Source organism: Lolium perenne, chromosome 4 (genome assembly GCF_019359855.2).
Source record: "Lolium perenne isolate Kyuss_39 chromosome 4, Kyuss_2.0, whole genome shotgun sequence".
NCBI classification, from domain to species: Eukaryota; Viridiplantae; Streptophyta; class Magnoliopsida; order Poales; family Poaceae; genus Lolium; species Lolium perenne.
In genome coordinates, this window is record NC_067247.2 from 245,141,125 (window position 1) to 245,208,764 (window position 67,640).

A 67,640-nucleotide genomic window follows, 5' to 3' on the forward strand; every position below is an offset into this window, starting at 1 on the left:
GTTAAGGTTTGGATGCACGAGAAGCATTCCCTCTCAGTACAGGTTTTTATCTAGCAAGGTTGATTAGCAAGCATAAGATTTGAGGGAAACAAACAAATATACATGTGATAGAAACAATCATGCATCTTCCTTGTAAGCACAAACAATTTTAACTTCAGAATAATAAGCTAAGAGCTAACAAGAAAGAAAGATAATGAAACAACATATCTACATGTATTTCTCTTTTCTACTTAAACCTCAAAGTGTTGTTGCTATTGACCAATGCTAAGTTTGCCAAAACCAAATAGATTTACTCAATGCTCCCAAAGTGATACCAATACTAACAACAAGATCAATCATATAATAGAGATTGCAAACTAAAATAAGATGTGCAATATGTAAATGATAAGACTTCTCATTAATATTCCATAACGATAACTCACACCAAGGGATACATAGACAACCAACTAAAGAGAGATACTTCCACACTGCAACCCATCTTATATGATAACTTCCCTACTCATGATATGACACTACTTGATAGTAAAAAGTAAAAGGTAGTGATAATGTGATACCGCGGCACTCCCCCAAGCTTGGAACAAACCAAAGGGATGCCAATACCGATGATGAATTACTCCTTCGGTGGTGGTGGTGATGATGGGACAACCCTGATGGGAGTGAGGAACCGCTCTAGCATTCTGTGAAGTCGATAATTCTCCTCCTGAAGTATCTCCACTTCCCTTCTCAGAGCACGGTATTGATCACAAAACTCATCGGTAACCCGTAAAGCTTCCTCCAAAACAGGGAAAGAGTCGAGGCTGGGAGCAGGTGGTAAGGGTCCCTGCAAGTTATGAGAAAAAGAACGTCGAGTGTCAACCGATCCCACCAAGATTTGCTTGCTCCCAACAGCTTGTTGCTCTTGTTTTGATGACATCTTCTTCACTTCTTCCTCCGAAAGCCCCTTGCCCTTGTTGTTGGAGACCATGGTGCTTCTAGATCGAACACAGATCCTGGCAGAAACAGCTCGAAACAAAACACGTCGAGAAAACAATATACGGACCTCCAGGGGTCCGGGGGATTATATAGCAGGAATTTTTATGACGAAAGGAAAGTACCAGGTCGAACCAGAGTCGGGGAGGGGCGACGAGGGGACCTCCTCATAGGGCGGCGCGGCCAGGCTGGGCCCCGCGCCGGCCTATGGGGGCACACCCTCGTGCGTCTCCTCCACTCCGTTTCGATCTCGTAATTTTTCATATTTTCCAAAAACAGCAAAAACATTGTTCGGAAAGTAAAACGCGAACTTTTTATTACCAGTACTGTTACCTATTCAGAGTCAAACTCTGCCGTACTGTCAATTTGGCCTTTGATGAAAGCTTCCGGAGTTTCCACTCGAATAACATCAACATCTTCATTATAAGAATCACCTGAGATATAATGCTGAAGTCTTTGTCCATTCACCACTTGTGTGGCATCGCCTTGCAGAGAACTAATTTTAATTGCTCCTGAACGATACACCTCCACAATGACATATGGTCCTTCCCATTTTGAGAGTAATTTCCCTGTAAAGAATCTGAGACGAGACCGATACAATAGGACTTTATCCCCAACATTAAATTCTCTTTTGATAATTCTTCTATCGTGCCATTTCTTAACTTTCTCTTTAATGAGTTTAGCATTTTCATAAGCTTCACTTCTCCATTCATCTAGAGAACTTAATTGTAGCAATCTCTTCTTACCGGCTAGTTTAGGATCTTTATTTAGTTCTCTTACAGCCCAATAAGCTTTGTGCTCTAGTTCTAAAGGTAAATGACAAGCTTTCCCATAAACCATTTTATAAGGTGACATACCCATGGGATTTTTATAAGCAGTTCTATAAGCCCATAGTGCTTCCTTCAATTTACTAGCCCAATTCTTTCTAGATTTATTAACAGTCTTTTGCAAGATAGATTTAATCTCTCTATTTGATTGTTCTACTTGCCCACTAGTTTGAGGATGATAAGCGGAAGCAATTCTATGATTAATACCATATTTAGAAAGAGTTTTTCTAAAACCGCCATGAATAAAATGAGAACCCCCATCAGTCATGAGATATCTAGGAACTCCAAATCTAGGAAAAATAATATCTAAAAGCATTCTTAAAGAGGTCTCACCATCAACACTTTTTGTGGGTATGGGTTCCACCCATTTAGTAACATAATCAACAGCAACAAGTATATGAGTGTTACCTTCTGAAGAGGGGAAAGGTCCCATGAAGTCAAATCCCCAACAATCGAATGGTTCAATAACAAGAGTATAATTCATAGGCATTTCATTGCGTCTGGAGATATTACCAACCCTTTGACATTCATCACAAGATAAAATAAACCTTCTTGCATCTTTGAAGTGAGTTGGCCAATAAAAACCTAATTGTAGAACCTTTTGCGCGGTTCTATCTCCAGCATGATGTCCTCCATGAGCACTACCATGACACTTACTCAATATCTCTTGTTTTTCATATTTGGGAACACATCTTCGTAGAATACCATCCACTCCTTCTTTATATAAGTGTGGGTCATCCCAAAAATAATGCCTCAAGTCATAAAAGAATTTCCTCCTTTGCTGAGCTGAAAAGGTTGGAGGCAAGTACTTGGAAACAATAAAGTTAGCATAATCAGCATACCAAGGACTATCTCGCGAGCTCACCTTTATTACAGCCAATTGTTCATTTGGAAAACTATCATTAACATGAACAGGATCATAAGCAATATTTTCCAATCTAGACAAATTATCAGCAACAGGATTATCAGCACCTTTCCTATCTATAATATGCAAATCAAATTCTTGCAACAGAAGCACCCATCTAATAAGCCTTGGCTTAGCATCTTTCTTTTGCATAAGGTATCTAATTGCGGCATGATCTGTATGGATTGTAACTTTTGAATCAACAATATAGGATCTAAACTTGTCACAAGCAAAAACCATAGCTAACAATTCTTTTTCAGTTGTAGCATAATTTCTTTGAGCAGCATCAAGAGTTTTACTAGCATAATGAATAACATTCATTTTTTTATCTACTCGCTGTCCAAGAACAGCGCCTACAGCAAAATCACTAGCATCACACATAATTTCAAAAGGTAAGTTCCAATCAGGAGGTTCAACTATAGGAGTATTTGTTAATGCTTTCTTTAGAGTTTCAAAAGCTTCCTTACAATCATCATCAAAAACAAAAGGTACATCTTTTTGAAGAAGATTAGTAAGAGGCTTTGAAATCTTAGAAAAGTCTTTAATAAATCTCAATTGCTAGGATAAGGCATCTTCTCAATTGCTTCAACTTTAGCTCTATCAACTTCAATACCTCTCTCGGAAATTTTATGTCTCAATACAATTCCTTCATTAACCATAAAGTGGCATTTCTCCCAATTAAGAACAAGGTTAGTTTCTTCACATCTCTGCAAAACTTTATCGAGGTTTCGCAAGCAATTATCAAAAGAATTCTCATAGACAGAAAAATCATCCATGAATACCTCTACAATATTCTCGCAAAAGCCATGAAAAATAGCAGACATGCATCTTTGAAAAGTAGCAGGAGCATTACATAAACCAAAGGGCATACGTCTATAAGCATAAGTTCCATAAGGACAAGTGAAAGTGGTTTTCTCTTGATCTTTAGTTTTAACAGCAATTTGTGAAAACCCAGAATAACCATCAAGAAAGCAAAAATGAGTATTTTTAGACAACCTTTCTAACATGTGATCAATAAAAGGCAAAGGGTAATGATCTTTCTTAGTAACTTTATTAACTTTTCGATAATCAATGCACATTCTATACCCTACAAGTACTCTTTGAGGGATGAGCCTCATCATTATCATTAGGCACAACAGTCATTCCTCCCTTCTTAGGAACACAATGCACAGGACTAACCCATCTACTATCAGCAATAGGATATATAATACCAGCTTCAAGAAGTTTTAATACCTCATTCCTTACCACATCCTTCATCTTAGGAATTAGACGACGCTGATGTTCAACAACAGGCTTTGCATCATCTTCCATATTAATGGCATGTTGGCAAATAGAGGGAGAAATCCCCTTCAAGTCATCAAGAGTGTAGCCAATAGCTCCTCGGTGTTTCTTCAATATTTCCAATAACCTTTCTTCCTCAAACTCTGAAAGCTTAGAACTAATAATAACAGGATATATTTTCTTATCATCAATATGAGCATATTTAAGATTATCAGGCAATGGTTTTAAATCAAAAACAGGATCTTCCTTTGGTGGTGGTGTTGTACCTAGATCTTCAACCGGCAAATCATGTTTAAGAATAGGTTGACGAAGGAAAATTTCATCAAGCTCATTCCTTTCTTCCCTAAAGACTTCACTCTCACTATTCTTCAAATGTTGTTGCAAAGGATTATTAGGAGCAAGAGCAATAGATGCACATTGTTCAACTCTAAAATCATTATCAGGCAAATCAGCTTTATAAGGAGTTTTGGCAAATTTAGAGAAATTAAACTCATAAGATTCACCAGCAAATTTAGTCACAATTTTCTCTTTCTTGCAATCTATAACAGCTCCGCAAGTATTTAGAAAAGGTCTACCAAAAATGATAGGACAAGACTTACTAGCAGTAGAACCAAGTACCAAAAAGTCAGCAGGATATTTAATCTTACCACATAGAACTTCCACATCTCGAACAATTCCAATAGGAGAGTTAGTTTCTCTATTAGCTAGCCGAATAACCACATCAATATCTTCAAGTTCACAAGAACCAAGCATGATCTCCGTGTAAAGCTCATAAGGAATAGCACTAATACTTGCACCAATATCGCATAAACCATAATAACAATGATCACCAATTTTAACAGAGAGCATAGGAACACTAGTTTTCCTAGACTTATTAGGATGTGAAACAATATTAGAAGCATCTTCACAGAAAATAATATGACCATCTTCCACATTTTCAGTCACAAGATCTTTAACTATTGCAATAGCAGGTTCAACTTTGATTTGCTCTTCAGGTTCTATAGTTTTCTTTGCACTTTTATTGACAACACTATTTATAACAGAATACTCCTTCATTTTAGCAGGGAAAGGAGTTTTTTCAATATAAGCTTCAGGAAGAATATGATCAACAGTTTCAATTACAACACATTTATTTATAGATGAATCAATTTTATCTTTATACGGTTCATGATACTTATCAAAATTCTTCCTAGGCAATTCAAAATGAGAGGCAAAAGCTTTATAAAGATTTGCAACGACTTGAGAATCAAGACCATAAGTAGCACTCATATTACGAAATTTATCAGTATCCATAAAAGCTTCAATGCATTTATAATCATAGTTTATACCTGACTCTCTATCTTCGTCGTTCTCCCATCCTTCAGTATTCTCCTGAATCCGATCAAGAAGGTCCCTTTTAAACTCTTCTTTGTTGCGTGTAAATGATCCAGAACCAGAAGTATCCAGCAAGGTCTTATCTTGAAAAGAAAGTCTTGCATAGAAATTATCAATGATAATATTACCAGGAAGCTCATGAATGGGGCATTTGAGCATTAAAGACTTCAATCTCCCCCATGCTTGGGCAATACTCTCTCCATCATGAGGCCAGAAATTATATATGCGGTTCTGGTCTTTGTGAATTTCACTTGGAGGATAGAATTTAGAATAAAATAGAGGCACAATATCATTCCAATCAAGAGAATCCCCATTCTTCAGTAATTTATACCAATGCACCGCTTTACCAGACAACGATATAGAGAATAGTTTCTTCCTAATTTCATCCATAGCAATACCTGCACACTTGAATAAACCGCATAATTCATGTAAGAACAGTAAATGATCTCGAGGATGGAAAGTTCCATCCCCTTCATAGCGGTTATCCACAACACGTTCAATAATTTTCATAGGTATTTTGTATGGAACCTCTTTCTCACCTGGCGCCTCATCCACTACCTTTGCAGTAGTAGTAGATTTTCCAAATAAAAATTCAAGAGAAGATCTCTCCATAATGAATTATAGCAGCAGGCAGAAATAAAATCAGCACAAACACTAAAAGTTTCCCTTACCAATTCCACTTACCAATAGCGCTTCACTCCCAGGCAACGGCGCCAGAAAATAGTCTTGATGACCCACAAGTATAGGGGTGTATCGTAGTACTTTCGATAAATAAGAGTGTCGAACCCAACGAGGAGCAGAAGGTGTTGACAAGCAGTTTCGATGAAGGATTCACTGTAAATGCTCACAAACAAGTATTCAGGGGGTTTTGATATAGCAGATAAATAAAGTACAAGTGAGTAAAATGCGAGAGAAATAATTGCAGCGAGTGGCCCAATCCTTTTTAGCACAAAGGACAAGCCGGTTTGTTTACTTATAATGACCAAACGTTCTTGAGGACACACGGGAATTTAGTCTAGTGCTTTCGCTTCATATGGCTGATTAATCTTCATTGTTTTGATAAGTGTTGTGTGGGTCAACCTATGCTAATGCACCGCCCTTCCTAGGACTAATACATACTTGTGATTATGCCCCTTGCAAGCATCTGCAACTACAAGAAAGCAATTAAGATAAATCTAACCACAGCCTTAAACTCTGAGATCCTGCTATCCCTCCTGCATCGATATACCAATGGGGGTTTAGGTTTCTGTCACTCCGGCAACCCCGCAATTGGCAAACGAATACAAGATGTATTCCCCTAGGCCCATAAAGGTGAAGTGTCATGTAGTCGACTGATACGTCTCCAACGTATCCATAATTTCTGATGTTCCATGCTTGTTTTATGACATTACCTACATGTTTTGCTCACACTTTATAATGTTTTTATGCGTTTTCCGGAACTAACCTATTAACAAGATGCCGAAGTGCCAGTTCCTATTTTCTGCTGTTTTTGGTTCCAGAAAGGCTGTTCAGGCAATATTCTCGGAATTCGACGAAACGAAGACCAAACATCATAATTCACCGAGACGGACCAGGACACCGAAGGGGAGTCAGAGGGGAGGCCTGGGGCCCCCACACCATAGGGCCGCGCGGGCAGGCCCCTGGCCACGCCGGCCTATGAGGAGGGCACCCTGGTGCCCCTCCTGCGCCGCCTCTTCACCTATTTAAGCCCTTTCGACCTAAAAACGCGATACGAATTGACGAAACTCCAGAAAGACTCCAGGGGTGCCGCCGCCATCGCGAAACTCCAATTCGGGGGACAGAATCTCTGTTCCAGCACCCTGCCGGGACGGGGAAGTGCCCCCGGAAGCCATCTCCATCGACACCACCACCTCCATCATGCTCCGTGAGTAGTTCCCCCATGGACTACGGGTTCTAGCAGTAGCTAGTTGGTACTCTCTATTCCATGTACTTCAATACAATGATCTCATGAGCTGCCTTACATGGTTGAGATCCATCTGATGTAATCGGTGTTGTGTTTGTTGGGATCTGATGGATGATACATTATGATTAGTCTATCTATAAAGTTTGTGAAGTTATTGTTGCTGCAATCTTGTTATGCTTAATGCTTGTCACTAGGGCCTGAGTGGCATGATCTTAGATTTAAGCTCTATAATTATTGCTTAGATTGTATCTACAAGTTGTTTGCACATATTGCTGTCCGGAACCCGAGGCCCCAAAGTGACAGAAATTGGGACAACCGGAGGGGAAGGCTGTGATATGAGGATCACATGTTTTCACCAAGTGTTAATGCTTTGCTCCGGTGCTCTATTAAAAGGAGTACCTTAATAGCCAGTAGATTCCCTTGAGGCCCGGCTACCACCGGCTGGTAGGACAAAAGATGTTGTACAAGTTTCTCATTGCGAGCACGTATGACTATATATAGAACACATGCCTACATGATTAATAATCTTGATGTTCTGTCTTAATGCTTTCAATCCTATCAATTGCCCAACTGTAATTTGCTCACCCAACACTTGTCACTTGTTATTGGAGAGTTACCACTAGTGTAGATCGCTGGGAACCCCGGTCCATCTCTCATCATCATATACTCGTTCTATATGTCATTGGAAGTAGTATCAACTATTTTCTGGTGCCATTGCCTCTGTGTTACTGTTACTGCTGCTGTGTTATTGTTACTATTGCTCTCATATTACTGCTGCTTTCACATCACCCCTGTTACTAGTGCTTTTCCAGGTGCAACTGAATTGACAACTCAGTTGTTAAGGCTTATAAATATTCTTTACCTCCCCTTGTGTCGAATCAATAAATTTGGGTTTTACTTCCCTCGAAGACTGTTGCGATCCCCTATACTTGTGGGTTATCAAGACTATTTTCTGGCGCCGTTGCCGGGGAGGCATAGCTCTACTCATAAGTTCACCTGGGGAGTACACTCTACCTCTCTCTCTGTTTTATTTTATTTTGTTTTGCTTAGTTTACTATTGTCTAGTTTATTTGTGCTTAGTTTATTTCTGTCTAGTATTATTTTTCTTAGTTTACTTTTGTCTAGTTTCTTTTTGTCTTGTTTTATTTTTCTTATATACCCAAAAATCCATAAAAATTTGAAAAACCTAAAAATTTAAAACTGTTGTTATGGGAGAACCCACAACCTATTTGGAGCTCATAGAATTATTTAATAATTATAGAGAATCAAGAACGGGTAAAGTCATGAGTGCTGTGATAGAAAAATTGAATACAATTGCTAAAATCTTGCTTAAACGCCATGATATAAACTGTTGCTCTCAACAGGATACTAAACATCTGAAATTTCAATGTTGCTTTAGTGAAGAAGTTTTAATTAAGAACTATAATTGGAATAACTATATTCATCTTGGGTTCGAAGAGGTAGAACAATTTGTCTTATTTATGGGAGCTTCTGAGATCGAATCCTTCATGGCTAAAAATTATGAAACTTGTGTTGTTTGTAAGGACCTTAAAGATTATGTCTCTTCTATCCTTAGTTTTTGCATAGAAAGTTACAGTGATAATCCTTATATCATTGACTATAAAGAGAGACTCATTAATGCACAAGAATGCACTCACAATTTGCAGGAACCTGTGGAAGAAGAAATTGATGAACCTGAAAGCTCATTGGATGAAAAAGAGGAGGAAATTGATGAACCTGAAAGCTCACTGGATGAAAAAGAGGAGGAGAGTGATGAACAAAAGGAGGAAGAATGGATTAGCTACCCATGCCAACCTTCTAATGAGAGTAACTCTTTATCTCTTACACTATTTGATTGTCCTCCATGCTTACTGAAGAAGGATGAATGTTATGTTCCTGTGGATTCTCTTGAAATATTCCCTATGAGTAAAACTTGTGAGAATAATTATGCTACTGTTATTTATGATAATCCATGCTATTTTGATAAATCTTATGATAATGCTTTGTTTGAGCCTGATGTTGAAATGCATGGTACTAAAGAGTTTTGCTTGGCAAATGTTTATGATAAAGCTCTAGATGATGGTCCTATGTTTCTTGATAATATTAATTGTACTACTGATGAAAATGGGATTGGGGAAGTCTTGACTTTATCTAGGAGTCCCATATCTGTTGAGAACGATCAATCATCTTGTTATATTATTGATAAAAGTGGGTTTGAAAGTTTTAATCCCACTATTTTTGAGCTTGATAAAAATTATGTGTTTGTGGATCATGAAAAGCATGCTTTATGTGATAGTTATATTGTTGAGTTTGTTCATGAAGCTACTGAAAATTATTATGAGAGAGGAAAATATGGTTGTAGAAATTTTCATGGTACTAAAACACCTCTCTATATGCTGAAAATTTTAAAGTTACTCTTGTTTTACCTTCCTATGCTTGTCACTTTATTCTTCATGAATTTATTTGTGTACAAGATTCCTATGCATAGAAGTGGGTTAGACTTAAATGTGTTTTGAATTTGCTTTTTGATGCTCTCTTTTGCTTCAACTCTTATTTCTTGCAAGAGCATCATTAAAATTGTTGAGCCCATCTTAATGGCTATAAAGAAAGCACTTCTTGGGAGATAACCCATGTATTTATTTTGCTACTGTTTTGCTGTGTTTTGGAAGTTGTTACTACTGTAGAAACCTCTCCTTATCTTTATTTTATTGCATTGTTGTGCCAAGTAAAGTCTCTAATAGAAAGTTGATACTAGATTTGGATTTCTGCGCAGAAACAGATTTCTATCTGTCACAAATTTGGGCAGGGTTATCTGTAGGTAACTCAGAAAGATCTTCCAATTTACGTGCGTGTTCCTCAGATATGTACGCAACTTTCATTAGTTTTGAGTTTTCTGATTTGAGCAACGGAAGTACCTCTTAAAAATTCGTCTTTACTGGCTGTTCTGTTTTGGCAGATTCTGTCTCTGTTTTTTGCATTGTCTCTTGTGGACTTTAAGCGAGGCTTTCTAGACGTGGAGAGCTGTAGCTAATGTTTTATTGAGTTCTTGCAATGTGTCACTACAGGACCAAGGTGGATTAAAGTTTTTTGAGTACTAACCCCTCTAATGAAGTTTATGAGAAGTTTGGTGTGAAGGAAGTTTTCAAGGGTCAAGAGAGGAGGATGATATATGATCAAGAAGAGTGAAAAGTCTAAGCTTGGGGATGCCCCCGTGGTTCATCCATGCATATTTCAAGAAGACTCAAACGTCTAAGCTTGGGGATGCCCAAGGCATCCCCTTCTTCATCAACAATTTATCAGGTCACTTCTATTGAAACTATATTTTTATTCGGTCACATCTTATGTACTTTACTTGGAGCGTCTGTGTGTTTTTATTTTTGTTTTTGTTTGAATAAAGCTGGATCCTAGCAATCCTTGTTTGGGAGAGAGACACGCTCCGCTTTTTCATATGAACACTTGTGTTCTTCATTTTACTTCTAATGTTCAATGGTAAAAGTTGGAAGCTATTGCACTTGTTATTATTTGGTTGGAAACAGAAAATGCCTCATATTGTCTTGAATAATTTGATACTTGGCAATTGTTTTGAGCTCTCAAGTAGATCAAGTTTAAGTTCTTGCACCATGTAGTTTGAACCTATTAGTGGAGAAATACCGTAGAGCTTGTTGAAATTGGTTTGCATGATTGGTCTCTCTAAGGTCTAGATATTTTCTGGTAAAAGTGTTTGAGCAACAAGGAAGACAGTGTAGATTATTATAATGCTTGCAATATGTTCTTATGTGAGTTTTGATGTACCGGTTTATACATGTGTTTGCTTCAAACAACCTTGCTAGCCAAAGCCTTGTACTGAGAGGAAATGCTTCTCGTGCATCGAAAACGTTGAGCCAAAACCTATGCCATGTGTGTCCACCATACCTACCTACTATATGGTATTTTCTGCCATTCCAAGTAAATACTTCATGTGCTACCTTTAAACAATTCAAAAGTTATCATCTCTTATTTGTGTCAATGTTTTATAGCTCATGAGGAAATGTGTGGTGCTTTATCTTTCAATCTTGTTGGGCAGATTTTCACCAATGGACTAGTGGCTTCATCCGCTTATCCGATAATTTTGCAAAAAGAGCTGGCAACGGGGTTCCCAGCCCCAATTAATTAACTTTCATTAATAATTCTCTTCACATGTTTTGCTATGATTCATCAGTAAGCAACTTAATTTTGCAAATAGACACTCCTTCATGGTATGTGAATGATTGGAAGGCACCCGAGGATTCGGTTAGCCATGGCTTGTGAAAGCAAAAGGTTGGAAGGAGTGTCACCCAAAAATAAAAATAAACTACACTAAAGTACATGTGTAAACAAAAGAGAAGAGGGATGATCTACCTTGGTGGTAGAGATAACGTCCTTCATGGGAGCCGCTCTTTGAAAGTTTGCTTGGCAAGGGGGTTAGAGTGCCCACTACCATTCGTTGACAACAACAAACACCTCTCAAAATTTTACTTTTATGCTCTCTATATGATTTCAAAACTTGAAAAGCTCTAGCACATGATTTAATCCCTGCTTCCCTCTGCGAAGGGCCTTTCTTCTACTTTATGTTGAGTCAGTTTACCTACTTCCTTCCATCTTAGAAGCAAACACTTGTGTCAATTGTGCATTGATTCTTACATACTTGCTTATTTGCATTCATCATATTACTCTGCGTTGAAAATTATCCATGAGATATGCATGTTGAAAGTTGAAAGCAACTGCTGAAACTTATATCTTCCTTTGTGTTGCTTCGGTGCCTTTACTTTGAATTTATTGCTTTATGAGTTAACTCTTATGCAAGACTTTTGATGCTTGTCTTGAAAGTACTATTCATGAAAAGTTTTGCTATATGTTATCTATTTGTTAGCAACTATAGATCATTGCCTTGAGTCACTTCATTCATCTCATATGGTTTACAATAGTATGATCAAGATTATGTAAGTAGCATGTCACTACAAAAATTATTCTTTTTATCGTTTACCTACTCGAGGACGAGTAGGAACTAAGCTTGGGGATGCTGATACGTCTCCAACGTATCCATAATTTTTGATGTTCCATGCTTGTTTTATGACATTACCTACATGTTTTGCTCACACTTTATAATGTTTTTATGCGTTTTCTGGAACTAACCTATTAACAAGATGCCGAAGTGCCAGTTCCTGTTTTCTGCTGTTTTTGGTTCCAGAAAGGCTGTTCGGGCAATATTCTCGGAATTCGATGAAACGAAGACCAAACATCATAATTCACCGAGACGGACCAGGACACCGAAGGGGAGTCAGAGGGGGGGCCTGGGGCCTCCACACCATAGGGCCGCGCGGGCAGGCCCCTGTCCGCGCCGGCCTATGAGGAGGGCGCCGGCCTATTTAAGCCCTTTCGACCTAAAAACGCGATACGAATTGACGAAACTCCAGAAAGACTCCAGGGGCACCGCCGCCATCGCGAAACTCCAATTCGGGGGACAGAATCTCTGTTCCGGCACCCTGCCGGGACGGGGAAGTGCCCCCGGAAGCCATCTCCATCGACACCACCGCCTCCATCATGCTCCGTGAGTAGTTCCCCCATGGACTACGGGTTCTAGCAGTAGCTAGTTGGTACTCTCTATTCCATGTACTTCAATACAATGATCTCATGAGCTTCCTTACATGATTGAGATCCATCTGATGTAATCGGTGTTGTGTTTGTTGGGATCCGATGGATGATATATTATGATTAGTCTATCTATAAAGTTTGTGAAGTTATTGTTGCTGCAATCTTGTTATGCTTAATGCTTGTCACTAGGGCCCGAGTGGCATGATCTTAGATTTAAGCTCTATAATTATTGCTTAGATTGTATCTACAAGTTGTTTGCACATATTGCTGTCCGGAACCCGAGGCCCCAAAGTGACAGAAATTGGGACAACCGGAGGGGAAGGCTGTGATATGAGGATCACATGTTTTCACCAAGTGTTAATGCTTTGCTCCGGTGCTCTATTAAAAGGAGTACCTTAATAGCCAGTAGATTCCCTTGAGGCCCGGCTGCCACCGGCTGGTAGGACAAAAGATGTTTTACAAGTTTCTCATTGCGAGCACGTATGACTATATATGAAAAACATGCCTACATGATTAATAATCTTGATGTTTTGTCTTAATGCTTTCAATCCTATCAATTGCTCAACTGTAATTTGTTCACCCAACACTTGTCACTTGTTATTGGAGAGTTACCACTAGTGTAGATCGCTGGGAACCCCGGTCCATCTCTCATCATCATATACTCGTTCTATATGTCATTGGAAGTAGTATCAACTATTTTTCTGTTGCCATTGCCTCTATGTTACTGTTACTGCTACTGTGTTACTGTTACTATTGCTCTCATATTACTGCTGCTTTCACATCACCCCTGTTACTAGTGCTTTTCCAGGTGCAGCTGAATTAACAACTCAGCTGTTAAGGCTTATAAGTATTCTTTACCTCCCCTTGTGTCGAATCAATAAATTTGGGTTTTACTTCCCTCGAAGACTGTTGCGATCCCCTATACTTGTGGGTTATCATCGACGTTCACATGACACCACTAGAAGAATAACACCACAACTTAAATATCATAACATTGAATATTACCCAACATAATTCACTACTAACATTTTGACTTCACGCATGTCCTCAAGAACTAAACGAACTACTCACGAGACGTCATATGGAACATGATCAGAGGTGATATGATGATGAATAATAATCTGAACATAAACCTTGGTTCAATGGTTTCACTCAATAGCATCAATAACAAGTAGAAATCAATACCGGGAGAGTTTCCCCTATCAAACAATCAAGATCCAACCCTAATTGTTACAGCGGTGACGAGGTGCAGCGGTGGAGATGGCGGTGATGATGATGGAGACGATGGTGATGATGATCCGAACGATGTCTAGCTCGATGACGATGATGATGGCGTCGATTTCCCCCTCCGGGAGGGAATTTCCTCGGCAGATTTCAGCCTGCCGGAGAGCTCTTTTCTCTCTGGTGTTTTCCGCCCCGCAGAGGCGGCTGTGACTCTTCGCGACTATCCCCTGGAGCTTAGGTTTTCGGGACGAAGAAGTACGCGAAGGAGAGGAGGCCAGAGGGGGCTGTGGGCCCCCTCCCCACAAGGCGGCGCGGCCAGGCCAGGGCCCGCGCCGGCCTATGGGGGGCCCATGGCGGCCCTCCTCGGCTCCTCCTTTTGGCTAGCTTCGTCTTCTGGAAAAATAGGATTTTCAGTGTAATTTCCGTCAATTGTTGATCTTCCGAAATATTGCATTCTGACGGTGCTTTTTCCAGCAGAATCCTGACTCCGGTGCGCGATTCCCCAATAATCATGAAACATGCAAAATAGATGAAATAACATAAGTATCACCTCTAAATATGAAATATATCAATGAATAACTAAATTATGATATAAAATAGTGATGCAAAATGGACGTATCACACATCAAGCTGTCGAAGAGACCAACCTCGAGTAACTACAAGGATAGAAGAAGTCTGATTGTTGTAGGCTTGATCACATGACTGAAAGTGTCTTCATAATCAAGACCATAACGCTGCCGAAAATATCTAGCAACCAGACGCGCTTTATAGCGCTCAATAGATCCATCAGAATGCTTCTTCACCTTGAACACTCATTTGGAATCAATAACATTGACGCGAGATGGAGGCGGAACAAAGGGTCCATGTCTTGTTGCGAAGAAGAGCATGATACTCTTGCTCCATAGCCTCGCGCCAGTGAGGTATACTCAAAGCAGCTTGATATGTGCGCGACTCAGCAGTCGGATCCGCAATGGTAGCCTACATACATGCGGCATACCAGGCAACAGTACCATCGGTGCGCTCCTAAGGATGAACAATACCGATGCAGCTGCGCGTATGAGGACGCGAGACAACAGGGGTAGTCGAGGTTGATGGAGCAGCCGATGAAGAACTGGAAGGCCCAGGCCCAGCCGGCAATTAACGAGGAGGAGACGTGCAGTAGGCGATGGGGGCGGAGTGGGCAGCAGAGGCCCAGCCGACACAGGCGACGGGCTGGTGGTGCTCTGCATGAGCGTCGGTGAAGGCGAGACGAAAGACGCGGGCGACGCGCAGTCTCCCGACCGCACAGGCGAGGATGACGGAGGCGTCGTGGGCCGGGAGGAGCATGCCGGCGAGGCATGGGCGGGCGATGCAGACACAGCCGAGGAGGCCTCATCCGGGCCAGAGGCGATGTCGATCGGCGGTGCATGCATAGCACACGGACCGAGGCCATGCAGAGAAGCCGCATGATCGACGTGCTGATGGACGTGGTGATCAACGACGTGCTCCGGATGCGGACGATGAAGACGAAGGCTCGTCGAGCAGCTCCAAGCGGGCACCACGGCCAGTTCTTGCGCCATGGTTAGGTATCAACATAGGAGAGTATGCAATATCATCAAATTGGTCAGCGACAACAGGGGATGAATGCATAGGTCGAGACTCCGTGTTGGACCCAGGAAGTTTAGCAAAGGGAAACACATGCTCATTGAACACAACATGCCGAGATATGTAGACACGATTAGTGGGAACATAAAGACATTTGTAGCCTTTGTGAAGGGAACTATAGCCAAGAAAGACACACTTTTTGGACCGAAATTCGAGCTTACGCTTATTGTAGGGACGTAGATGCGGCCAACAAGCGCACCCGAACACTTTAAAGAAAGTATAGTCAGGCAAATCATTAAGAAGGAGCTCAATAGGTGTCTTCATGTTGAGAACACGAGTGGGTGTACGGTTGATGAGGAAGAAGGCAGTGGTGAAGGCATCACTCTAGAATCTAAAGGGAACATATGCATAAGCCAAAAGAGTGAGACCAGTTTCAACAATATGACGATGCTTATGTTCGGCGGGGCCATTCTGCTGATGTTTATGGGGACAAGCTAAACGATGTGAAATCCCAAGCTGCTGAAAGAAGGAGTTGAGGTTGCGATACTCGCCGCCCCAATCAGACTGTACATGAACAACTTTATGCTTGAGAAGACTTTCAACATGTTTTTGAAACTGTATAAAAATATCAAACACATTAGATTTGCGCTTAATGATATAAAGCCAGGTAAAGCGACTATAAGCATCAATGAAACTGACATAATAGTTATGGCCACTCACAGAAGTCTGGGCAAGACCCCATACATCTGAAAACACTAGTTCAAGTGGATGTTTAACTTCACGACTAGACTCCGAAAAAGGAAGTTGATGACTCTTCCCCTGCTAACAAGCATCACACACGACTACATCTTTATTACTAGGCATGCTAGGAAGCTCATGAAGACGCAAAACATGACAAACGATAGGAGTGGCTGGATGACCAAGACGAGCATGCCACTGTGACGACGACACCCGAAAAACGTTGAAGACGTGAGAGACCATATGCGACTCCAAGCGGTAGATACCATGACATAGGCGCCCACTAAGAAGCACGTCCCGCGTGTCCCAATCCTGTACAAAAAAATCAAAAGGGTGAAATTAACAAAGCACATTATTGTTGTAAGTGACCTGAGGAACAGAAAGAAGATTGTGTGTCACAGAGGGAAGAATATTGTGAAGTTTAAGAGTCCTAGCTGCATGACTAGTGATGAGAGATGCTTGACCAATATGAGATATTTGCATACCTGATCCATTAGCGGTGTGCACCTTGTCGAAACCGTGATACGGCTCGCGAGTGTCGAGGTTGCCGAGCTCATTCGTCAGGTGATCTATGGCCCCAGTATCCATATACCGGTGAGGGTCAACGGAGTAGGACTGCGTATGACCGTGCTGATCATTGTGCTTCGTCGGGCGATCAGCCATAACAACTTGGCGCTCATTGTTCCGCGTGTCCTTGCCATCATTGCCGAGACCAAGAAAAGTCTGCTGAAAACGGCGGTGGCACTTGGACGCCCAATGGCCCTCACGGCCACATAGTTGGCACACCTTCTTGGGGCGACCATCCGCGCTAGTCGATGACGGGGGCTGGGGCGGGCCAGCCAAGACCTTGCCTGAGGCAGGTGATGGAGCGGAAGGCCGGCCACCCTTGTAGGCAGCATGCGCAGAGGGGCCAGCGTGACCACGCTGAGCACGGCGTGCCTCCACGCGCTACTCGGTGAGAAGGAGGCGCGAGTAGAGATCATGGACCATCATCGGAGTGGCGCGGTCATTGACAACCTCAACCAGGCCATCATACTCCTCGTCGAGACCATTGACGATGTAGGAGGTGAACTCGGCGTCGGTGAGAGGCTGGCCAATTGTAATAACCCACAACATAGGAACATCGAAGGGTAGATTTAGAAATAGGATTTGCATTTCATAGCAAAACGAGGTAAATTTTCGCGCCTTATTGCAACTAAACCTAAGAGAGATCGAGGTTCTCTCTCAACTGCAATTAGGGTTAGGCATCGAGAGATTAAGAATTTTGACATGATCTCTTTTGTATCTTGTTGATTTGGGAGTTGATTTGATTTGACAAGTCATATTGAATTTGAAAACCTAAAGAGTAAATAATAAGCAATATTGAAAATGAAATATGAATTCATAATTAAAATACAACTCATAATTCAAATAACTTTGAATTCAAATTGAAAAATAAATACATCAATCATTTACAAGTAAATAATACAAATACAAATGAGCTCATAAGTAAACCTTGAGCTTTATTGATAACACACACAGATACAATGTCTTTACAATATTCCTTATTACAAGAATTGAATAAATAAGTAAATAAAATAAAAAAGAAGATTACAATATTTGATTCTAGACTAAATCTTAATACTAATGTCTTGGAAGGATTGATCTTGTGGTCATATTCAACTTCAAAACCTGCAAAAATAGAGAGAATAGCTATACAAGGGGTTAGTAAAATAAGTCACTGACTAGCCCGGGATGAACCAAGTGTCAATGGCACTTGTGTTTGTCCAAACCAGTGAACCAAGTGTCAATGACACTTGTGCTTGTCCAAAATAGGGACATCACAGGGTAGGATCAACAACAGACCAAACCTGGGCAAGGACAGTGGCCCAAGTTTCATCAAAGAAGTTCACAACACATGTAGGAGCTGTGCAGCAACAGCACAACACCCACAGGTGAGTCACCAGACCAAGCAGGGTTGTGTGTCACAACTAGAGAGAAAGCACAGCAGTGATAAATAGGGTAGAAACCCTAGAAACCAAGCATCAGTTGACAGATAACCATCAGCAAGCCACATCCAAGAACAGCAAGTGTTCATCACATGTTCTTGCTCAAGAACAACACCAACCATCACAGAATCCAACCATTCATCCAAAACCACCAATCAATCAACCAGAAAGCATGATGACCTAAGAAGGAGATCAACCAGAAGCTAGGAGGTGAAGGGCTGAGAACATAAAACCATCCAGAAGCACCGCATCAACCAAATATTTATTTCTAGGAGCTGGAACAAGGTATATCAAGTTCCTGGAGAGGATCCAGTGGATCCAATCCATTATTTATGCATGACACAGGTCATGGGATTGAGAAGATGCTCAAGGGGTGATCATCACTTGGTATAACCAAGGATCACTGGCAGAAACAGAGGGAGCCATAGCACCTAAACCATCTAGATACAATTTCGGTGCAGAGAAACTAGAACACATGCACAGATGTGCACACAAGCAAGCACACATGCACATATAGCACCAGTAGATGATTACATGTTATAAATAGCTACCAAAGACCACCTAGTGAAACCCTAGGCAATTAAACCATCGGAAACCCTAGAATTTCTTCACAGGCAAGCATAATGGCTTTCATATAAACTATGATTCCCTATTATGCAAGCAAAGATGAGTAGCCAACAAGATCTAGCCAACTGTGTGAGCAACCAGTCAGTAGCAAGGCTACTGAGGTCACAACAAACACAAATCCATGTATTCACCAAAAGCAGATAAGCCATCACTATCCAGTAATGGATCCAGACTTTATTCATTTCCAAACTATCCATGGAAATATCAAATCATGCATAGCAAGACACTTAAGCATCACTGCATAAGCAGTTCATCACTAATCCATTCATTCAGGAAGGAATACATAACAAATCCATGCATGAATTATGTCAAGGCATCACTGTAAGGCAACAACAACACATACTCAGATGCATAAGCATCATTAGCATGCATCAGTAACTACAACATCTAGCAATTCATCCATATAGCAAGGAATTAACCAATAAGTAAGCCACTAGCAGATAATTGCTCAAGTAGATTAAGCACAAGACCAAGCAGAGCATCACAGGCAAACCTAGGACAATCACAAGTCCAATAAGCATAGGATCAAGCCAAGAAGCATAGGATAGCATCAACAAGCTTAGGAATATAGCATGTCATGCACAGCAGCATAGCACAAGCAGTAGCACAGCAGCATCACTGACACCACAAGTGTCAGTGAAGCAAACCTAGGCCAATAGCAATTCAATGAGCATATGAATCAACCAGTAAACCTATGAACAAGCCAGTAAGCATATGAACAAGACCACTAGGCATATACACAAGGACCAGTGACCATTTGCACAACATATAGGCATGAATCAATGGATTGAGCACAGCACAGAAAGCCAGTAGGTATAGGAATGGCATCAGTAAGATTAGGGTAGAGCATAGCATGCGCAGCAGCACCACAGCACAGCACAGGCAAGAAAGAACAGCAGCAGAACAACACGGTAGCACAACAGCAACATATGAAGTAGAGCCAGAGGCATAGATCGAGAAGGAATAGGTGGAGTAGAGGGGGTAGAAGGAGCAAAGGGGATTACCTGGTGAAGGGTGAAGCAGCGGCCATGGCAGCACGGTGGCACGGCCAACCACGGCGACGCCAGACCGTGGCCAAGCCATGCCAAACCACGCACATAACCAGAGAGGGCGGCGAGCACCTAGGGTTGGCGAGGAACCCTAGATCGGCGGAGATCTCCACCAGTTCATCGGCGACCGTGAGCATCCCGCACGCGCTCGAGCTACCGAGGAAGGAAACGGTGAATCGAGACGAATGAATCGATGCGTCATCACGCGCTGGTTCATCTACGCACCACGGTGAGCCATAGCTCGGCCGGAGATGGCCGGAGCAGGCGGGGGCCATGGTGGCGGCGACGTCGCCACTGAATCGACTTAGGGTTATGGTTTCGCGAGCAAGGAGAGAACGAGAGAGAGTGAGGTGGGCCGACCTGGTTCGGTTCCACCGAGCCGTTTTGGACTGGCTCGGTGGGCCATCCAAATGGGCCAAAATGGTGGGCTGGCCCAATTGGGCAGGGGTATTTCTGTTTTTTGTTTTTACAAATAACTTGTGAATTCTACCAAATAAAAATAAATGAAAAATACCTCTAAAAATCCAAGAAAAATAGGATTAATGAATAACAAATTATTCTTAACAAGAATAAAATAAGAAATGGAATTAGTTATACAATTCCAAATTTTGAAATTTTTGAATTCAAATTTAAATTCTAAATTTTAAATTGCAATTTTCCTTGGATTTAAAAATCAAGGAAAATTTAAAATGAATTCAACTAATTATTATTCAAATAATTTCAAAAGGAATTCTATTATTCCAAATCATTTCTTTTCAAAGTTAAGATTTTCCAAAAAGAGGGAAAATCTTAATAATTCAAAATTCATGAATAATTCCCAAATATGGGAAACCCTAATGTTCAAATTCGTTATTTGAAAGCAATATTTTCCAAAGGAAAATATCAACTATGTTTCATTCTTCTCTTATTAGAAAATAAAACCATATTAAAGTACTTAAATATTTTTAAAGTACCGCCAAAGGCACCAATCCTTAACTCAAACCCTAAATCTAAATAACCATGTCGGGGTAAGGAATTCAACATGAAATAATACATCCATACATGCATCATTTGGATCTTATAACATTGTCTTTACTGGACAATGATGCTTGTTTACAGAACCCGAGGTTCAGGTTCAATCCAACACTTCGAACTGCATTATCCCGCAGTCACTAGGCAAGTTCACTCATGCTCATGTCACCTTGATTATTTTCTATCAATTTACCGCAAAAGTACTATACTTATCATTCCAGCATTGAAAAGAAAAATGTTACTTTTCCAATTATGAATATGACTTTGTGGTGGGCAATGGAACCATGGTATGTGTTGATATGGTGGAGGTTCCATTGCAAGGGTTCTATTAATCTAGGACTAATCACCAATGATGTCTAGTGATTCTAGCGTCGTACAATTCACGTTAACCATAAGATCTATAATGACTCTGGGAAAGTCATCTTTATCTTTTCCCTCTTGCATATCAACGGACCTGGTGGAGCCTGGCTGAGTGTTGGGATAACACTGCGGTAGGTTGGAAAATCCTTTAAAATCCCCATCCGTGTGGATGAGAGGCTCTATGTTCTATGAGGGATTTTCCGACGTACATCGGGGGTAAAGCCGTATGATCGGGAGATGTCTACCGGGGATGTACTGGTGGACAAAAGGGTGGGTATGCAAGGTCGCGTAGAAGGCAGCGATTGGCTTGGATCTTACACCTGGCCCCACACCAAGGAAGTGTGGACGAGAAACGCGTCTTGGTTGGTATCAAGGATAAGTTATCTTATGGGAAAAGTAACGCACCTCTGCAGAGGGTATCAAACTGTGGCATTCACTCCTTGTTCCGGGAAGGGAACTACGAACGCGGCAGGAAAGGAACTCCATGAAGTTATGTTCAACCTGTGAAGACTGGCAGGCATAGTTTTCTGAATAAAGTAAACCTTTTGAAGAAATGTTTGCGAAACATGCATTGACCAGAGATTTCCTGATCAATGGTCGTAGCTAGTGCATCAAACACATTTTTTTACTTTTGAGCTTGATGAGTACCGCTGTACTCACTTTCTTTCGACACCCTTGCTAGACTATGATAATGAAGTAGAGGCCACTGACGGAGCACCGGAAGGCGACTACGAGCTGGTCTATGAAGAACCTGATCTGTCCGAAGGAGTGGAAGGCGTGGACTATGGGATAGTCTACGAGCCCGACAACAATGAGGCGGAGGAGTAGTGACATACCCTAGTGATATAGAGCCGAGCAGCGTAGAAACTTACCTAAATAAGTTGCTGAGCTCAGTCTACTATTTATGCTGTTTTGTAATGAACTTAAGTAGTATCTTAGGGTGTTCTCATCGGACCTGTGAGAATACCAACTTGTTATGGATGTGATTGTAATATAATCTCGAGTGTTATGACCTGCAATGTCCCTTCATGAAGATCATATCAACGACTTGTATACTACAACATGCAGTGGTATGCTGGGTCACCGCACCAATAGATGCCATCGTGTCAGCGAGAGAGTTGACCTTGTTGTAGTAGATCATGGACGACTCGTCGAGCTTTTGATAATCACCAAGCGCATGATGAAGAGCACTGGCGCGTGCCTGGGACTGCGACGCAAAGGAGAGCTCAAGGATAGTCCAGGCCTCCTGAGAAGTCTTGGCAAAGACGATCAGCCCGGACACCGCCGGGGTAAGCGATCCTTGGATGGCCGACAGGTTGACCTGATCTTGTCCCGTCTAGACACGACGCAACGGATTATAGACTGGGCCATTGACGATGTCCACGATCGCGGGCGGACAACGGAGCGTGCCGTCGACGTAGCCGAGCAGGTGATGACTCCCGAGGAGCAGATGAACCTGCGCACACCAGAAGATGTAATTATCCGGCAATAGCTTGACGGTGATGAGGTGGCCAAAGTGGAATAGCGTCGGGAGCGAGCAGGTGGTGAAGACCGCCGGAGGCGCGTATGCAGGGAGAGCAGGGGCCGCCGGGGGCACGTAGGCCGCGTAGGATGGACCGGCCAACGCAGGTGCGGGCGGCACCATGGTTGTCGGGGGCGCAAACGCCGCAGGGGCGAAGGCCGCGGACGGGGACTGTGCCGCCATGGCCGCGGACGCATGGGCCGCCGGCAGAATAGCCAGAGGCGGGGAAGTCGCGGGCGAGGAGACAACAGTAGACGACATCGACGACGACGAAGCCAACGACGGAGCGGAGAACATCGATCCCACTGAAAACGTGCCGAGCTGGGGCATCGTCACGACGCCATGATCAATCGGCACATTGAGGACAGCAGCGAGAGAGGCCGGGAGAAGACCGGCGTTGACGAGGCTGGAGGAGGAGGCGCTCATCATGGAGGCGGAAGCGGAGAGGATCGGAGAGGGTGGCGGCGGCCAGGGAAACCCTAGGCGGCGGCAGAAATCCTAACCTAGGCTGATACCATGTAAGACGTGTAATGTGTGGGAACTGGCTCAACCCTCTATGGGGTGGCCTATCACATATATATATATATATTATATTTCGATAAAGGGAATATATTAATATCAAAGGATACCAATTACACCCAGCCTATGCAACAATGCAATGCCCTAAAAAATTACGGATGCACACAGCCAAAAAAAAAACTAAGAAATAAATGTCCCGCTACAGTATCCCGGCCCTAGCAACAGTAATACAACCACCACTAAGACAACACCTGAAATTCAAACTCTTCAAAAACGACGCCTCCAAGAAGGGAACAGTGCACCAGCGCCGTCGTCGTCCGATCAAAGATCTTAGGTTTTCACCCTGAAGATAGTCTCCGCTCTCAAAACAATGCCTTCAACAAGGACATTGCCAGACACAACCAGTTAAGGCCAGACCTTAGGTTTTCACCCTGAAAGATAAGACTCCGAACTTCACATGTGTTGTCGCCCTCACGTCCATACCACTGTTGCGAAGTTCGGAACACCAAGCAAGCCCCTCAATAGCGCAAAAACTTGAACCTCCATTAGCTAGTCCTCCAATCTTGCCTTCATGATATTCTCTTCTTGTGACTTCACCATGGATCAACTATCACTTGGTGTCAACACGGAAAAGAGTTTCGCGCCGCTCCTCCAGACCAAACGGTCGGAATAAAAGCATGGGTGCGCACGACCGAATACAACCGATCCAGCAAACTCCAGGCAGTACTATTACACTTGCTAGCGGCGCCTTCCGGAACTCAACACTACGGCCAGACCATGAAGGCCAGGCCTCCGGCAGGTCTTCATCTTCACCCGAGATATGCAGGCTACAATACAAAGTTTAACAAGTCCCATCTGCTTTTCCTAATTATAAGTCACAACTCACAACACTCTCTCACTGAAAAAATGCAGCACTATATATGTAATAGAGAGAGAGAGAGAGAGAGAGAGAGAGAGAGAGAGAGAGAGAGAGAGAGAGAGAGAGAGAAAACTGAACAAAAGGGGAGGATATTTCTTTCCCTCGTCTTCTTCGTTGGGAGTTCTGCAAAAGAATGTCTCACACTTGAAGGCGAGCAGTTACAGAATTTGCAGGAGCTTCAGCCTTCAGGCATGGCGATGGGCATTGCCGGAGTGGCGGTGTTGCTCTTGGCCACTGCCTTCATTGAGGTCACCGCCGACACTAACTCAGACGATGGTTAGTGATTTTTTTCTTATTATCATGCATTCATCTTCCCAAAAGTGAATCATAACTCAGAGGTATTTTTCCTGCTATTGATCACTTCAGCTAGCAAGAAATTGTACTGTAGTATTTGTTTTGCTTTTTCTGCTGTTAGTGCTTGCTTTGAGACATCTCTACTTCGCCTCTGTGGAAATCCTGATGCGTTCAGGTTCATGGTAGCTGAAATAACGCATGTCATCTTTTTAAAAGTCTGTAACTAATCATCATCTTCTCCCATGAGTTGATGGCAAATTGCTGGCCTATCCAGTTCCTCGTGCACCTTTCCCATTCGTCTTTGACTTTTCTTACTTCAGGTGGCCAAAATTGTTACTATTTAGTATGGAACTAATTGGGAATGTGTCTTGGAAGTGATAAAACGCCATTAGTTTGGCAGGGGCATTCTACTTGGTCTGAATAATTCCGGTGGGTTGTTTGTCCTATCTAAATAACTAGCAAGAATAGAGTTATTTTTAATGCAGAATTGTGGTTAGCTAATCCACCTTTTTCTTTTCTTGCATTGGATTGCTGAAAGGTTAGGTTCTTGGTGTTGGAAGTTGTTTCCCTAACTTCCGACTTCAAAGTATTGGCTATTTCAGAGCTTGAGATTATTTAAACTATTCATCAAATTTGCTATTCATGCATTTGTTTTCAAGATACCTGTATTTACTGGCATACTCAACATCATAAGGAAGCAGGGGCAGGAAGGCCCTCACCATGGCTGTTTAATTAATTGAAATTATTCATCTTTCCGTATCTGTCATCCTGTCTCAGTTGATGTCTCTGCCTATTCAGCGACTGCCCTCAAGACCTTGTACACAACCTTGAACTCGCCATCGCAGCTCACGAACTGGGCCTCGCAGAACGGCGACCCGTGTGGCCAGTCTTGGCTTGGGATCACATGCTCTAATTCAAGAGTGATAACAATGTGAGGCGACAGCTCTGAAGTAGACACGGCCATTTTGTCCAGTCCCTGGCTTCTGAACTTTCCTGTTGTTCTCACACGCTTTTTGCTTGTTCTAAATTGTCACAGAAAATTACCCGGCATGGGGCTCAGGGGAACTTTGGGATACAACATGAATATCCTCACTGCATTAGTTGAGCTGTTAGTGAAAAAAAAAATTATGCCTTTACATGGTATAAATATCTGCTTTTACCGCCGTTGTTTTGATCGATTTTTTACTTCGGCTCCCACAGTGATATGAGCAACAATAATCTCGGAGGTGGTGACATCCCTTATAATCTGCCTCCCAATCTTGAGATACTGTAAGTTTTGAACTTATGACCATACTGGAGTAATTGTCTTTGTATTCCTTATCTTAGTTCTGACAAAGAGCTAATTGACCTGCAGAAATCTTGAGAGTAACGACTTTACGGGGACTTTACCTTACTCCATTTCACACATGGCCGCACTTAGGTTTTTGTAAGTTACCTGTTCATTTCATATTTTGGTCGCTTTTCGTAAACAACTGATAACATCAAAACCAATCACGTCGCTCTCTTTTGATGTAGAAAACTTGGCCATAATCAGATATCCAACGTCAATGTTGTGTTCAACCAACTCACCAACTTAACAACATTGTGAGTGTTCTTTATGGATATTTAAGTGAACTACCAATTTATTGTTGACCTACTATATGTTTACATATCTTTATATTCCCAGATTTAACAAATCACTGGTAAACTCAAACTGTGACTACTAATCATTGCAGGGACCTCTCAGACAACACATTTTCTGGCACTCTTCCAGAAAGCTTCAGCTCCTTGAAAACTTTAACCACTCTGTAAGGACATGCTTTTAATATGATTATCTAGGGGTTCCTGGTGCAATAAGTTAAAGAAAGTGCTTATACTTTAAAAAAAATGCCCTGTTGTCAGTTATTTGCAGAACAACCAGTTTACCGGCACAATAGGCATCCTCTCTGATCTCCCTCTGACTGACCTGTAAGTTGATGCACTTGCCACCACCTAAGATCTTTCTATGCCTTCTCATTATTGATGATCCAAGTATTACTACTATTCTCAGCAATGTTGCAAATAACCAGTTCAGTGGTTGGATTCCTGAAAAGTTGAAGACAATAGGAATTCTTCAGTAAGCATCTGTACTGCCCTTTTTTGTCGGCCTGTCGCATTCTGGCAATTGTGGAGATGAGTGCAATAATTCAGGATTTGTACTGTAGGACGAGTGGGAATTCCTTCAGCAACAGCCCTTCGGAACCACCTGCACCGACATCGCAGACCACTCCTTCGCCACAACCTTCTTCGACAGGCAGTCCTAGTGACAGTAACAGTGACAGTAACAATAATCTACCAAGTGGAAGCAATGGCGGTAATGTTAGCGGCAGTGATGGTGGTAAGAGGAAGGTTGGAGGTGGGGCAGTCGCCGGAATCGTCATATCTCTGCTGGTTCTGGGCGCAATGGTTTCCTTCTTTTTTATCAAGAGGAAATATATGAGGCCTCGGCAGGGAGGAGATCCTGAAAAGGATGTGCCTCTGGCCCCTCTTGCTTCAGGAAAATTTAAGCGTAAGTCTAGTTACATCCTCTCGCTACTGAAGAATCATTATGTGATCTTCTAAAATGTATGTGTGCTTTCTCTTCTCTGACATCTTAACGATGCTTTGTTGTTCAGTGCTCAGGCCCATGAACATTGTCTCGCCAGCTGGGAAGGAAGGATTGCAGAGGACCGTCTCCATGAACTTGAAACCTCCTTCGAAAATCGACTTGCACAGGTCCTCGGACGAAAATGATCGCATGAACAAGTCCGTCGCGACGAAGACGACAAACCTCTCTTCCATCAGAGCGACTGTATACACGGTGGCAGATCTCCAGGTGGCGACCGAGAGCTTCAGTGCTGACAGTCTTATTGGTGAAGGCGCTTTCGGGCGGGTTTATAGAGGACAATTCTCAGATCAGAAGGTATATAGTTCACTTTGTCAAAATGAAAAGCACACATATTTTTTGGCATGGAGAGTAGGAAAAGCACAGATATACATATACCTGCACCGCCGCAGAGGTTATGTTCAGTTAATTCCTCAGACGTGATCACATAAGAACACCGATTCTTTAGTCCTTCAAAAAGTTTAGTATCAGTGCCGACTGTGAACATCAAGATCCTAGCCTCATAGGCACTAGGCAGTAGAGTACCCAGAATCTCAGACAGACAATATACTTTCTGTACGATGCCCGATTTGGCATGTAGTATGACTATAGATTAAAAGTATTGGTTTACATTTAACAGCTTTCTCCGTGCTATGTCAATTTCAGATTTTTATGGTGGTGCATAATCCATGGATAATTAACCTTTGCCCTGCAAAATTAGAGTTAGAAAATCATCGCGGCCTTATGCTAGTATTGGTTTACATTTTACAGTATTTGACATTAAATATACATCATATGATAGAATTTGGTTTACATTTTATAGTATTCCACTGTGTGTCAATTTCAGGATGATTTAAAATCCAGTGTAGTTTGTTATTTTTTCCCTGAAAACTTGTACTAGTTAAATTAGTCGTTGCAGCCTTATGTTCTTATTGATACTTTCAGGTTCTGGCCGTGAAGAAAATCAATTTCTCTGCCCTCCCAAGCAATCCATCTGATTTCTTCATTGAGCTGGTCGCAAACATTTCGAAGCTAAATCACCCTAACCTCTGTGAGCTAGATGGCTACTGCTCCGAGCATGGACAATGCTTGCTGGCATATGATTATTACAGAAATGGTTCTCTCCATGACTTCCTTCACCTGTCGGATGGAAACGACAAACCATTATCCTGGAATAGCCGCGTCAAGATTGCGCTAGGGTCTGCGAGGGCATTAGAGTAAGTGAGGGAGATCCCTCGAGTAAAGTAATTCTTTTGTGCTGAAACTGAATTTTTTTTCACCATTACGAAGCATAACGAAAACAGCGTACCAGCGCCCAGTTACAACCACAACGTAAAATAAGAACACCGCCTGCTGCTAGTGTACAAAGCTTAGGTGCTGCTGCTGGAACTGAATATGTGTTGCTTTTCAGATATCTGCACGAATCTTGCTTGCCGCCTGTCATCCATAAGAATTTCAAGTCAGCTAACATACTACTGGATGACGAGCTTAATCCTCATCTATCAGATTGTGGGTTTGCTGATCTCATTCCAAACCATGAGCTCCAGGTGATCAGAAAGTTTTTCTGAAAGAAATATGATCTTGTACATAATTATCTCTGTTCTTATACAATGTCAACTTCAGGAATCAGATGACAATTCAGGATATAGAGCTCCAGAGGTGACCATGTCCGGTCAGTACTCCGAAAAGAGTGACGTGTACAGTTTTGGAGTGGTGATGCTAGAGCTCCTCACTGGCCGCAAAGCATTTGACAGGTGAACATGCAGATATTTGTGCTACAGTTGTACCTTTTTGCTATATATTTGTGCAATTATCTGACAGAACATACTTTCGTATGAACTGGTTAGGTGCATGAAAACCAATATTCAGGAAACGAGAACAGATTCACGCCTGGTCCTGCATATAAAGAACTGACTGTTGTTGCTTTTTGAACCCTTTGCAGCTCCCTGCAATGGTCACAGCAGTCACTAGTCCGATGGGCCACGCCGCAGCTGCACGACATTGAAGCGCTGGATCAGATGGTTGATCCAGCAATGGAGGGGCTGTACCCTGCTAAATCTCTCTCTCGTTTCGCAGACGCGGTCGCCCTTTGTGTCCAGGTAGATGCTGTTTTTTTTCCCTCCCTCGCAATCTCTGTTCTTCTTTGGTGCTGATCATCTATTCACTTCCAAACGAAAAAAACAGCCTGAGCCGGAGTTTAGGCCACCGATGTCGGAGGTCGTGCAGTCGCTGGTCCGTCTTGTGCAGAGATCAGGCGTGCTCCGTGGCGGCAGCGATTCTCTCCGGCATGAGGATCACAGTAACTACAAGTTCTAAGGGAAGATGGTGTACGTCTCATAAAGAAGTTTTGAGTTGAGCAGAGGTACAGAGATTGCTTGGCTTTGCAGTGGCCTGGATTGATAAACCACTGTCATCTAGAATTGTTGTTTTGCCAACCCTCATTTCACCGACAGTTGTCACACATTTGTTTGTTTTTCTTTTTTCCCATAATGATAGCATGTAAACAATTATCCCGCAATGCAACACTGAAGTTATTTGTGTATTTGATCTGAATTATGAACCCTCAAGGCTGAGCCATCAACGGAAGAGATTGGAGATTGATAGAAGAAAGTAGTATGTACATACCGAATTAAAGGATACTATCAGCGTCTGCAACTATGTAACATTCATGTATATACATCCGAAAGAATCATCACTGACAAATAAATAAACACAACAATAATCCCTTCTGAACGAGCTTGACAGGTAAATAAAATCTACCATCATGCCCTGAGCTTAGTCGTTAGTTCAGTTGCCCCTGTTTAAAGAAGAAGATAGAACGAAAGAATTGATTTGGTCCTCTCTAGCTGCTGACTGACTGCTCGATCGTGTCACACGGCCACAATGGCAAGCAATGCGAGCAGCACGACGGCGCCCCACGCGACTGCGGCCCTGGCCGCGGCGGAGTCGGAGTTGCCGTGGGTGCGGTCGCGGCGTCCGGGGTCGATCTCTATCCTGAAGCGGCAGGTCCCCTGCGACGGGTCGGTGGTGGTGATGACGGCAAGGTTGTTGAAGGCGCAGGAGCCCTTCTGCTGGCTGGCAGACTGGAAGAACTGGTTGAATGCGTAGGAGATGTTGCCGCGCACGTCGAGGCTGCCGCAGGACGAGCCGGGGCTGAGGCTGGTGCAGTCGGCGAACTGGCAGGCGTAGCCGACGGCGCCGACGACGGCAGGGTCCGTGGGGCTGGCGTCGGACCGGAGCACGCACCACTGCTTGGAGAGGTACTTGACGCCCTTGGCCGGCACGATGGCCCTGCCGCTGGCGAGGCTGAGCGGGTACTTGGGCGAGCCGTCGTAGTTGAAGACGCCCCAGTGGCGCTCGAAGTTGCCCGGGTCGACGCTCTTGTTGTCCTCGTCCAGCAGCGCGAAGACGTAGACGTCGGGCATCTGCGGGCGGCGGGGCGTGCCCTTGCCGGCGACGATGCGGTCGAAGAGGCCCTGGTTGAACCGCTGCGCGCTGGCGACGTTGGCGTTGGCGTCGCCGTCGGTGGGCCAGCCGATCTCGCCGACGACGACGGTGATGTTGCCGAGGCCGTGCTTCTCGAGCGCGGCGATGAGGGTGTCGTAGTTGGCGTCGAAGACGTTGGTGTAGAGCACGTTGCCGTCCTGCACGCTGGCCTGCGACGGCGGGGCGCCGGGGGCAGGGAAGTAGGCGTAGTCGCGGGGGAAGTTGGCGTCGGCGTCGAGGGAGAGGAACGGGTAGATGTTGATGGCGAGCACGCCGCCGCTGTCGAGGAGGAAGCGGACGAGGTTGGTCATGAGCGTGGTGATGTCCGGGCGGAAGTCGCCGGAGGAGGGGCGGCCGTCGAGCGACTCGTAGACGTCGGCGTTGATCGGGACGGTGATGCGCACCTGCCGCGCCAGCCCGGCCTTGACGAGCGCCGCCTGCACGTTCTGCACGGCGGGGAGCGTGGCGGCCTCGAACATGCCCTTGTAGGACTTGAGGAAGGGCTCGTTGCCCACCGCCACGTACCTGATGTCCACGCCGTACTTGGAGACGTAGTTGGAGACGTTCTGCTGCACCCACTGCTCGGCGGCGGCGACGTTGCCGGCCACGGACGCGAGCAGCTCGTTGGGGAGGCCCAGCATGACCTGGATGCCGGAGTGGCCGAGCGCCTGCAGAGCGGCCGGGTCGGCCTCGAAGAGCTTGGCCTTGTCGAAGCCGTTGTCCTTGAGCAGGCGCACGGTGATGTCGCCGGGAAGCGGGTGCCGCGCGCGGGTGCCCCAGTTGGCCGCCAGCGCCTCCACGGGCCGCGCCCGGAACACCACCGCCAGCCACAGCAACACCACCGCTTGCACCGCCGCAGACGACGACCCCATGCTCTAATAGTATTATCAGCTAAGCTACCTGGTTTTCTGCTGACCAACCAGCAGTGCTATGTGTATGTATGATCTTCTCCGAGCTTGTTGTGTTGTTGGCAGGAGATAAATAGCGTTCAATGGGAAGAAAGCCAAGAGAAAAGATGTCCTACAAACTACTAGAAAGGTTGCATGGGTAGAAAGTTTGGATTTGCCTTGCAGGGGGCAAGGAAAGCATATACAAATTGTGGGGCATTGCCATTGCATCAGTCGATGGGGAAGGAAAAGAAGATGCCAAACTACAATGGACAAGTGTGGCAACCAAGGAGTTTGAGAGGATCGAGGGGTGATACGTGTGCGTATATCTGAATAGATTCACCCTTGGGGTTTTTGACCTTGGAAGCCAGGAAATTAGGGAATCATTTTATTTCATTTTGCTTCCTTGCTTGTGGCGTTTCAACGATTGAGACGCGGCTGCGCCGGTGCTATGCCGACCTCGACACGCTTGCACCGTGGTGGCGCTTCTGTCTTGTCCTGTGTTTCGACCCTCCGTACGGATCTGACGGTTCACACGGCTGCCGACGATGGAGTGACCAACGATTGAATGACAGCACCTCAGTCCTCACGAGTTGACGTTTTCTTATCCCATCTGATGAATGTTGGTCGACAGCGATCAAGGGTTTCTATCCAGAACAGCATGCCATCTGTTGCTTTTTTTATATAATAAAGGTAGTAAGTCTTTTTCTAACAATCCTCTAAGAAACTCGAGAGTGATTTGCATTTCTAAAAACATAGCATTGCAAATGTGAGCTCACTTTGATCCTACATATGCACCAAAGTTTGTTTGATTTTATCAAAGGAAAAAAACAAAGCATCTGCAAAGGTTTGAGTTGATGTTAGATTTTCTATGAATTCCAACAACTAGCATCAACAAAATTCTCAAAGATTTAAATACTCCCAAGTTCATGACAATCCTTGAATCAAAGAGTTTATATTGTAAAAAGAAAACAGTATAATACTAAGAAAGTTGGACTTCCATGATGGAGCTATTTAAACCCAAAATGCAACCTTTGTAACTTTTTTAGACATGTCCTTTAAATGTTTCTTTGTTTTCTATGCTTCTAATGTTCAGGCACAGAGGTTGACCATGCTCTGACTCCACAGACCACACATCAACCAACATTTTCAAGTGAACAAACTTACCATATTAGCAGGCTCCCGGACACCTAAACCCAAGCAAAAGAAACAGTATAAAAACTTGTGAACACAGAAGATAAGCTATGCGTCAAATTGCATAGCAAGCAAGAAAACCCAGACCAAAGGTTGCCTCTCACGCAGCAGAAGCAGAATTCGAGGGAAACATAGTACAGAGATCAAGTTATTATTCTGTTACGAACAGAACACACAGGCATTGCCACTGGGGATTTCCCAGGGTAGAGTTCCCAGAATCTGGGCAAATTCCGTCACTACAAACATTCTCAATTACTACAAAAGTTGGCATCAACAAAATGGAGACGCTGAAACTACTGAAATCCTAGATGTTGAAAGGTGAAGTTCAAAACTGAGTGGTGCAATATGTATGGTACAGTGTAACATTACAGGAAGCTACATTATAGCTGACAATATGATACTGCTTTCAGTTTCCACTCATGGCATTGAAGTTTTCTAGACAGGCATATGGAGCTTACAGTATCTACTGGAGTTGAATCCTTGTGAACTTCATTGTCATGAATCCCTTCCAGCATCTTCGGCAATCTTTCTGTCCAAATCACAGAAACTTAATCCCTGCAAGTTGTATCAAATGATTAGTACCAACATCACAAGAAAAAGGTAACATTTGGAAAAAAAAAACATAAAGCTCATACGAAAAACAAGAGGTATGAAAATAGTCTATCAGTCAACAAACGAAATACAGCTTCTTCAAATCACACATTTAAAAATTTATTAATCTCCAATAGTTTAGACAGACGACATTCTAACAACACTTCGGGAAGAACAAAAAAGATAAATAAAATAGTTCTTCTTGCAACGTAATAAACTCAACAGTCATCAAACGGTCAAGGTATATTTGCATAACAGCAATTTTCCAGGAAAGAAAAGCAATGCGTTAACAGATCTGGGGGTTGCAATGAGAATCCATTGGCAGTCAGCTGAAGAAACCCTACTGCATAAAAGTAAAAAAAAAAAAAAAAAAAAAAATACAAGCTACTAACAAGTATAGGCCCAGTTTTGCACCAAACCAACCCACATAAGCAAAATTTTAAATTTACCCAGTTCTTATGGATGGGGTGAGAATCTATCATCTACTCCCTCCGTTCACTATTATAAGATGTTTTATCTTTTTTTCGAAAATGCATGTATCTAGACTCGTTTCAGTGTGCAGGTTCACTCATTTCAGTCCGTATCTAGTGCACATTAAAATATCAAAATCATTTTATAATACTGAACAAAGGGAGCAAGTCATATTTATTTTAGCAGTATGAGCATAGATCAGTGGGTAAAATGCATAATCCTGTGATAGTTGAATTCTTCCAAGGAACATTAACTGCAACAAAGCCATGTATTTTATTTTGAACACAAACGGAGCAGTTGTACAAGTACAACCAATCATCACAACAGCAGCAGAATAAAAATAATGTATAGGCATATGTTCACAACAGCAGCAGAACAAAAATAATGTATTGGCATATGTTTATCTTGTCAACTTACCAGTATTTGATTACGCCATCCCATCCACATGTTGCAACCTTGCTAGTCTCCAGTGGATGCCACTCACACCCAATGCAAACTCCATTGTGGCACTTGAGGGTCTTGAATCTCCTGCAGCTTTTCCAGTCCCAGAACCAGCAACTGCCTTCACCATCTCCTGACATGACAAACCTCCCATCAGGTGAGAAGCTCACCTGACAAGCATAACCTGCCACAATGTGGCCCGCAAACCTCTTCTTCTTATTAAGTTGAAACCTTTCCTTGGTGCTGTATATCAGAATCTGGTTATCCAAGCTCTGCGCTGCAAGCCAGTTAGAGTTGGGGTGTACTGCAATAGACGGCATGGAGTGCATGTGTGGCTCACTGATATACTTAATCACCACGGGGATACCATACTCCCAGACTCGAAGCGACTTGTCATCGCTAGAGGTCACAAACCTCCTATTATTATCTACAAAAGTGATGGTGTTGACCGCCCCCAAATGCTGATCATACTCTTGCGTGATCTCCCCTGACCTCATATCCCACTGCACAATCTTCTTGTCACTCATCCCAGCAAGGAGAATATTCTGCTTATCTTCATCAGGATTGAGCTTCACAACATAAGGGACCTTCCCGGTAGAGAAGGTGGATATGACCTGCCCAGTCTCCGTATCCCAGTACTGAATATTCCTGTCATACCCAGCGCTCAAGAACTTGCTGCCGTCGCTGCAGAACGATATATCCCTCACCGCCTTGTTGTGCCCCATGTACGTCCGCATACACGTCTTGGACTCGAGCACGTCCCAGATTTTGATCTTGCAATCCATACTAGCAGACAGCAGCAGATGGCCATACTTTGGGAAAAACCTGATGGCTGAGACCCCCTTGGTGTGCCCAACCCACTCGTGCACACACCTCTTGGGGATATAGCAGCGCTCGTTGGCCGCCTTGGCGTCCTTGGGCGGAGTGATCCACGATCGTCCCTGGTAGTCCTTCTCCTCCTTCCCGTGGAAGGTGGTCTTGGCCACCACCTCCGTCTTCTCCTTCCCTTCGCCGCGCGCCTCCTTCTCGGCCTTCTTGGCGGCATGTGCCTCCGCGTACTGCTTCTGCTCGTCCGTGAGCTCCACGGGCGGGCCCTCCCGAACGCCGGCCCAGGGGCTCTTCTTGTTGTGGACGACCCACTCGTCGGCTGCGGGGTTGTCGGCCTCCGGGGGCACGGGCTCCTGGTTGTCGTCCTTGGACTGGATGCGGCGGCGCTTGTGCTCGGAGGGGGGCAGGTTGTAGACGGTGTCGGGGTTGGCGGCCTGCGCGTCGCCGATGATCTGGAGGCCGGAGGGGTCGGAGGCGTAGCCGAAGCGGTGGAAGGTGTTGTACTGCTCGTCGAAGAGGAAGGGGAGGAGCGCGGCGTCCTCGACGTGGCCGAGCTTGTGGTTGCGGTGGCCGGAGGCGGACGAGATGGGCGCGTGCGGGTGCTGGGGGCCGAGGACGGGCGCCCAGAGCTGGTCGGCGGTGGGGTTGAAGGGGACGAGGTGGACCGAGGGGTCGAGCGGGCGGGAGGTGGAGGCGGCGACGGACAGCGCGAGCGCGGTCTCGTCGACGGCGGGGGCGGCGGACTTGGTGGGGAGGCGGAGAGGGGAGGAGTCCGGCGAGGAGAGCGAGTCGTCCTCCGGCGACGATGCGTCGCCCGGAGCGTAGGACTGGAGGAGATCCATGGCGGGCGGGCGATCTAGGGTTAGGGTTTCGTCGGGATTTGGGAGGTTTTTCTTCTGTTTGCGAGGCCGCGACTCGCGAAGAGAAGACGGGAGTAGTCGGGCCGGGCCGCACGCTGACATTGGTGATTCGTCAGGCTATTAGTACACGGGAAAGCGCGACGAATTCGAATTTGGTTCGAACAAGGAAACGCATACTACATCACAAACTCAAAAAAAAAAAAGTTCACATTGCCTTGTCTACTCAAAAGGAGAAAAAAAAAAGAACACGATCCATATCTACTCTTGGAGCATCTCCACAGTTAGCCTCTAAATAGGCGCCGGCATGGCATCCTCTATTTGGGGAGGCTGCTCCCACACCGGCGCCACCAAACAGGCGGCCCCGATAGAAATTTAAATTTAAATTGATATTTAAACACCGAATTTAAATAAAATTCATACGGAATTTATACAAAAGTACGTCGAATTGATACAAAACGAAATTCAAACGATATTTAAAAACCGAATTTAAAAACGTAAACTTAATCAATCTACTACGGGACGCGCGACGGGCTGCCTAGTCGTCGTTCTTCGCCTTTGCCGCATGCATCCGTCTCCGCCTCTCGGCCCTTCCTTCGCGCATCTGGCGGTGGAGCATGGCGGCTAGCGTCGCATGAGCTTGCCAGCGGTGCCGTCCCCGTGCTTCCCGCCTTTGCTCGTTGTCGGCGCGCCTCGCTTGCTCGTGGGCGAATGCGTCGTAGTGGCGATGAGCGTTGAGGGAGACGAGCTTATGTCACTCCGCCTCCTCTGTGGCCGCTCGCTGGCGCGAGATCTTGAGGGTGTGCTCGAGATTAGCGTCGTTGATGAACTCCCGCTGCTCCTCCTTCAATGTTCGGAACCGCTGCGCGTTCAACGGCGTCAGGATCGCCGCCTGCTCCGGGTCGGGGGGTGCCTGCGGCTACTCACCCCATTGTGCCGCCTCCTCCAAACGCCTCAGCTTCCACATCGGCGAAAGTAGGCCTCGCGCCACACCGCGAACCTTGGGTCTACGTCGTCGTCGGAGCTGTTGTCCGCGTCAGGCTCCGGCTCCGGCTGCGGTTGTGGTGGTGGTGGCAGCGCACGGTCGTTGAGGCCCAGCATTGAGTACGTCGTCTTTAGACGGCACGACATTTTGAGGTGGAGAGAATGGGCCGGCGGCGGTAGTGGAGATGAGAGGATAACACCGCGGTGGTGGACGGCGTGCGTACTATATAGCGGCCACAACTGCCCGCATTAACGACGACGTACGCGACTGGATGTCGCGTGGCCAGTCGCTGCCCTCGTGGCCGCTTCAGTTTGCACGCGACAGACCATTAAACGCCGACGACCAACCTTCCCGCATCGCGGCCGATGCGAACCGCCGCGTCCTGTCGCTGACAAGGCGCTCCCACCCGCGAAAACCGTCGTTCCGCGAGGCGCCGGCGCGCCCGATTCGCGCCCTTGGTCAAAGGACCGGCACGGGATTGCCGGTGATTCTATTAGGCTCGAAAATTGGCCGGCGCTGTTTGAGGGGCGCCGGTGCGAGCCCATTTTCGCCCCCGGCCCTCAAAAAGCTATCGGGGCCGCCGGTGGAGATGCTCTTAACCGACTGAAATACAACTTTGAACCTGATTAATTAGCAAGGCTGTGTCTTCTTTGGGGGTGAGTCGGCATGTGTGGGTTCACCCTCAAGTCCCAAACACATGTGTCACCGTAAATATTATCAATCGTTCCCAACATAGGGGTTATGCATGAATAATAGCTCCGGTTCCCCCTTCAAAAGATGAGTATCTATATGTAGTCTGAAAGAACTATTTTTTCATTTAGTGTGCCTCAGTTGAAAACCCAACTTCAATTTGTGTTGGCATTGGTACTGACAAAAAAAGGTTGTGAAATGGTGGATACAAAGTTAAGAGAAAGGTGAAAGACAAGAATTGGTATCTAGAGTTTCATTTTAACTTACACTTCAAATATTAAGAGGTGGTGAGATACTATCTGTAATATTTGTATTTTCTAGTCTTTTCATTGTTTACATGATGCTGAAGTAGTTTCCACGCATATTTACACCTAAATCACAACATAGAACTTAACTACTTTCATATCTTGCAAACGGGTATTGAAATTAGTCATCTATTCTGCAAACATGTACACGGCCCTCCCACTTAGTTGTGCAACTGTTTTTGCATGGTTTTCATTTTGTTAAATTTAGATGCCTTTACAAGATACCCTACAAGAGCTATCAAGTTTTATATATGTACTCCCTTTGTCCCATATTATAATTATGTTGTTACAACCAATATGCTCATATATTGGTTGTAATAACATCTTACATTATGGGATGGAATGATATTCTTCAAGTATGAAGATCATGTCGAACTGGTAAAAGAATCCTTGCTTTAACTTTACAACGTCTTGAATATTCATCATATTTCACTAAATTAGTTTTGCACTTATGAAAAAACACGCACATAGACATGCACGTGTGAGCATGTTTGCTAATAATAACACACTAGAGTGGAAGAGATGTTGAATAACCTATTAATCTCAATAATATTTAACATGGCATATATCTACGGTTTCATTTTAATTTACACTTCAAATTTTAAGAGGTGATGAGATACTATTGTAGTATTTAATGAACAAGCCGATGTTTGTGTGAGGACAAGTACAAAGATTTGGACATTAGGGTAGGTAGATTAATATCTCCACATTCCAGCAAAAGGTGATTCTTACTTTCACTAAACTTATCATATCATAATAGGTACATGGCGTGAAAATCTTGAGCAAGCATGTGAATGATTCTTGGTTTAGATATTAATATACATTAGAAGTGCTTACAATTACCGTCTTTCAATTTCATATAAGGCTTTTGAAACATTTTCTATCATTTTAACTTTCTTTTTAAAATAAAATGTGTTGTGTATTAATCAGATAATAAAGTTTAGGTTACAATCGTTCAATGCCGCTTTCGACACGCAGGTCGGCACGCACCTTGTAAAACCCCATCACACAACACACTACGGCTAAATTGACATAAACCATGCGCTACAGTATTGCAAGATCTGCTAACTTTGGATAGGATAACTTGTCGATATGTAGGTTCCATCCTTTTGAAGTCATTTGCAATGAATCATAGCTCAGACCTGATCCTGCTGCCATCCTCGAATGCCTCAATAACAGCAGCACAATCAGTTTCTATAATGAGGTTCAAAGCGCTATTAGCAGCACTCAGTTTTAAACCTTCTAGGCATGCTATCATTTTAAATTTCGAGTGTCTTTGGGATGTATGTTAAAATAAGAATCAGAGTTGGTTCCTCTTATTGTCCTAAATATGTTGAGCATTAAAATTGTGGATGCCAGTTCATGTCTTTAACCCATCGGATCAGTTTGAAATTATCATCTTCTACGACTTCCGCTTGAGGTATATTCTATTCTTAGTGGTTGGGCAGTGACTGAGTCATTGAGACCTTTGAGGACTCTATAAATGTATGACTTTGAAAACATAAAAATGGAAAGTCACATAACAAACGTGCCCCATATAGTGGATTCCTATTTCAAAACATGAGGATTTGGCAAATAGGAGCCTTTGGATGTGCACAAGAACAAGAATTTTAGAGTATTGAGGATACAATAGAGAAGGACAAAGTGAAGTGTACTGGACTTTCCAAAGGGAAAATAAAATGAGGTTTGAGCTCATGTTGAGATTCCTATAAAATGAAGGCACATAAGTCCCATGACCAAAGGATTTCCATAGGAAAAAAATGCTAATACGATGTAAATCTTCCAAAATGTAGATGAAATCCTTTTGGTCCAAAGAGCCCCTTAGTTTACCAAAAGGTAAGGTCATATACAATGAATCTTGGATGAGTTGCTACTTCTTGTATCCTTCTGACATGGAATGTAACATAAAAAAGACATTGATTCTTATTGAGTGTTGGTTATGTTTTTTCACTTCAGCATCAACAATAATTCAACATGGCAAGACAAAGACTTATGTGAGCAGTGTCTTATGCACGACGACATATCCAACAAATATATCTAACTAGTAGTACCCTCTTTTAATACAAAACTATGGTTATATACAGGTAATGTGTTCAAAACTAGTTTACTTGTGGAAATCTAAACATTTTATGTTCATTCTATAAGAATTTATATTGCTCAAACAAAGAAAAATAAACAATTGATGTTTAATGTCTGACATGACAATGGCAAAAGGATGACTTATGCTTTTAACATGACATATAAGTCATCCCATGTTAAAAGCATAACTCATCCATAGTGGCACGAGGATAAATAACCAAAAACATATGGAGAAGTATAAATGGGGCCTAGATTCAAGAAAAATGTGTATACAGTCCCATCACAAAGTGAAGGGCTGCACACATATCTGTAACTATATTGAAAATAATGGGAGCACATGAATTTTTCACCCAAAAAAGTATGGCTTATTTATGAATTCAGAGTTCAATTCAGTAACTTTGGGAGCTAAACTCTGGAGATGATTACTTCACAACCAATCGTGTTGCCCTCTGATCATGCAGTTGTGTTCTGTTTTCCCACCAGAGTATCAGCCTTCTACATTGATGTTGGCTTTTACAAAACAAGAAAACCGAATTACCAGTGATAGACCATTTTACAGAGCTAACAGTGTTCCTTGAACTGCACAATGTAGTCAGTTCCTTGACATTAATACAACATCATCATCAAAACTGCGACCAAGTGTAGTTTACAACAAATACAGACTAATGGTCTTCATGTACTGTCCCATAAAATTACAGGTTCTCAAAGGGCGATGCCGTTGCTATCTTAAAAAAAAGCCGCATCAGCGCCATACAATTGCAAGCTGGAACTTAATGTGCGATTCTGCCAGCAAGTTGTTCTTCAAATTCAGGAGTCAGCAGATGCTACATTGCAAACAATTGATATTTGCCAATATCCGCAATTCTGATAGTAGCCTCCCCCTATCAGTTCACAGGAATCCTGGCGGGGAGTTCTCATTTGTTGTCACCTGTTTTAGGTCGATCGTGTCCATTATTAGAGGATGCAGGTACAGAAAAGCACTTAATCAAGAAACAATATATTTGAAAATAAATCTGTTGTTTCTGCTCCTCTGTCTTCCGATATTTGAAATCTACACTGAGTTGGTACTACAGATAGCAATATTTATGAGAGTGCTTAAAAAGTTCAAAGATCAACAATATACATAACCATATACATTCAACATATCAACTTTAATTTGAGTACCATGACAAGGAAGATAAGCACAGAAACACTGGTCGCTCCATTTTCTCGATGTTCAGAACAGTTTTAAGCAATCAATATGATCTTGCTCAATTTACTGTTTACTAAGCTTTTATATTCAACCACTAGGTAACCTTGAGGATTAGTGATGAGATAACTATGGAGGTTGAACGGTGAACAGACTACTTACTTGATTTGGGATCAACATGCACAAAAAAGCTCGCAGCAACTATGAGATAGCATAATATGAGCATAAGGCCTTTAAAGTAGTTCGATGTGCCTTCCTGGAAAAAGCATACACTAAAATGTGAAAGGTGAAACTTGATGGAATTCAAAAGCAGCAAGTTGTAGAATTCATATAAACCACAGAACACATTATAAATGCTGAGTTGTTCTGTAAACAAACCTGTAGCATAAATGCCACCACAAGTACTGTTATAAAAAGAGTTGCTGTCTCAAACAATTGAAAATTCAAGTCCATTTCTTCTCCCATCATCCAGCCAATTACCACACAGAATGGAATCTGCAAATCATGCAAAATGGATGTTTATTGCAATTCTTCAAAAGTGCAAACGATGACAAGTTGAACCTTGTTGGCTAAATATTCTTACCACAAACATAGATATCTGTGTTGATGATCCTATGGCAACACCCAATGTAATGTCCTTGTGGTATGCAAGAGATTATAAGTGAGAAGAAAAGTACAAAAATGAGTTGCAGAAAGGGTTGAAAGCAGGGGATACTTACAAGTTTGTTTTTCATGGCAAACATAATGGCGCTTGCATGCTCAGCAGCATTCCCCACAATAGGGAGCAGAATAACACTGATAAAGGCCAGTGGCATGTTCAATGATTCAGAGGCCCCCTGTTACAATATATTAAAGATGCACAGTTAAAGAAGAGAAAATGTGTTGACGTAAATTAACGATAATACCGCTTGATATAATTCCACATAGGCAATGAGTTATGAAGGGAGATAGGTAACGAAACAAGTGCAAGGCGAAAAACTTTTGACAGTCATAAAGCATATGGAATAGTGGTTAACAAACTCTTCATTACCTGTATGGCATCTACCAGGTACCCAGAGAGAATAGAAATCCAAATAGTCAACACAAAAAGCCAGGCGATAGCTTCACCCTGTGTTATCTCCTTTTCATCCTCCTCGTCCTCAGTGGTTTCTTCTTCCTATTATGGCAAGTAAGAAATAGGAGGCATAAGGAACTGTACACACACAAAATTATTTGTTTTCTGTGATCTGTTTGATGGGTAACTGTTACTTGTTACTCCACGTGAACTCAAAAAAAAGAGCAAATGATTACATGTATAATTAAAAGATCCTGAACTAGAGCAGGATAGCCAAAAAAAAAGTTTTATGGTATCTGGATATTTAAAGACAGGGCACATGATGTACTAGAGCAAAACTAACGAATTGAAAGGCACAAAAACATGATTGGCCATACTGCATGCATCCTGTGCAGCTTGGTAATCTTACAATACACAATGCTGAAGCTATAATTTTACACAGATGAATATAATAACTGGGATGCATGACTAAAGTGGTCCATGCCCTGTTTTCAGAGTAAATCAATGTTATCTCCTTATTCACCCATATGAAGTATTGTTTTTCAGTGGTTTCATAAATTACTTTTGCTTATCCAAAAAGATAAATGTTTGCATAGATTAGCTTGCAGCTACTTACTTCGCCAATCGGGCTGTATAGACTGCGCTGGCTCTTCAGTTGAAAAAACAGATAGCTAGCGTAGGCCACAAGCATGATGCAGCTACTAAACCTTGAGAGGGAAACTTCGGATTTTCCATAGTGCGCTTCAGAGTGTGTAAAGTGAAGCACGGCTGGAAACATTAGACCCAAGACAGCCATCAATAGCAACCCGGAATTTACAACAGCTGATGCCTACATCGAGAAATTCAAGTCAAAAGAAGATAAAATGTGTCACGATAATAATGGAAACGTATTAGCAGATTCTTTTTTTGATCGGTACCTTGTTGAAGACCTGGTCTCTATCAGGATGGGCAAGCCCACCAGCAAAGAAAGCACACCCAAGCACTAATAGCATGTTTGACAATATTGAGCCTAGCAGCGACTGCTGGACGACCCGAATCATTCCGTTTTTGAGCGCATAAATCGAGATAATCATCTCCGTCGCATTCCCGAATGTAGCATTCAGAAGGCCCCCAACTGCAGTTTTGAAAAATGTTGAATCTTTACCAATTGATCGATGAAGGCAAGATTTGAATCGGAAAGCTAGGGTAATTTGGAAGATGAAGGCACATACTTGTTGGGCCAGTGTAGCAGGCAAGTTGCCTGCACAAGACAAGGCGGGATCCAAGTTATAACATATAGAAAGGTGGGTGAGGCAGGTAGTTTTAGGCATATAACCAAGTGAAGATTGGTTCAAGTCAACCAGTGGCAGCAGTACTTACTCGGTTGCATACCCCAATCTCTCGGCCAAGGGCGTGATGCCGATTAAGCTGAAAAGGAAAACCCACCCTTGCTGTGAAGCATTTGAAGGAAGCAAGCGCAGAAATGAAAAGGTCAGCTTTGCTCTTGCAACTAATAATAAATGTGACGAGGAATGCCAAAAAGAATATGTGGAAGCATTCATGGTGCTGACTGACGGATGCTGGAAATGAATTGGGAAGGGTGATTTGATGATGAGCGTGCTCCTCACGTACGTGGTTCCCGGGGATGTAGTGGAGCGTGATGGCGAGTGGGCCGAAGGGCAGGAGCACGTTGATCTTTGCCTGGAAGATGACGATGCGCACGCTCCTGAGCGCCATCCGCCACTTGCTCCTTGGCGAGAGCGACTCGGCGACGGCGGCGAGCGAGCCGATGTGCTCGAAGTCGAGCGACTGCATCTTCCTGGGCGGCGGCGGCGCCGTGCCGGCCACCATCTCCTCCTCGTCGTGGAGCCCTCCCAGCTCTGCATTCTCCGCCGCACCCATCATCTGCGCAAACAAATCCGGAGCAAAGAGAAAAGAATCAAGAACCGGCACCGATCCGTGGAGCAGCAACCGCCGGACGGACAGCGCGCGCGGGATCCCACCTCCGGCGCGAGGCGGGCAGATCAGAACGACGGAATGAGGATTAGGGCTGGGATTTGGGTTCGGAATCAGCCTCTCTGTGCTCGTCCGTTTTACTATTCCTCCTTCCTTCCGCTGGTTTTTGTTGCGCGACGCGACGCGACTGGCACGAGGACGAAGCTGCCTGCGATGCTTCGGCGGAGTGGGGATCCGGCCGTACGCCTGGCGCGTGGGGCCTGGATCGGCATCTGGGCCCACGTGTCATAGAGGAGGAAGTGCGCATCAGTGAGCTGCCCACGCTTCGTGGGTGGTGGTCGGAAGGAGAAGTGGCAGGGTGAGCTATCCGCTACCCGCCTGCGTACCTCACGGCGGCCCCACCGGATCGAGCTGGGCCCGCGTGGGTATCTGTGGAGTTAACGGGACCAGATGGTGAGAAAAGGTGTTTTGGTTATTCTATACTCGTGAGTGAGTGAGTGATGATTAGATCTGATCAGTCTGGTTAAGCTGCACTTGCTCAATGCAGTGGGCACTAGACACTAGTACTGGCTATTGAGTACGAGAGGGGATATTCCGCAACTAGTTGCGCCCGCACCCCATTTTTGTTCTGACATTTCCAAGTTTCCAAAAAATGCAAACTAAAATTCTAGACATACATTCTATTGTATCTTGTGCATCTGTGAAATTTCATCCAAAAATATGTCAAAATGTGGCCTACACAAAAAGAACAAATGATGTGTAAATAGTACGTGACACTATTTACGTACGTCTTCTCTTTTTTACACAGGTCACATTTTGACATATTTTTGGATGAAACTTCACAGATGCACAAGACACAACACAATGTTTGTCTAGAATTTTAGTTTGCATTTTTTGGAAACTTGGAAGTGTCACAACAAAAAATGGGGTGCGGGTGCAACTAGTTGCAAATGAGAGTTTCCGATTGAGTACGCACTAGGCACCCCCACCTAGAGATGCCACTAAGTTACACTTCTAGTTTATTTTGTGATTTCTAGTTTAAGATTTAGTACTACTTTATTTAAAACTAAAGAAACTATAGATTATAAACTAGAAATCTTAAACTAGAAATTACAAAACAACTGTAAATGTGACTTTGGTCAGATCCCAAGTAATGTAACATTTCATTGCTGCCGATGCTAACTTAGTAATTGTGAGCTAATTATAATGATACATCAGCTTTTTTCGCTCATTGAACATATGATGCTACCTATGATATAGGGCAACGCTAGCCCTCTGTCGCCCGATCTGGGGCCAGAAAATCGGCTGCTCCCCGCGCCATCGGATCGCGATCCGGCGTCCACAAACAGCCACGCCAATGTTTGCATTTACCCCCTCAGGTTTTCTGAAAATCAACCCGCAGTCCAGGGCCAGTCCATTTACAACAACAAAAAACATGTGTTTGTAGCAATGCAAAAGTGGTTAACAACATTTTATTTATTACAGATTAGTTGACAACAAAAATAAAAAAACTATATTTACAAAAATGACAAAACGATTACAACAAAATAACCAATATGTTTACAGCAACAAACTAGGAGCAAAAAACAATTTTTTGGGGTGTTTACAAATAGTCAGTTTTCATGCCATAAATATCTTTACACCAAATTAGTAACATATTTACAACAATAATTAACAACAAAAAACAACATTTTTTATATTTGGGTGTACAAAAAATATATAGTATTACAACAAAATCTTCACAGTAAATTTTGGAAAAGTAAATGTTATAAAAAATGGTTAAACAACAACTATTTTGCTACACCTTTGTTCACAACAAAAATCGACAGAAACTATACCAAAAATATACAAGTATTACAACAAAAAAAACATATGTTTGTTGGTATGAAAATTGGTTAAGCCATAACAAATTTGCTACAAATTTAATTACAATAAAAATCATCAACTATATTAATAAAAAATATACATGATTACAACAAAAGTCACAAACTTGTGGCAAACATCTAGGTAAACATTACAACATCTCTCGCCTGCTTTGACTACAAAACTTATATGTCTGTGTTACAAAAATTATTAACTTATACAACATCAAGAAAATATCAACGGAAAATTTGTCCATGGCAAACTAGATCCCACCAATACGGTGTCGCCGCCCGCAAATCCGGCTTGCCGGAGCCGTCATCGGTAGATCTGGCGACTCCACACCCATTTCAACCGGTTCCTCTTCTTCCTAGAAACAGTAGGAGATCTTGTATTTGTAGCCACAATGGCCATGGCCATGTTGAACTTCAGTTGCAGGGCATCCATGGACATGAGGTCAGCTATTAGTGGGAGAGTAGGCAGCAGGCAGAAGCAACGCGCGCGTAGCCACAATGGACAGCGGCAGCGCACCCTCGGAACGATTTGCAACAGCGGCAGAATAAAGGAAGGCCGGGGAAGACAGATGCGGGAGAAGAAGACCACGCGGGTGGGCCCCGGTCGTTCGAGGTGGGCCGCGTGACGTGCAACCAGAACGACCGATCTTTCGCTCCCGGTCGGGCGACGGATCGTAAGCGTTTTCCTATGATATACCCCCAATTATGGATATTCTTCTCGAAGGTGTTGCTTCCTGGAAGGTCGTGGCTACCCTATGTTCTCTTCGCAGTGTGTGTCGGGGGAAGCCCCAGGACCAAGTGGTCCGGGCAGCGTCTCGATTTCCTTTTCTGAATGTGTTGCTTGGTAGCTGGTACAGACGTGTCGACGCTAGGAGTGTGGTGGTACTTCTTCGGAAGGCGCGACGCTTAGTTGATCCGCCTTAATCTCTATTGTGTTTCTTCTTTTCTTTTGGGCATGGTCTTGTTGTTGCCCTAGTTCTTTGTTTTCTGTTCCAAATCTTTCGTCAACTCTATGTTGTGGCTGTTATATTAATATAGAGGAACGAAAGGCTATTTCGATAAATTATACTCTTATCCTTAGTCGGTGCCTTGCAATTATGCAATTCGAATTGATTATGAGCGGGAGACACATGGGGATGCACGTCACGCTCATGCTTACGCACATGATGGGCGATGCCCAAGGAAAATCGACCTGATGATAGATCCAGGCGGGCAGCCCATCTAGTTCTACTCATGTGCTATGTTTGATCAGCTGTATTTGACCGCAGAAACAATGCCCAAGTTGTTAACCCATGTCACGTGGCCTCTAGATGAGAACGATGCTTTCCTTTTTCTTTTCTCTCTAATCCTTGCTAAACCTGCGACATAATATCTCTCTCCATAAAAAAATCGTAAATTTATCTAGGTACTCTTTAATGTATAAATACGTCCAAATTTAAGTAAATTTTGGGCATCTTCTTATGGATAGAGTGAGTACTTATTGTTTCATCGAAAACATCCTTACTTGGCCGCATGATACACGTGTTGGAAAAGCAAACGTGAATGTACGATACACATTTGTTTCCGATATAGAAACTGCCTGGATCAGAGCATGTCCACTCATCCTTTCTATAGCTTCACCAAAACAAAATTAGGGGCACCGGTACCAAAATGCTCCCCCAGCCGCGCGCCCTAAAAAGATTTTCCCGTCGGCATGGCACGTATTTTCATCAGGCGTCCCCAGGCCGAACCCAATCCGGCGGGAGGCCATCAAGAGCGCCGGATGGCGCTAAAAGCGGGCCAGCTTTGTTGGCGAGATAGGACTAGTTTCTCCCAAAAAAAATTATCCAGAACGTCAAGTCCTATTGGAAGAGGGTGAAGGTGGCGTTCGACAAGCGTCGGCTATTGGATCCCTGGCTACTTCAAGGCGCTGACCGCCGATCGCAACATCTCCACCATGTCTCACCGTTGGCACATGATCCAGCACGCCTGCAACAAGTGGCACGGCGTTGTCAAGGAGGTTGATGACCCACAAGTATAGGGGATCGCAACAGTCTTCGAGGGAAGTAAAACCCAAATTTATTGATTCGATACAAGGGGAGGTAAATATTACTTATAAGCCTTAACAGCGGAGTTGTTAATTCGGCTCCACCTGGAAAAGCACTAGTAACATGGGTGATGTGAAAGCGGTAATAATATGATAACAAGGAAAATTAACTTTGGCTCATAGGAGCATATGAACCCATTATGTGAAAATACATTTTGAAGTGTCAAAAAATTCTGAAATAAAATTTTGCATGTACATCTAGACATTGTATGTTCGTACACAAGTTTTCAGAAAATTTTATTTTTTTATGTGTCTCCTGTAAAAAGACAAATTTTGATGCTACAACACGACTAGGTATAGGACATTTTTTGTCTTTTTTGTACATGCCACATAAAATGTTTTTTTTCATGAAAACTTGTGTAAGAACATAAAATGTCACAATATACACCACAAATTTTATGTCAGAATTTTTTAACATTTGTAAAATTATTTTTTAATTATTTTGTATAATGGGTGCAAATGCTCCTACGAGCCAAAATGCCTCCTCCTGATAACAATGGCAATAGTAACACAGCAATAGTAGCAGTAACAGAGAGGAGATGGCACCAGAAAATATTCCAATGCAGAGTTGACTGTAGAGCAATGATGCTGACAGAATTACCGGGGTTCCCAACTATCTACACCAGTGGTAACTCTCCAAATAACATGTGTTGGGTGAACAAATTACAGTTGGGCAATTGATAATTGTGAGGGCATGACAATACATGTTGTGATAAGATAAAGGTTACTATAGTATTTAATTGGGCATTACAACATAATACATAGACCGTAATCCAACTGCATCTATGACTAATAATCCACCTTCAGGTTATCATCCAAACCCCTTCCAGTATTAAGTTGCAAGCAACAGATTATCGCATTAAGAAATGTGTGTAAAGTAAACAATAGAATTATGCTTAGACAAAAGTAAACAATAGAATTATGCTTAGAAAAAATATTGTTGTTTTCTCCGTAGTAGCAACATCACATCTACAATCTTAGAAGTTATTGTCACTCTTCCAGAAAACTAGATGCATAAACCCACTATCGAGCATAAATACTCCCTCTTGGAGATACATGCAACTACTTGATTAAGGTAACTACAAGTACCGGAGAGCATGCAAGATCTTAAATAACAGTAGTATGATAATATTATGAACAATCTGATCACAATTTCACAATTTATCGGATCCCAACAAACACAACACTGATTACATCATATGGATTGCAATCATGTAAGGCAGCTCATGAGATCATTGTATTGAAGTACATGGGAGAGAGAGTACCAACTAGCTACAGTCGAGAACCCGTAGTCCAGGGGGAACTACTAACGAACCATCATGGAGTCGAAGCTGAGGCGGTGGAGTCGATGGAGATGGCTCTGGGGGTCGATCTCCGTCCCGGCAGGGTGCCGGAACAGGAACTTCTGACCCCCGAAACTTGTCTGGACGATGGCGGCGGTGACGGAACTTTTTGTGGACGGAGGCTGGTTGATTCAGGGTTTTCGCGTCGGAGGCAATTTATAGGCGCCAGGGCCAGGTCGTGCCTAGGCATGGTCTGGCCGGCTCCTCGCCCCCTCTGTCTCTCCTCTGGACTCCGTCTTTGTTTCGGTAAAATAACAACTTCGGCATTTTGTTTCGTCCAATTTCGAGAATATTTCATGTACAACTTTTCTGAAATATAAAACAGCAGAAAACAGGGAACTGGCACTGTGGCATCTTGTCAATAGATTAGTGCCAGAAAATGTATAAAAGTGCAACGAAGTGTGAGCAAAACATATACATATTGGTGTAAAACAGGCATAGGGCAACAAAAATTATAGATACGTTTGAGACGTATGAGAGGTTCGCCGCGTCCACATTAGCGGCACCAACTTCGAGGATCAGGTACTATCGCCGCTCCCACCGTGCATTGCCCTTGGTCACCAGCGTTTCAATCGTTCGCCATTTTTTGTAGATGTGCGCCTGATCACCACCTACCGCAAGGACAACGACGACGTCGAGTTCAAGTTCGTGCATGTTTTCGCCCGGATCGAGATGTGCGACAAGTGGAAGAAGGTCCGGACTGCCCTTGCCAAGGCCAACGCGTCGCTTGACCCCAACAACGCGCCTACACCGGATACTGTTGGCCAGCCCGTCGGGACAAGAAAGCCAAGGTAATGAGGGATACCACGCCGACCATCGAGAAGCTCCACTCGTCCATCCTGGCGTGCATCGCTGATGCCACCGCGCACGCTGCCACGCGGGCGGAAAAAGCCGCGAAGATGAAGGAGGTGGCGTCGGCAAGGTGGGTGTTGGTCATCGAGAGGCAGGTCATCAAGCTCGTCCTGATCAAGGCCAGCATCGTCGCCAAGAAGACGAAGGAGGATCTGGTGATCCTGCTCGTCGACAGCAGCGGCATGGACGACGACGTCAAGGCGTGGTGCGCCGCGCAGCGCGCCACGATCCTATCGGAGAATCGAGCTCCACCCGTGCCCCAGCCATGCACCGCGACTCCAGCGATGGCTACTACTCCACCGGCATCGATGATCCCTACGCCAACGACGCCCACCATAGTCCCCGATTCCCCGGTTGAGGAAATTGCTTGATTCTCGTGTTGTTGGCCGGCCTGTGATACGTCCAATTTGCATCACTATTTTGTATCATAATTTGCTGTTATTCATTGATATATTTCATATTTGGACATAATACTTATGTTATTTCATCTATTTTGCATGTTTCATGATTATTGGAGGATCGAGCACCGGAGCCAGGATTCTCATTGGAAAAAGCACCGTCAGAACGCAATATTTCGGAAGATCAACTGTGGAAGGAAATTATACCAAAAATCCTATTTTTCCAGATGACGAAGGAAGCCAGAAGGGGGAGCCGAGAGGACCCAAGGTGGGCCCAGACCACAGGCCGGCGCGGCCCATGGCCTGGCCGTGCCGCCTGGTGAGGAGGGGGCCCACAGCCCCTCTCGCCTCCTTTTCTTCGCGAAATCCTTTGTCCCGAAGACCTAAGCCACAGAGGGTACCTCGCGAAGAGTTACAGCCGCCTCTGCGGGGCGGAGAACACCAGAGAGAAAAGAGCTCTCCGGCGGGCTGAGATCCACCGGGGAAATTCCCTCCGGGAGGGGGAAATCGACGCCATCGTCACCGTCATCGAGCTGGACATCATCTCCATCACCATCATCATCATCTCCACCATCATCACCGCCGTCTCCACCGCTGGACATCGTCACCGCCGTAGCAATTTGGGTTTGATCTTGATTGTTTGATAGGGGAAACTCTCCCGGTATTGATTTCTACTTGTTATTGATGCTATTGAGTGAAACCGTTGAACCAAGGTTTATGTTCAGATTGTTATTCATCATCATATCACCTCTGATCATGTTCCATATGATGTCTCGTGAGTAGTTCGTTTAGTTCTTGAGGACATGGGTGAAGTCTAAATGTTAGTAGTGAAGTATGGTTGAGTAATATTCAATGTTATGATATTTAAGTTGTGGTGTTATTCTTCTAGTGGTGTCGTCTGAACGTCGACTACACGACACTTCACCTTTATGGGCCTAGGGGAATGCATCTTGTACTCGTTTGCCAATTGCGCGGTTGCCGGAGTGACAGAAACCTAAACCCCCGTTGGTATATCGATGCAGGAGGGATAGCAGGATCTCAGAGTTTAAGGCTATGGTTAGATTTATTCTTAATTACTTTCTTGTAGTTGCGGATGCTTGCAAGGGGTATAATCACAAGTATGTATTAGTCCTAGGAAGGGCGGTACATTAGCACAGGTTCACCCACACAATGATACGTCTCCGACGTATCTATAATTTCTTATGTTCCATGCCACATTATTGATGTTATCTACATGTTTTATGCACACTTTATGTCATATTCGTGCATTTTCTGGAACTAACCTATTAACAAGATGCCGAAGTGCCGATTCTTTGTTTGCTGTTTTTGGTTTCAGAAATCCTAGTAAGGAAATATTCTCGGAATTGGACGAAATCAAAGCCCAGGGGCCTATTTTCTCACGAAGCTTCTAGAAGTCCGAAGGAGAGACGAAGAGGGGCCACGGAGGGGCCACACTATAGGGCGGCGCGGCCCCCCCCCCTTGGCCGCGCGGCCCTGTGGTGTGGGGCCCCCGTGCCGCCTCTTGACCTGCCCTTCCGCCTACAAATAGCCTCCGTGACGAAACCCCCAGTACCGAGAACCACGATACGGAAAACCTTCCAGAGACGCCGCCGCCGCCGATCCCATCTCGGGGGATCCAGGAGATCGCCTCCGGCACCCTGCCGGAGAGGGGAATCATCTCCCGGAGGACTCTACGCCGCCATGGTCGCCTCCGGTGTGATGTGTGAGTAGTCTACCCCTGGACTATGGGTCCATAGCAGTAGCTAGATGGTTGTCTTCTCCCCATTGTGCTTCATTGTCGGATCTTGTGAGCTGCCTAACATGATCAAGATCATCTATCTGTAATTCTATATGTTGCGTTTGTTGGGATCCGATGAATAGAGAATACTTGTTATGTTGATTATCAAAGTTATGCTTATGTGTTGTTTATGATCTTGCATGCTCTCCGTTACTAGTAGATGCTCTGGCCAAGTAGATGCTTGTAACTCCAAGAGGGAGTACTTATGCTCGATAGTGGGTTCATGCCTGCATTGACACCGGGACAAGGATGTAAAGTTCTAAGGTTGTGTTGTGCTGTTGCCACTAGGGATAAAACATTAGTGCTATGTTCAAGGATGTAGTCACTAGTTACATTACGCACCATACTTAATGCAATTGTCTGTTGCTTGCAACTTAATACCGGGAGGGTTCGGATGATAACCCGAAGGTGGACTTTTTAGGCATAGATGCAGTTGGATGACGGTCTATGTACTTTGTCGTAATGCCCAATTAAATCTCACTATACTCATCATGATATGTATGTGCATTGTCATGCTCTCTTTATTTGTCAATTGCCCAATCGTAATTTGTTCACCCAACATGTCGTTCGTCTTATGGGAGAGACACCTCTAGTGAACTGTGGACCCTGGTCCAATTCTCTTTACTGAAATACAATCTCTTTGCAATACTTGTTCTACTGTTTTCTGCAAACAATTATCTTCCACACAATACGGTTAATCCTTTGTTACAGCAAGCCGGTGAGATTGACAACCTCACTGTTTCGTTGGGGCAAAGTACTTTGGTTGTGTTGTGCAGGTTCCACGTTGGCGCCGGAATCCCTGGTGTTGCGCCGCACTACATCCCGCCGCCATCAACCTTCAACGTGCTTCTTGGCTCCTCCTGGTTCGATAAACCTTGGTTTCTTTCTGAGGGAAAACTTGCTGCTGTGCGCATCATACCTTCCTCTTGGGGTTGCCCAACGAACGTGTGAAATACACGCCATCAAGCACATTTTCTGGCGCCGTTGCCGGGGAGATCAAGACACGCTGCAAGGGGAGTCTCCACTTTTCAATCTCTTTACTTTGTTTTTGTCTTGCTTAGTTTTATTTACTACTTTGTTTGCTGCACTAAATCAAAATACAAAAAAATTAGTTGCTAGTTTTACTTTACTTGCTATCTTGTTTGCTATATCAAAAACACAAAAAAATTAGTTTACTTGCATTTACTTTATCTAGTTTGCTTTATTCTTGTTGCTAAAATGGCCAACGCTGAAAACACTAAGTTGTGTGACTTCACAACCACAAATAATAATGATTTCTTATGCACACCTATTGCTCCACCTGCTACTACAGCAGAATTCTTTGAAATTAAACCTGCTTTACTGAATCTTGTTATGCGAGAGCAATTTTCTGGTGTTAGTTCTGATGATGCTGCTGCCCATCTTAATAATTTTGTTGAATTATGTGAAATGCAAAAATATAAAGATGTAGATGGTGATATTATTAAACTAAAATTGTTCCCTTTCTCATTAAGAGGAAGAGCTAAAGATACCTTTATGTCTTTGAGGAGTAGCATAATGAATTTTAAACAATTATATACTGAACATGTTGCTCAAGCTTGGGAAAGAATGAAATCTTTGGTTAAAAATTGCCCAACCCATGGACTGACTACTTGGATGATCATCCAAACCTTCTATGCAGGACTAAATTTTTCTTCACGGAATTTATTGGATTCAGCTGCTGGAGGTACCTTTATGTCCATCACTCTTGGTGAAGCAACAAAGCTTCTTGATAATATGATGATCAACTACTCTGAATGGCACACGGAAAGAGCTCCACAAGGTAAGAAGGTAAATTCTGTCGAAGAAACCTCTTCCTTGAGTGATAAGATTGATGCTATTATGTCTATGCTTGTGAATGATAGGACTAATATTGATCCTAATAATGTTCCGTTAGCTTCATTGGTTGCACAAGAAGAACATGTTGATGTAAACTTCATTAAAAATAATAATTTCAACAACAATGCTTACCGGAACAATTCTAGTAACAATTATAGGCCATATCCTTATAATAATGGCAACGGCTATGGTAATTCTTATGGGAATTCTTACAACAATAATAGGAGTTCACCCCCTGGACTTGAAGCTATGCTTAAAGAATTTATTAGTACACAAACTGCTTTTAACAAATCTGTTGAAGAAAAGCTTGGGAAAATTGATATACTTGCTCCTAAAGTCGATAGTCTTGCTGCTGATGTTGATCTTTTGAAATCAAAAGTTTTGCCTAATGAGAATCATCATAATAAAATTACTACTACAGCAAATGCCATTCAAGTTAGAATTAATGAGAATATAAGATTAATGGCTGAACTGCGTGCTAGGTGGGATAGAGAAGAAAATGAAAAACTAGCTAAAGAGAAGAATGTAGCTAAAGTTTGGACTATTACCACCACTAGTAATGCTAATGCTACACATGTTGCTGCACCTCCTACTCATACTAATAAAAGAATTGGTGTTAGCAATGTTTCCACTTCTAATGCAAAGCGAAAAACTGCCTCGAAACTGCTAAAATCGAAACCGCCCGTGATAAAGCTGCTGAAATTTTTTCCAACATTGGGGATGATGATCCCATTGCTTTAGATTATAATGGTTTGAATTTTGATGATTGCCACATCTCTGAAGTTATAAAGTTCTTGCAAAAACTTGCTAAAAGTCCTAATGCTAGTGCTATAAATTTGGCTTTCACGCATCATATTACAAATGCTCTCATAAAAGCTAGAGAAGAGAAACTAGAGCGTGAAGCCTCTATTCCTAAAAAGCTAGAGGATGGTTGGGAGCCCATCATTAAGATGAAGGTTAAAGATTTTGATTGTAATGCTTTATGTGATCTTGGTGCAAGTATTTCTGTTATGCCTAAGAAAATTTATAATATGCTTGACTTGCCACCGCTGAAAAATTGTTATTTGGATGTTAATCTTGCTGATCATTCTACAAAGAAACCTTTGGGTAAGGTTGATAATGTTCGCATTACCGTTAACAATAACCTTGTTCCCGTTGATTTTGTTGTCTTGGATATTGAATGCAATGCATCTTGTCCCATTATATTGGGAAGACCTTTTCTTCGAACTGTTGGTGCTGTTATTGATATGAAGGAAGGTAATATAAAATATCAATTTCCTCTCAAGAAGGGTATGGAACACTTTCCTAGAAAGAGAATGAAGGTACCTTTTGATTCTATTATGAGAACAAATTATGATGTTGATACTTCGTCTCTTGATAACACTTGATACACACTTTCTGCGCCTAGCTGAAAGGCGTTAAAGAAAAGCGCTTATGGGAGACAACCCATGTTTTTACCTACAGTACTTTGTTTTTATTTTGTGTCTTAGAAGTTGTTTACTACTGTAGCAACCTCTCCTTATCTTAGTTTTATGTTTTGTTGTGCCAAGTTAAGCCGTTGATAAAAAAGTAAGTACTAGATTTGGATTACTGCACAGTTCCAGATTTCTTTGCTGTCACGAATCTGGGTCCACCTCCCTGTAGGTAGCTCCGAAAATTAAGCCAATTTACGTGCATGATCCTCAGATATGTACGCAACTTTCATTAAATTTGGGCATTTTCATTTGAGCAAGTCTGGTGCCATTTTAAAATTCGTCAATACGAACTGTTCTGCTTTGACAGATTCTGCCTTTTATTTCGCATTGCCTCTTTTGCTATGTTGGATGAATTTCTTTGATCCACTAATGTCCAGTAGCATTATGCAATGTCCAGAAGTGTTAAGAATGATTGTGTCACCTCTGAATATGTCAATTTATATTGTGCACTAACCCTCTAATGAGTTGTTTCGAGTTTGGTGTGGAGGAAGTTTTCAAGGATCAAGAGAGGAGTATGATGCAACATGATCAAGGAGAGTGAAAGCTCTAAGCTTGGGGATGCCCCGGTGGTTCACCCCTGCATATATCAAGAAGACTCAAGCGTCTAAGCTTGGGGATGCCCAAGGCATCCCCTTCTTCATCGACAACATTATCAGGTTCCTCCCCTGAAACTATATTTTTATTCCATCACATCTTATGTGCTTTTTCTTGGAGCGTCGGTTTGTTTTTGTTTTTTGTTTTGTTTGAATAAAATGGATCCTAGCATTCACTTTATGGGAGAGAGACACGCTCCGCTGTAGCATATGGACAAGTATGTCCTTGGTTTCTACTCATAGTATTCATGGCGAAGTTTCTTCTTCGTTAAATTGTTATATGGTTGGAATTGGAAAATGATACATGTAGTAATTGCTATAAATGTTTTGGGTAATGTGATACTTGGCAATTGTTGTGCTCATGTTTAAGCTCTTGCATCATATGCTTTGCACCCATTAATGAAGAAATACATAGAGCATGCTAAAATTTGGTTTGCATATTTGGTTTCTCTAAGGTCTAGATAATTTCTAGTATTGAGTTTGAACAACAAGGAAGACGGTGTAGAGTCTTATAATGTTTTCAATATGTCTTTTATGTGAGTTTTGCTGCACCGGTTCATCCTTGTGTTTGTTTCAAATAAGCCTTGCTAGCCTAAACCTTGTATCGAGAGGGAATACTTCTCATGCATCCAAAATACTTGAGCCAACCACTATGCCATTTGTGTCCACCATACCTACCTATACTACATGGTATTTTCCCGCCATTCCAAAGTAAATTGCTTGAGTGCTACCTTTAAAATTCCATCATTCACCTTTGCAATATATAGCTCATGGGACAAATAGCTTAAAAACTATTGTGGTATTGAATATGTAATTATGCACTTTATCTCTTATTAAGTTGCTTGTTGTGCGATAACCATGTTCACTGGGGACGCCATCAACTATTTATTGTTGAATTTCATGTGAGTTGCTATGCATATCCGTCTTGTCTGAAGTAAGAGAGATCTACCACCATATGGTTAAGCATGCATATGTTAGAGAAGAACATTGGGCCGCTAACTAAAGCCATGCTCCATGGTGGAAGTTTCAGTTTTGGACAACAATCCTCAAATCTCAAATGAGAAAATTATTAATTGTTGTTATATGCTCATGCATAAAAGAGGAGTCCATTATCTGTTGTCTATGTTGTCCCGGTATGGATGTCTAAGTTGAAGAATAATCAATAGCGAGAAATCCAATGCGAGCTTTCTCCTTAGACCTTTGTACAGGCGGCATAGAGGTACCCCTTTGTGACACTTGGTAAAAACAATGCATTGTGATGATCCGGTAGTCCAAGCTAATTAGGACAAGGTGCGGGCACTATTAGTACACTATGCATGAGGCTTGCAACTTATAAGATATAATTTACATGATGCATATGCTTTATTACTACCGTTGACAAAATTGTTTCATGTTTTCAAAATCAAAGCTCTAGCACAAATATAGCAATCGATGCTTTTCCTCTATGGAGGACCATTCTTTTACTTTCAATGTTGAGTCAGTTCACCTATTTCTCTCCACCTCAAGAAGCAAACACTTGTGTGAACTGTGCATTGATTCCTACATACTTGCTTATTGCACTTATTATATTACTCTATGTTGACAATATCCATGAGATATACATGTTACAAGTTGAAAGCAACCGCTGAAACTTAATCTTCTTTTGTGTTGCTTCAATGCCTTTACTTTGAATTATTGCTTTATGAGTTAACTCTTATGCAAGACTAATTGATGCTTGTCTTGAAGTGATATTCATGAAAAGTCTTTGCTTTATGATTCACTTGTTTACTCATGTCATATACATTGTTTTGATCGCTGCATTCACTACATATGCTTTACAAATAGTATGATCAAGATTATGATGGCATGTCACTCCAGAAATTATCTGTGTTATCGTTTTACTCGCTCGGGACGAGCAGAACTAAGCTTGGGGATGCTGATACGTCTCCGACGTATCGATAATTTCTTATGTTCCATGCCACATTATTGATGTTATCTACATGTTTTATGCACACTTTATGTCATATTCGTGCATTTTCTCGGAACTAACCTATTAACAAGATGCCGAAGTGCCGATTCTTGTTTTCTGTTTTTGGTTTCAGAAATCCTAGTAAGGAAATATTCTCGGAATTGGACGAAATCAAAGCCCAGGGGCCTATTTTCTCACGAAGCTTCCAGAAGTCCGAAGGAGAGACGAAGAGGGGCCACGGAGGGGCCACACTATAGGGCGGCGCGGCCCCCCCCTTGGCCGCGCGGCCCTGTGGTGTGGGGCCCCCGTGCCGCCTCTTGACCTGCCCTTCCGCCTACAAATAGCCTCCGTGACGAAACCCCCAGTACCGAGAACCACGATACGGAAAACCTTCCGGAGACGCCGCCGCCGCCGATCCCAGCTCGGGGGATCCAGAGATCGCCTCCGCACTCTGCCGAGAGGGGAATCATCTCCCGGAGGACTCTACGCCGCCATGGTCGCCTCCGGTGTGATGTGTGAGTAGTCTACCCCTGGACTATGGGTCCATAGCAGTAGCTAGATGGTTGTCTTCTCCCCATTGTGCTTCATTGTCGGATCTTGTGAGCTGCCTAACATGATCAAGATCATCTATCTGTAATTCTATATGTTGCGTTTGTTGGGATCCGATGAATAGAGAATACTTGTTATGTTGATTATCAAAGTTATGCTTATGTGTTGTTTATGATCTTGCATGCTCTCCGTTACTAGTAGATGCTCTGGCCAAGTAGATGCTTGTAACTCCAAGAGGGAGTACTTATGCTCGATAGTGGGTTCATGCCTGCATTGACACCTGGGACAAGGATGTGAAAGTTCTAAGGTTGTGTTGTGCTGTTGCCACTAGGGATAAAACATTAGTGCTATGTTCAAGGATGTAGTCACTAGTTACATTACGCACCATACTTAATGCAATTGTCTGTTGCTTGCAACTTAATACTGGAGGGGGTTCGGATGATAACCTGAAGGTGGACTTTTTAGGCATAGATGCAGTTGGATGACGGTCTATGTACTTTGTCGTAATGCCCAATTAAATCTCACTATACTCATCATGATATGTATGTGCATTGTCATGCTCTCTTTATTTGTCAATTGCCCAACTGTAATTTGTTCACCCAACATGCTGTTCGTCTTATGGGAGAGACACCTCTAGTGAACTGTGGACCCTGGTCCAATTCTCTTTACTGAAATACAATCTACTGCAATACTTGTTCTACTGTTTTCTGCAAACAATCATCTTCCACACAATACGGTTAATCCTTTGTTACAGCAAGCCGGTGAGATTGACAACCTCACTGGTTCGTTGGGGCAAAGTACTTTGGTTGTGTTGTGCAGGTTCCACGTTGGCGCCGGAATCCCTGGTGTTGCGCCGCACTACATCCCGCCGCCATCAACCTTCAACGTGCTTCTTGGCTCCTCCTGGTTCGATAAACCTTGGTTTCTTTCTGAGGGAAAACTTGCTGCTGTGCGCATCATACCTTCCTCTTGGGGTTGCCCAACGAACGTGTGAAATACACGCCATCACACAACACTTATCAAAACAATGAAGATTAATTAGCCGTATGTAGCGAAAGCACTAGACTAAAATCCCGTGTGTCCTCGAGAACGTTTGGTCATTATAAGTAAACAAACCGGCTTGTCCTTTGTGCTAAAAAGGATTGGGCCACTCGCTGCAATTGTTACTCTCGCACTTTACTTACTCGTACTTTATTCAACTGTTACATCAAAACCCCCTGAATACTTGTCTGTGAGCATTTACAAGAATCCTTCATCGAAACTGCTTGTCAACACCTTCTCGCTCCTCGTTGGGATCGACATTCTTACTTATCGAAGATCTTGCGATACACCCCCTATACTTGTGGGTCATCAAGACTATTTTCTCGGCGCCGTTCTTGGAGTGAAGCGCTATTGGTAAGTGGAATTGGTAAGGGAAACTTCTACTGTTTGTGCTGATTTTATTTCTGCCTGCTGCCATAATTCATTATGGAGAGATCTCCTTTTGAATGTTTATTTGGGAAATCTGCTACTACTGCAAAGGTAGTGGATGAGGCGCCAGGTAAGGAAGAGATACCATATAAAATACCTATGAAAATTATTGAACGCGTAGTGGGTAACCGTTATACAGGGGATGGAACTGTCCACCCTGGAGATCATTTACTGTTCTTACATGAATTATGCGGTTTATTCAAGTGTGCAGGTATTGCTATGGATGAAGTAAGGAAGAAACTATTCTCTATATCATTGTCTGGTAAAGCGGCGCATTGGTATAAATTACTGGATAATGGGGATTCTCTTGAATGGAATGATATTGTGCCCCGGTTTTATTCTAAGTTCTATCCTCCAAGTGAAATTCACAAGGATCGGAATCGCATATATAATTTTTGGCCTCATGATGGAGAGAGTATTGCCCAAGCTTGGGGAGATTGAAGTCTTTAATGCTCAAATGCCCCATTCATGAGCTTCCTGGTAATGTTATTATTGATAATTTCTATGCAAGACTTTCTTTTGAAGACAAGACCTTGCTGGATACTTCTTGTTCTGGATCATTCACGCGTAATAAGGAAGAGTTTAAAAGGGACCTTCTTAATCGGATCCAGGAAAATACTGAAGGATGGGAGATCGACAAAGATAGAGAATCAGGTATAAATTATGATTATAAATGCATTGAAGCTTTTATGGATACTGATAAATTTCGTAATATGAGTGCTACTTATGGTCTTGATTCTCAAGTTGCTGCAAATCTTTATAAAGCTTTTGCCTCTCATTATGAATTGCCTAAGAAGAATTTTGATAAGTATCATGAACCGTATAAAGATAAAATTGATTCATCTATTAATAAATGCGTTGTAGTTGAAACTGTTGATCATGTTATTCCTGAAGCTTATATTGAAAAAACTCCTTTCCCTGCTAAAATGAAGGAGTACTCTGTTATAAATAGTGCGGTTCATAAAAGTGAAAAGAAACCTATAGAACCTGAAGAACAAATAAAAGTTGAACCTGCTGTTGCAATTGTTAAAGATCTTGTGACTGAAAATTTGGAGGATGGTCATATTATTTTCTGTGAAGATGCTTCTAATATTGTTTCACATCCTAATAAACCCAAGCAAGCTAGTGTTCCTATGCTATCTGTTAGAATTGGTGATCATTGCTATTATGGTTTATGTGATATTGGTGCAAGTGATAGTGCTATTCCTTATGAGCTTTACACGGAGATTATGCACGAAATTGATTCTTGTGAACTTGAAGATATTGATGTGGTCATTCAGCTGGCTAATAGAGAAACTATTTCTCCAATTGGTATTGTTCGAGATGTGGAAGTTCTATGTGGTAAGATTAAATATCCTGCCGACTTTTTGGTACTTGGTTCTGCTGCTAGTGATTATTGTCCTATCATTTTTGGTAGACCTTTTCTGAATACTTGTGGAGCTATTATAGATTGCAAGAAAGAGAAAATTTTGACTAAATTTGCTGGTGAATCTTATGAGTTTAACTTCTCTAAATTTACCAAAACTCCTTATAAAGCTAATTTGCCTAATAATGATTTTAAAATGGAACAGTGTGCATCTATTGTTCTTGTTCCTAATAATCCTTTGCAGCAACATTTGGAGAATAGCGAGAGTGAAGTTTTTAGGAAAGAAAGAGATGAGCTTGAGGAAATTTTTCTCCGCCAACCTATTCTTAAGCATGATTTACCGGTGGAAGATCTGGGTACAACACCGCCACCAAAGGAAGATCCTGTCTTTGATTTAAAACCTTTGCCTGATAATCTTAAATATGCTCATATTGATGATAAGAAAATATATCCTGTTATTATTATATCTAAGCTTACAGAGTTTGAAGAAGAAAGGTTATTGGAAATATTGAAGAAGCACCGAGGAGCTATTGGCTACACTCTTGATGACTTGAAGGGGATTTCTCCCTCTATTTGCCAACACGCCATTGATGACCCACAAGTATAGGGGATCGCGATAGTCTTCGAGGGAAGTAAAACCCAAATTTATTGATTCGACACAAGGGGAGGTAAAGAATACTTATAAGCCTTAACAACTGAGTTGTCAATTCAGCTGCACCTGGAAAAGCACTAGTAACAGGGGTGATGTGAAAGTAGCAGTAATATGAGAGCAGTAGTAACATTAACACAACAGCAGTAATAGCAATATGAGAGCAATGGCACCAGAAAATAGTTGATACTACTTCCAATGACATATAGAACGAGTATATGATGATGAGAGATGGACCGGGGTTCCCAGCGATCTACACTAGTGGTAACTCTCCAATAAGTGACAAGTGTTGGGTGAACAAATTACAGTTGGGCAATTGATAGGAATCAAAGCATTAAGATAGAATATCAAGATCATTAATCATGTAGGCATGTTTTCCATATATAGTCATACGTGCTCGCAATGAGAAACTTGTACAACATCTTTTGTCCTACCAGCCGGTGGCAGCCGGGCCTCAAGGGAAACTACTGGATATTAAGGTACTCCTTTTAATAGAGTACCGGAGCAAAGCATTAACACTCCGTGAAAACATGTGTCCCTCACATCACCGCCATCCCCTCCGGTTGTCCCGATTTCTGTCACTTCGGGGCCTTTGGTTCCGGACAGTGACATGTGCATACAACTTGTAGATACAATCTAAGCAATAATTATAAAGCTCAAATCTAAGATCATGCCACTCGGGCCCTAGTGACAAGCATTAAGCATAACAAGATTGCAGCAACAACAACTTCACAAACTTTATAGATAGACTAATCATAATGTATCATCCATCGGATCCCAACAAACACAACACCGATTACATCAGATGGATCTCAATCATGTAAGGCAGCTCATGAGATCATTGTATTGAAGTACATGGAGGAGAGTATACCAACTAGCTACTGCTAGAACCCGTAGTCCATGGGGGAACTACTCACGGAGCATGATGGAGGCGGTGGCGTCGATGGAGATGGCTTCCGGGGGCACTTCCCCATCCCGGCAGGGTGCCAGAACAGAGAGTTCTGTCCCCCGAATTGGAGTTTCGCGATGGCGGCGGCGCCCCTGGAGTCTTTCTGGAGTTTCGTCAATTCGTACTGTGTTTTTAGGTCGAAAGGGGTTTTATAGGCGAAGAGGCGGCGCAGGAGGGGCACCAGGGCGCCCTCCCCATAGGCCGGCGCGGCCATGTGGTGTGGGGCCCCTGGGCCTCCTCTCCGGGTCTCCTTCGGTGTTCTGGATGCTTCCGAGAAAAATAAGATGTTTGGCGTTGATTTCGTCCAATTCCGAGAATATTGCCCGAACAGCCTTTCTGGAACCAAAAACAGCAGAAAACAGGAACTGGCACTGTGGCATCTTGTTAATAGGTTAGTTCCGGAAAACGCATGAAATCATCATAAAGTGCAAGCAAAACATGTAAGTATTGTCATAAAACAAGCATGGAACATCAGAAATTATGGATACGTTGGAGACGTATCAGCATCCCCAAGCTTAGTTCCTGCTCGTCCCGAGCAGGTAAACGATAAAAAGAATAATTTCTGTAGTGACATGCTACTTACATAACCTTGATCATACTATTACAAAGCATATGAAATGAATGAAGTGACTCAAGGCAATGATCTATAGTTGCTAACAAATAGGTAACATATAGCAAAACTTTTCATGAAGAGTACTTTCAAGACAAGCATCAAAAGTCTTGCACAAGAGTTAACTCATAAAGCAATAAATTCAAAGTAAAGGCATCGAAGCAACACAAAGGAAGATTTAAGTTTCAGCGGTTGCTTTCAACTTTCAACATGCATATCTCATGGATAATTGTCAACATAAAGTAATATGATGAATGCAAATATGCAAGTATGTAAGAATCAATGCACAGTTGACACAAGTGTTTGCTTCTAAGGTGGAGAGAAATGGGTAAACTGACTCAACATAAAAGTAGAAGAATGGCCCTTCGCAGAGGGAAGCATTGATTGCTATATTTGTGCTAGAGCTTTGGTTTTGAAAACATAAAGAGAGCATAAAAGTAAAGTTTTGAGAGGTGTTTGTTGTTGTCAACGAATGGTAGTGGGCACTCTAACCCCCTTGCCAGACAAACCTTCAAAGAGCGGCTCCCATTTTATTTTTATTTTTGGGTGGCACTCCTTCCAACCTTTCTTTCACAAACCATGGCTAACCGAATCCTCGGGTGCCTGCCAACAATCTCATACCATGAAGGAGTGCCTTTTTATTTTAGTTTTATTATGATGACACTCCTCCCAACCTTTGCTTACACAAGCCATGGCTAACCGAATCCTTCGGGTGTCGTCCAACAATCACATACCATGGAGGAGTGTCTATTTAGTTTGATTAACTTGGGACTGGGAATCCCATTGCCAGCTCTTTTTGCAAAATTATTGGATAAGCGGATGAAGCCACTAGTCCATTGGTGAAAGTTGCCCAACAAGATTGAAAGATAAAACACCACATACTTCCTCATGAGCTATAAAACATTGACACAAATTGAGAAGCATTTTAAATTGTTTAAAGGTAGCACTCAAGCAATTTACTTTGGAATGGCGGGAAAATACCATGTAGTAGGTAGGTATGGTGGACACAAATGGCATAGTGGTTGGCTCAAGGATTTTGGATGCATGAGAAGTATTCCCTCTCGATACAAGGCTTAGGCTAGCAAGGTTATTTGAAGCAAACACAAGTATGAACCGGTACAGCAAAACTTACATAAGAACATATTGCAAGCATTATAATACTCTACACTGTCTTCCTTGTTGCTCAAACACGTTTACCAGAAAATATCTAGACCTTAAGAGAGACCAATCATGCAAACCAATTTTAACAAGCTCTACAGTAGTTCTCCACTAATAGGTTTAAACTACATGAAAAAACTTAATCATGATCTACTTGAGAGCTCAAAACAATTGCCAAGTGTCAAATTATCCAAGTCATTATGAGGCATTTTCTGTTTCCAACCAAATAATAATAAGTATTGTAGCTTCCAACTTTTACCATTGAACATTAAAAGTAAAACGAAGAACAAGTGTTCATATGAAAAAGTGGAGCGTGTCTCTCTCCCAAACAAGTATTGCTAGGATCCGAATTTATTCAAACAAAAACAAAAATAAAAGCACACAGACGCTCCAAGTAAAAGCACATATGATGTGACCGAATAAAAATATAGTTTCAATAGAAGAAACCTGATAAGTTGATGAAGAAGGGGATGCCCGGCATCCCCAAGCTTAGACGCTTGAGTCTTCTTGAAATATGCAGGGATGAACCACGGGGGCATCCCCAAGCTTTGACTTTTCACTCTTCTTGATCATATATCATCCTCCTCTCTTGACCCTTGAAAACTTCCTTCACACCAAACTTCTCATAAACTTCATTAGAGGGGTTAGTACTCAAAAAAAATTTGAATCCACCTTGGTCCTGTAGTGACACATTGCAAGAACTCAATAAAACATTAGCTACAGCTCTCCACATGTAGAAAGCCTTGCTTAAAGTCCACAAGAGACAATGCAAAAAACAGAGACAGAATCTGCCAAAACAGAACAGCCAGTAAAGACAAATTTTAAAGAAATACTTCCGTTGCTCAAATCAGAAAACTCAAAACTACTGAAAGTTGCGTACATATCTGAGGAACACGCACGTAAATTGGCATATTTTTCTGAGTTACCTACAGAGAAAACAGCCCATATTCGTGACAGATAGAAATCTGTTTCTGCGCAGAAATCCAAATCTAGTATCAACCTTCGATTAGAGGCTTCACTTGGCACAACAAAACACAAAACTAAGATAAGGAGAGGTTGCTACAGTAGTAAACAACTTCCAAGACACAAATATAAAACAAAGTACTGTAGCAAAATAACACATGGGTTATCTCCCAAGAAGTTCTTTCTTTATAGCCATTAAGATGGGCTCAGCAGTTTTGATGATGCACTCGCAAGAAATAGTATTTGAAGCAAAAGAGAGCATCAAGAGGCCAATCCAAAACTCATTTAAGTCTAACATGCTTCCTATGCATAGGAATCTTGTAAATAACCAAGTTCATGAAGAGCAAAGTAACAAGCATAAGAAGATAAAACAAGTGTAGCTTCAAAAATTTCAGCACATAGAGAGGTGTATTAGTACCATGAAAATTTCTACAACCATATTTTCCTCTCTCATAATAATTTTCAGTAGCTTCATGAATAAACTCAACAATATAACTATCACATGCAGCATACTTTTCATGATCCACAAACATATAATTTTTATCAAGTTCAAGAATAGTGGAATTAAAACTTTCAAACTTTCTTTTATTAATAATATAACAAGGTAGTTGATCAATCTCAAGAGATATGGGACTCATAGAATAAGTCAAGAAATCTCCAATCCCATTTTCATTAGTAGTACAATTAATAGTATCAAGTAGCATAGGACCATCATCTAGAGATTTATCATAAACATTTGCTAAACAAAATTCTTTAGTACCATGCATTTCGACATCAGGCACAAACAAAGCATTATCATAAGATTTATCAAAGTAGCATGGATTATCATAAATAACAGTAGCATAATTATTCTCACAAGTATTACTCATAGGTACTATTTCAAGAGAATCCACAGGAACATAACATTCAACCTCTTTCGGTAAGCATGGAGGACAATCAAATAGTGTAAGAGATAAAGAGTTACTCTCATTAGAAGGTTGGCATGGGTAGCTAATCCATTCTTCCTCCTTTTGTTCATCGCTCTCCTCTTCTTTTTCATCCAATGAGCTTTCAGGTTCATCAATTTCCTCCTGTTTTTCATCCAATGAGCTTTCAGGTTCATCAATTTCTTCTTCCACAGGTTCCTGCAAATTGTGAGTGCATTCTTGTGCATTAATGAGTCTCTCTTTATAATCAATGATATAAGGATTACCACTGTAGCATTCTATGCAAGAATTAAGGATAGTAGAGACATAATCTTTAAGGTCCTTACAAATAGCACAAGTTTCATAATTCTCAACCATGAAGGATTCTATCTCGGAGGCTCCCATAAATAAGACAAATTGTTCTACCTCTTCGAACCCATAATGAATATAGCAATTCCGATTATAGTTCTTAATTAAAA

At 42.8% G+C, this 67,640-nt stretch overlaps 4 protein-coding genes across 8 annotated transcripts; 1 reads left to right on the top strand and 3 right to left on the bottom strand.

The window, feature by feature from the left end:
- The first annotated feature begins 24,402 nt into the window (after nt 1-24,402).
- On the top strand, nt 24,403-29,868 carry LOC127332405 (protein STRUBBELIG-RECEPTOR FAMILY 7). Of its 2 annotated transcripts, none has more exons than XM_051358711.2 (16): nt 24,403-24,706; nt 25,523-25,655; nt 25,761-25,832; nt 25,925-25,993; nt 26,079-26,150; nt 26,240-26,308; nt 26,440-26,511; nt 26,606-26,671; nt 26,754-26,819; nt 26,908-27,251; nt 27,358-27,644; nt 28,272-28,543; nt 28,738-28,873; nt 28,950-29,080; nt 29,269-29,425; nt 29,511-29,868. In XM_051358711.2, the coding sequence occupies exons 1-16, from the start codon at nt 24,418-24,420 to the stop codon at nt 29,640-29,642; spliced, it is 2,367 nt and encodes a 788-aa protein (XP_051214671.2). In that variant the 5' UTR covers nt 24,403-24,417; the 3' UTR covers nt 29,643-29,868. The 2 variants fall into 2 exon arrangements, with proteins under 2 accessions (XP_051214671.2, XP_071675213.1); XM_071819112.1 differs by having other exon boundaries at nt 24,462-24,706; nt 25,502-25,655.
- Nucleotides 29,869-29,974: 106 nt separating this feature from the next.
- On the bottom strand, nt 29,975-32,562 carry LOC127332407 (glucan endo-1,3-beta-glucosidase 5). The gene has a single exon (XM_051358713.2). It carries the CDS (start codon nt 31,682-31,684, stop codon nt 30,197-30,199), a length of 1,488 nt encoding a protein of 495 aa, XP_051214673.1. The 5' UTR covers nt 31,685-32,562; the 3' UTR covers nt 29,975-30,196.
- Nucleotides 32,563-33,012: 450 nt separating this feature from the next.
- On the bottom strand, nt 33,013-36,181 carry LOC127332406 (uncharacterized). The gene is made up of 2 exons (XM_051358712.2): nt 34,373-36,181; nt 33,013-33,448 (listed from the first exon to the last, which is right to left on the bottom strand). The coding sequence occupies exons 1-2, from the start codon at nt 36,064-36,066 to the stop codon at nt 33,442-33,444; spliced, it is 1,701 nt and encodes a 566-aa protein (XP_051214672.1). The 5' UTR covers nt 36,067-36,181; the 3' UTR covers nt 33,013-33,441.
- A 4,385-nt stretch (nt 36,182-40,566) lies between these two features.
- On the bottom strand, nt 40,567-44,519 carry LOC127332404 (vacuolar cation/proton exchanger 2). 4 transcript variants are annotated; one of them, XM_071819113.1, is made up of 12 exons: nt 44,366-44,519; nt 43,995-44,267; nt 43,743-43,790; nt 43,595-43,623; nt 43,301-43,497; nt 43,000-43,212; nt 42,360-42,485; nt 42,049-42,165; nt 41,913-41,966; nt 41,708-41,824; nt 41,492-41,585; nt 40,567-41,068 (listed from the first exon to the last, which is right to left on the bottom strand). In XM_071819113.1, the coding sequence occupies exons 2-12, from the start codon at nt 44,246-44,248 to the stop codon at nt 41,055-41,057; spliced, it is 1,263 nt and encodes a 420-aa protein (XP_071675214.1). In that variant the 5' UTR covers nt 44,249-44,267; nt 44,366-44,519; the 3' UTR covers nt 40,567-41,054. The 4 variants fall into 4 exon arrangements, with proteins under 4 accessions (XP_071675214.1, XP_051214669.1, XP_071675215.1 ...); XM_051358709.2 differs by having other exon boundaries at nt 43,743-43,813; XM_071819114.1 differs by lacking the exon at nt 44,366-44,519 and having other exon boundaries at nt 43,995-44,359.
- Nucleotides 44,520-67,640: the final 23,121 nt, after the last annotated feature.

Bases quoted from the DNA above. Each gene is read 5' to 3' on its own strand.
- LOC127332405 (XM_051358711.2), top strand. From the start codon at position 24,418: ATGCAGCACTATATATGTAATAGAGAGAGAGAGAGAGAGAGAGAGAGA. The intron at 26,672-26,753 runs GTAAGTTGATGC...TACTATTCTCAG, and splicing joins GATCTCCCTCTGACTGACCT to CAATGTTGCAAATAACCAGT. The intron at 27,252-27,357 runs GTAAGTCTAGTT...TTTGTTGTTCAG, and splicing joins TGCTTCAGGAAAATTTAAGC to TGCTCAGGCCCATGAACATT.
- LOC127332407 (XM_051358713.2), bottom strand. From the start codon at position 31,684: ATGGGGTCGTCGTCTGCGGCGGTGCAAGCGGTGGTGTTGCTGTGGCTG.
- LOC127332406 (XM_051358712.2), bottom strand. From the start codon at position 36,066: ATGGATCTCCTCCAGTCCTACGCTCCGGGCGACGCATCGTCGCCGGAG.
- LOC127332404 (XM_051358709.2), bottom strand. From the start codon at position 44,267: ATGATGGGTGCGGCGGAGAATGCAGAGCTGGGAGGGCTCCACGACGAG. The intron at 43,213-43,300 runs GTACCGATCAAA...TTCTCGATGTAG, and splicing joins GAGACCAGGTCTTCAACAAG to GCATCAGCTGTTGTAAATTC. The intron at 42,486-42,999 runs GTAAGTAGCTGC...TTGCCATAATAG, and splicing joins TATACAGCCCGATTGGCGAA to GAAGAAGAAACCACTGAGGA.